The sequence below is a fragment of the Parambassis ranga genome, chromosome 21 (assembly GCF_900634625.1).
Source record: "Parambassis ranga chromosome 21, fParRan2.1, whole genome shotgun sequence".
Taxonomy (NCBI): domain Eukaryota; kingdom Metazoa; phylum Chordata; class Actinopteri; family Ambassidae; genus Parambassis; species Parambassis ranga.
In genome coordinates this window covers 1,381,854-1,453,463 of record NC_041041.1, presented here as the reverse complement: position 1 = coordinate 1,453,463, position 71,610 = coordinate 1,381,854, and the positions used below count along the sequence as shown (strand labels likewise).

The window sequence follows — 71,610 nt, the reverse complement described above, 5'->3', positions numbered from 1 at the left end:
CTGTGGGCTTTGGTGAAGAGGAGTTGACATCAGGGCTGCAGGGCTCAGCCTTCTTCTCCTCCCCCTTTTTAAAGCTTCTCTGGCCGCTCTTGAAGGGACTGTGGGCCAGTGAGAGTGGAACAAGTGTCAAGAATCTGGAAGGATCAGAAGAGTTTTCACACGATTCAGAGATCGGAGACGAACCTCAGGCTCACTGTTCCACCCGGCGCAGGCGGGAACTGGAAAACCTGCTCTGGTGCCCTCTGCTGGCTGGCTTCTGACACACAGACAGAGAGGTCAAACACATGTACACAAACAACATGTGCCCGTCAACAGCACACAGAAGTCATTAAACAAGGAGTCAGGGCAGGACTCAGGAGGACAGGAGGGCATTAGCACCAACAGACCACGTACAGGGACGCACTCATTCCTCTTCTGTTGTACTAAACAGTGTAGAAGAAGAAGAGACTCTTTCCAATAACATTAACCGAAGCAGCAGCGCAGACAGCACTTCAGTTCAGTTCAGAGTGAATTCCTGCAGCAGAGGTTAATATCTCTGTCTGATGTTACGGTACCTCTGCACGCCTCCAGCTGGGTGGTCAGAACCTTCCTGATCTGGCTTACCCAGGTGGTTTTTACTTCAGCTGTCGGCGCCTGAAATGCAACAATCAAACATTTACAAAGAGTAAAAAATGCTTCTCTCAGCTTTCTCTGTGTTCATCTACCTGAACGATGTAGACCTCCTCTCTGGAGTTGCACCAGATCTCAAACTTCTTGTTGTCTCCCTTTGCATTCTCAGTGATGCCCACAGCGCTCATCTGTTCAACACACAAAGGAAAGGAAGAAATATAAACCTCTGTGACAACAACAGGTGAAAAGGTGCTGCAGCTGGGGGGCGCTCACACTCAGGGACTGCTTGAAGCTGTATGAAGGAGCCTTCTCGTAGCCCTCGCCGTTCTCCTCCCTCCTCTTGCAGAAGAGCAGGGCCTTCTCGTGGAGGAAGAGGTGTCTCTGCATGGGCTTGAAGCGGGCCAGATCTTTGACCTTGGCGTGACCTTTCTTGTGCTCCGTCCAGACGCTGAAGGAGCCCTGCATCAGCAGCTTACCCAGCTCGCTCAGATTACCCTGTTAAAGAGAAGAGAACTCAGCCTTCTGATCCGAATCATCAGCATCATTTGTGACTGAGCATCCCGTCTCACCTCATATCCTGTGATGGCGATCAGATGCATAGAGTCATTCACAGCCTTCAGGATGCCTAAGATGGAGGACAGCGCCTCCTGCAGGTCGTCGGCACCCTCACAGCCCTTACTGTACTTCAGCATTTCCTGTGGTCACAAAAAGAAGCAGCTCAGAGACATGATGAACGGACGACTGATAAAAAGCCGATTTAACGGAGTGTCACCTTCAGCAGCAGCTGGTATTTGGTGATCCTCTGAACTGGCTTCAGGAGATAGGAGTCTAAACCCAGTTTGTGTTCCAGCTTTTTCTGACACTCCTAATGTAAGACAACAATCAGGGTCATGAGCAGGTTAACACATGCACACAGTCTTCTCTGAAGGAGGTGAGTTCACCTGGAAGAAGGCACAGTCCGAGCACTGCCTCCACAGGCTCTCAGAGCGAGGTTTGTTGTGACAGTACTTCTCATAGATCTGCAGGTCTGTCATCTAAAGAAGGGAACAACAGCACAATGTTCACTCCTCTGCACAGAGCACGACCAGTTCACAAGGTTCAGCTTCCCGCCAAAGCAGAAATTACTATTTAATCTTGGTTCACTTCATCAAAACAAATGCACGAGGCTGCGAGATCTGATCTCAGCTCCTGAACTTCCTGTTTCAGACCGTCTCATCGTCCACTCACCCGCTCCAGAAAACACCTCCCAACCAGCTCTGGACAGTCGGTGTACTGCTCCAGCTCCCTCAGAAAGGTTCTGAAATGAAACCAGATCAGGTCAGGGGTCACCGAGGATGTTGTTAGCATGAGTGGCAGCCAGGTGGTGCTCCGTCACCTTTTGTGAAAGTGGTAGATTTCTGGCATGTTGCCAAACAGGATCTCCTTTTTGTTCTGCAGCGGAGCGGGGATGAGGTGAGACATGGCTGGATTATCCATCTCAGAGGCGTAACCCTGAAAGACACCAAACCAAACATGACGAGAGACGGAAGGACGGACGCCCTCGTCTCATGTGAGGACTGAAGACACACCTGCAGCACGCAGAGCAGCTCCTCCACATAGGCCCGCTCCGTCTCCAGCAGCTCGTTCATAACGTGCCTGCAGACAGAAGGACGCAGAGATGGGATAAAGGCCTCAGTGCGGTGCGGGCCGAGCGAACACACAACGGCCCATCTGCTGCGTAATTTGATTACAGATGAAACGGCTGATCCCTCACCGCCTGAGCACGGCCAGGTTCTCCTCCTCCTCTGACAGAGATGCGTGTCTGCTGTTACTGTCGCTGTTCTGCAGTTGGACGTTTCCCTGAAAAAACAAAACAAAACAAAGAATCAGCTCACCGTGACAAAAAAACAGTCATCACAGACGTTCAGAAATCAGTCAGATTTACAGTACAGAAGGTCGGCGCTCACCTTTTCACAGCCGTTTGTCTCCGAGCTGTTCTTGTCCTGCTGCGCTCTGTGTGCTGTGACGAGGAGGGACACACATCACGTTTACACATGTCAACAAACATGGATCCTTTGTGTGTCTGTGTGAAGACTGACCGGGTGAGCTCAGAGGGGATTTGATGAAGGCTTCAGGTCTCGGGGCCACCGGCTGCACTGGTCTGGTCTGTTTGGCGGCGAGCTTTTTCAGGCTGACCCTCCTCTTGTCAAACATCTCCTGCATGGACGTCTGCTTCTGAAAGACCTTCTCCACATGATCCTGACACACAGACACACAGGAAGCAGCGTCACTGTAGCCTCTGAGTGACAGAGGGATGCTGACGTGCGCCTCTTCTCCCATGTTGGCCCTCTTACCCTGAACTGCTGGTTCAGCACTGCCTCATACTCTCCCCAGATGCTGCTGAGGTCCGTCAGCTGATTCTGACCCGCGTTGTCCAGGTACCGCTCCAGCTCCTGCAGGGCCAGCTCCGCCCCCTCGTGTGACTGACACTTGTCTACTGGCTGAGATGCCAGCAGGTATATACCATCATCCACCCATTTGGAAGCCTGAAGACGACAGCAGCAAAAGAAAAGAGGTAAAAACGATTAACACCAGGCGGCTAAGTTGGATGTGTTTTGGGGTTGTCGCCTCCTCACACTCTCCAGACGGTGGTGCAGCTCCATGGCTTTGAGGAGGTGGTCCTTCCTGGCCCTCAGGCTGCTGCTCACGTCCTCACTGACTGATCTGAGGTCACTGCATTTGGGCTGAATGGAGTCCTCAGCATAGTGGGAGTTCTGGATCAGCTCCTCGCCCTCGCGGGACAAAGCCACAGATCTGTCCAGAACGTCCTGAACAGCAGAGGATTCACCGTTTATTTTCAGCTAACGGATCCTAAATGTTTCATTAACAGTTGTGTGACTTACACAGACTCTCTCCTCGTAGGTGGTGAGTTCAGTGAAGATGTGGTCAGCATGTGCAGGGCTGATCCCCACCTCGGAGAAGGTTGCGAGTTTCTCAGACGCCTGATCCAGCAGAGCCCTCACCTGCAGCAGAAACACCACAGTCAGCAGGGTCACGTTGACTCAAGTCCAGAGGACTTAAAGGAAGTCCGGCTCACCTCTCTGTAGTTATGCTCAAAGTGGCGCAGCTGAAGACACTGCTGCAGTTTGGTCTGATGTCTGACCCAGAACTCATCAAAAGCCCTTTCTGTCTCGTCCAGCTGAGACAGCAGTCTGACAGGAGGAGGGAGACGGACTGCGTTACTGATACTGGGACCATAATTAAGGCCATTCAATTATCAGCTGAAGATAAAAACGGTGTCGCTTGTCCTGCAGAGCGCTCTGACCTCAGAATTTAAATTAAATCAAATCATCATCCATCAATGAAAACACCGTCATACTTATGTCTGATGACAAAACCAGATAAATAAATCACTTGAATTCTCTTCCACTGGTCTGATTCTTGTATATGTATTAATATAAGGGCAGATCTAATTCATCGCTCTTCCTCTGGAGTCTTCCCTCTGCCGTGTTGCAGCAGTGATCCTGGGGTTGTGTCTCTAACCTTTGCACTGTAGCCAGGTTCTCCAGTTCATCCTGGTTCATGTTGTGGTCGGGGTCACGCACTACGGGCTCATTGATGCTCTCCAGCAGCCTGCTGCCCTGACCCAGAGCCACCAATATGTCCTCCTATTGACCCACAGATGGGACAACATACATACATCATAATAAGAAGAGAACGATGGACTTGAAGGTAAAGGATGCGTGTGCTTACCTTCATCTTGTCTTTCTTAGTGGTGTGTGTGCTCAGCAGGATGGTGGTGGCCTGGACCTCATTGGGGAGCTCAGTTTCTGCCAGCTCAGTCCCAAAAGACTGCAGAGTCTGTGCCGTCTTCTTTACCATCAACGCAAAGCCTTCAATAGCCTGAATCATACAAGTAACATACACATGTGTGTGTGTGGTCATGATGGGAAACAGTAAAGTCTACACTAGAAGGATTGTGTCTCAAAATGTGATCGACAGTTCTGGATGATATAATCTACATGCACGCTGGTTTCAAACGTACTGATAAGTCTTCCTTCTTTAGCAGTGTATAAAGGTCGGTGAGCGGTGTGTACGTACGGTGCGGTGTGAGATCCACTTCTCATGGCAGTACTCCTGTGTTCCCCCGAGTTCCTGTGTCAGCTGGGAGCGGTCGATGTAGGAGTGCAGCTCAGTCACGGAGCTGAGCATGATCACCTGAGGCAGAAACACCACCCATTCCATGGATGTTATCTCACGTGTTTATTTGGTGTGTGTGTGTGTGTGTGTGTGTGTGTGGACACATTAGAGACTGGCGGCACGCACCGGCACCTTCATCTTGAACTCATCCTTGTTGAACTTGAAGAGGATGTCGGAGAGGGTGCGCTGCAGGAGGGTGGTGGGCCTCAGAACCAGAACCAGCTGGAGATTCCCGGGGAAGGAGCCCTGAAATCAGAAAGAAAACCTACGTAAGAGAGTCCATTTGTCCCTCTTTCCGTCTCCCATGTGAGGAGGGGGTGGATGGAATGATGGGGGTCATCAATCTTTATGTCTGAGATGCTTCTGTATGAACAATGAGGCGGACTGTTTATCTGCTGCTGTTTTCTTCTCCACCTTCTTTCTCTGGTTGAATTGTGGCTTCACGGTGAACCACTGATGATTTACAGGCTAATATTTTATGAATGAACACTCCTCATGAGGAAACATCCACATTCTCTTCATATTCATCATAATATCCATCTACGACATGTGCTGCTCAGCCAACAGAACCAATAAAATCTCTATTAAAATGTCAGGAGCTGACAGAGCGCTGGGCCCCGCCCTGCAGAAATACAATTGTTAATGCAGCTTTAATTAGCTAATGAACTGAATGTATGGTTCGACTTCCCTGAGTGAGTGGAGGAATGCTGGTCCAAGCAGAAGTTGACAGTGAATACACTGTTAATAACACAAACCTCTTGGGGGAAGCTCTGTTAATGGAATTAATAAATCAATTCAGTGTTCGTCCTTGTTGACCTCGTGGAGGGAGGAAGATAACTGGAAATGGTCCCAATCAGTGGAGGGCGGGTCTGAATCATGGTGGGTAGGTGTTATAACAAGAGGAGATGATTAATGTGTTTGGCAACACGTAGTGATAAATATCTGAATGCTTTTTCCTCATATAAATCTTCCTGCAACAACATACAGTTGTTCAGCAGCAGATCTGCCTTAAAATGACTAAAAAGCCAGAGAAAATGAAAAAACTAAATGGTGGTAGTATGATGGTTTTAGAGCCTGTTCTGCTGCATCTGGACCAGGACAGCTTGTCCTCATTGATGGATCAATGAATCCTGAATGACAGCAGTGAATTCTAAAGGAACATGTCAGGACATCTGTCTGTGAGCTGGATCTGAAGAGAAAGAGCAGCGAGACAACGAGCCCAAACACACAAGTGGTTCTACTAAAGAACGGTTCTGAAGTCAAAGTCCTGACCTTCATCCACCTGAGATGTTGTGGAAGGACCTGAAACAAGCAGCTGATGTGAGGAAACCCAGCAACATGTCAGAACTGAAGCTGCTCTGTACTGAGGAATGGACTCAGACTCCTCCAAGCTGCTGTGGACGACTGATCAGCAGCTACTGGAAACCTTTAGCTGCTGTTATTGCTGCACAAGGAGCTCACAGCAGACACTGAGAGCAGAGCTTCACACACTGATACCACTCACACAGATGAAGCTTTGGATCATTGTACTGAAGGAATAAAGGACAGAGGCTCATACTTCGGTCTCATCTGTTTGACCGGCTTCTCTTTGTTGAAAGCCTGCCCCTCTGTTGTCCAACAAATAAACCAATTCCAACAATGTTTGCTAAAATATCAGATTACCCAGTCAAACCACACACTTTAACATGTTTAAATGGGAAAACGTTTTTTTCTTGTGTCTTTTTGTTGACATGAATGTCTGCAGTCTCTCCCTTTAAATGTATAATGCTACTTCTAACCATCCAGCCATGCCGGTCGCTGCCAGCCGAGGTCATGGTCTACTTGTTCTTTGTTCTCTGTCAGTGTCTCACACACAAAGGCCCAAAGAAGAGCCAGATAAATGACGAGCTTCAGGGACTGAGCAGACTTAATTAGTCTCAGTCTATAAACACTTTCCTTGAAAGCACACTGACCCACATTCACACACAAATGTTCTTAGATCCACAGAAAAGACAGAGAGAACCAATCAGTGTGCACACAGACCCTCACATGTGTGCACACTGACTTAAAAAAACATCATCATGTATTTAGCAGCTCAGCTGAATCACTCCAAACAGGATGTTATTAGTGCAGGGCTGACTGACTGCCCCCTATTACCACCCCGTCAACCTGTAAAAGCCCGCCTCGTGGGATTAATAAAGCTTGATTTAATTTGAAATGACTGAGGGGGCCTCTCACGTCTCCAGAGACAGTGGGTGGTGATATTCATCTTCCTGTGAATCTGTGTCCGAGGTGATTTATTAGAAGAGCGCTGCCGTCAGCTGTCATGACAGAGTCCCACAATAATCCAAATTAATCTAACAAAAACTGTCCTGAATGAGGATTTTACTCCTGTATTCTTCTGTTTTGTATAAGAAGCAGCAACGAATATTAACGTGCTGCACAACAAAAACTCAACAAGGAACCCCCCAAAAAGCAGAGACTGAGTGACGGGATGATCCCCAAACACCCCCCAGAAAAGGTTGAATATGAGATATTTAAATGAATTTGTCCTTTTGGCCTGTGACTGTTTATTTTCCCCTGTAGCCATGGAAACACATGGCAGGCTGTAAGCAGGGTGTTGGGGGAGTATTTGAGGAGGAGGCTGGCTCCTATCGCCCCACTCAGGGTGGGACAGATATTAGTTTTGGAGCTGTGAATGAGAGAGCGAGCTGGGGAGCGAGGCCTGAAGCTTTTACTGCTTTCAAATGTTTTTTTAAATGTTCCAGAAACAAACACACAAAGAAGAACTTACTGCGATGCGAAGCAGGGTCCCCTTGACGGCCGCCCATCGGTCTTGCCGGCGATCAATCACCAGGATGAAACCCACGCCTGTCGATGACAAGCTGGAGCACAGGAGGACGACACGTTCAGCACAAACAAAAACAAAGATTCATTATAACACAGCATGCACAGGAGAAAGTATCAGGAGCCACACAGGACAGAGACAAACACCACATTCATCTCTGAGGCTGAGCAGTGCTTTCTTCTGCTGCTCTTTATCTTCCAGGACAGCTGGTGCAGTCATAAAAGGATCCAGTAAAGCACCTCCACATTTCTTGGCCCTCAGCCTCCAGTTCTCTCCCTGCACACCCCCACCTTCCTCTGCTGCTGTCCCAGGAGAGAGAAGGGCTGCAGCAGCCCTTTGCATACCTGAAAACACGATGTATCCACAGCACAGGTGTTTCTCATGCAGGAATATTCCAGTAATCCTCATTTGTTCTCATGTCCACCAGCTGAAAGGAGCAGCTCCCTGACACCAGCGCGCTCTGCTGCTTCATGTATAGAGCCAAATGCTTCCTATGGTCCCCCCCCACCCAAACTCTGCATCTGCACACCGTCCAATGAGACACTGGGAGCTGCTGGGACGAGAGCCAATGACACCGCAGCTGCCTGGTAACGGGCAGCTGCAGCGGCCAATCAGCAGGTCCTCGTAGATGTTTGAAGAGTTATAAAAACTGAACATACACTTCTCTCTGCTCATCACTTTCCCCTTCATGGCTTACTCATCCCTCTCTGCTCTTAATCATCTACACAGACTCCCAAAGCTTTTACATCTGAGCCACTGAGGAGGAGGAGGAGGAGGAGGAGAGACAAGAGCTTTTGTGAGAGGGATGCTGAACAAAGTGCTGGAGGAGGATGAAGAGTGTCGTAGTAATCTTGCACCGAATCTCTACATTTAATTAACAATATTTGGTGCGGTGATTGCAAACAGACAGCTTCACTCCTGAACTGTTTCATTTACATATTTATAAGAGCTGCTGGCTGATGCTGTGCTGCATGAGTGTCCTCATAGTAATTGGATTTATGGCACCCTGAGCTGTGAAAAAGGTGGCGATGCAGTGCTGAGGGGAACACACCGCTGCTCCGTAGAATGTATATTAAATTAAAAACAGATTAAATAACCATTAGAGCAGCATGTAGCTGAGGTGACAGCTACATCTTTTTAGCATAAAACCAATCAGCAAAACTAAACCCGTGTGTGCATCAAAGCCAACGGAGGATTAAGAGAAGGAGAATGTCCTTTTCATTAAAAAATGATTTCTGCAATTATTATTGATCCAAGCAGCCGCTGCTCAAGGCCATAACACACAGATGTAGGACGTTTGTCCCCCTGCATGTGCTCAGTGTGACCTGAAGGGGGGGGGGGTCTCTCAGGTAGCTGCAGCCATCTGTCAGGGTGGAGGCTCAACACGCTGCTTCACATTAGAGCATCCAAAAATAACATTAAGTGTGCAGCACATATGTAACAGGCCTACACACATGTCCTCATGCAGATTCACACCTGTGTGTTATCTCACACACACACACACACACAAACACACACTTTTTCTGCAGCTGCGAGCTGGACTCGGCTGTCTGTGTGCATTATTCACATTCAAGCTATTTTTGTACCATTAAAGGCAGGATGACAGAGGAGAGGTAGAGGAGGAGGAGGAGCTACATCAGGAGCAAAATATAAAAATACCAAAGATAAAAAAGGAGCTGCAACAAACAGATGGTGACGGCTGTCTGAAGGGAGGTTAGATACTAATGCTGATCCTTTCATTGATCACTTTATATTGATACAAACCCACCCTCTGAAGGACTGATGTCTCATCTGCTGAACACAGTTCAAGTGAGGCTCAGGTATGCACTGCCACCTACTGGCAGACTTCTCACACACACACACACACAGAAGCCGCCTCACCGTCCTTCATCATTCACTTCACATAAATGTGGAAGAACGGTGACGTGACACCAGACGACAGTGTGTCTGGTCTTTACCTGGGCACGCTCGTCAGGTAGGTGAGCACGTTGTGAAACTCTCTGTCCGTGATCTCCCCAAAAGCAGGGAATTCTGGGAACACGATGATGGGGCTGCCGTTATCTCCACGACCTCCTGACAGGAAGACGAGAACGAAAAGGACACAAACACACTGAGAATGTTAGATTTCATGATGCCTGAGGACTGAGTGAGGAGACGCTATGACCACAGGGGGGCGCTGATGTTAACACTGCACTGTGACGACTGAAGGCTGCACAAAGTACAGCATCCATCATAACACATGAGACAGTCTCACACTCACTGCTTTGACTTTTTCAAATTAAAAATAAAGAATGAAGATAGAAGCACCAAAAAGAGCACAAGGAAAACAGACATAATCTATATGGATTAACCATAAAAATTAGCGTTAACTCAGATTTACACGACAATCCAAGCTGCAATAATAACATGCAATGAAACCATGATGTGAGACGGAGGGATGCTGCTGTGTTTACACATAATGATTGATGCCGACACACACACACACACACACACACACACACACACACACACTTCTTTCTTGTGTAGAGCAGCTGCTCCGTCAGCACATGTGACTGGAATATCAATCTGTCTGCTTTTTTTTTTCCCTCCTCCTCTCATCGCCATGGCAACAGCAAGTGCACGGTCATGGTTTCAGATCTTTGTCTGCAAAATGGTTTCCCGACGCTGCTGCAGCCGCAAGGTCACGTACAGAGAGGACTGTTTTTATATAAAAAGAGGGGGGAGAGAGCGAACAGAGGCCACTGACAGCAGCTGAAGCAGCACCGAGGCTGCGGGTGTCTGGACAGACTGTGAACAGGAAAAGGACGGAGGCGACATTTGAATAGCAAATAAACGCCCTGACAAAACAGTTCAGCTGCGCTATGCAAACAGCAAGTGGAAACTTTAAAACAATTGCTGGCGGCACGTGATGAGAAGTAAAAAAAAAAAAAAAAACAGCAGCAGAAACATGTGAAGGTGAAATGAAAGCGTCACCTGAGAGGAAGGCAAACTGCTTTCTGAGGTCCGGGGTGATGTCCGCAGCACGGAGGGGGCTGCTGTCCAGCTGCATGATCTCATCTGGACAAAAACACAGAGAAGCAAAAATAAGTACGCTGCAGGTTGATCAGGTCTACACTGTAATGTGTTCATTTCCATAAACAGGACAGACATCTGTGGTTATACCTGCTCTGCTCAATAACACACAGTGTTGATAAATCAACGGTCCCGCGTGTTCGTGTTCACTTCATACAGATTAAAATAATCAGGTTTAAGGTTTATTCCCCAGCTGGAGACTCAGACTCTGACTATCCAGTCCTGGATCAGATTATAGATCTATAGATAGATTACATGTATGATGTCTGAGACATGAAGTGGTGCCACAAAGCACGTACAGATGACGTGAAAATAACTTCACCTCTACACTGCAGTCATGCACACTTATGTTGAAGAGACACATCAAACATCAGTGATATATATATATATATATATATATATATAAAAATAAAAGTCACTCGTCTGTTGTCACAGACACAGACAGACTGAGAGGTTCCAGGATCCAAAGTAAATTCAGCAGGAACATGTTTAACTTTCAGGTTCTCTTCCATCAGTGTAGCTGAAGGACAGAAAGATCCAAAGATCCTCACCTCAATAACACTTTTCATAATAATCATAATAGATGCATATCCCATCAAACAGGGCTCTGTAAATGCACTGTAGAGTGTGACACACAAAAATGAACTTCTGTTGGTTTAAATATTCCCACTTGTCCTATAAAGACAGGTATTTAGGTGAAACAGGCTGAAATGAAAGTGAAAACACAGATGGAGGAGAACCTGGAGACCAGGAACGACATGTGAAATCATCTGTTTCCTCTCACACAGGAGAGTCTGGAGCAATATCAAAATGACACAAGGAAGGAAAAGCCTCAAACATGTCGTACCTGTCCTGTGACTGAGAACCAGGCCAGATTCACAGTGCAGCACACACTGTTCCACCCTGCTCCCGTCTCTACTGCTGCCTTCACACTGAGCCTCTCTCAGCGAGGCTTCAACAAGTCGCTCTGCTACTTTTTGTTTGCCAACGGGACCTATCAGGTGACTCAGCCTGAAGGTATCAACACACTGACGTTCACTGCTTGTTTTTCATCTCACCACACACACAGACACACACAGACACACACACAGACACACACACAGACACACACAGACACAGACACACACAGACACACACAAAGTCAAACTGTGTGCTGACGGAGCCCTCCGTCTTTAAACACTAACACTAACACTAAGACCTGCCTGTCTGCAGACACACGAGGACAGACTGAGGACATGATGGATTCTCTATGACAAGTGGCTCTATAGGAAGAGAAACTAACAGGAGGTTCATCCCAAACACACAAACAGCTAGAAGTGTGTCAAGGAGTCTGTCTGAAGGTTTCACACCCCTCAGTGTGTGTGTGTCAGTCTGTACAGTCAGTATGACGCAGTAGTAGCAGCTCATAACACAAAAGAACAAAAACAACAGAGTGCACAGATTGTGCGCAGACGCATGCAGAGAGCACGTCACCCAGCGGCCGTCTCCATCACAGAGTAACATAAAGTGGGTGCAGAGACAGAGAACAAGATCTCCAGACATCACTGTGAGAAACACACACACACACAGCTAGGGGTGTGCGACGATAAAAGATCGTGAAGGATTTGAACGTGTCGGCGATCTGCCAGAGCAGACGGGTCGCTTTATCGTCCACGTTGTGGAGTTTCTGCCGGCAGCAGCGAAGCGTCTTCTAAGCCTGTGTGTGTGTGTGCAATCTGGCGTGTGCTGCTGTGGAAGGGCCGTGTGTATACGTATGTATTATCATGCTACGAGCACGTACGCGCCCACCTCTGAACATTACCAGCTCGTTATAATCTAAACCTGTGTGTGAAGTGGGAGGGCCGTACAAGGAGTTCTGTGCATGCATGTGTACATCAGACAGAGGCAACAATAATGACGTCCTCCATATGATACGGTGGACAGCAGCAGCTCTGTTTGTCCTTAGATATGATTCCCATTAAAGTTTGATCATTTGTTCTAAATCACATTGAACTTTAGGAGTTACTTAAGTCTCAATACTGTATTTATTGTTTAACCTTAGGAGGCACACTTCAGTCTGTTTAATGACTGTTGAATAAAACTTTACAGAACTACATTAGTCTTCTTTTTAACCTATTTGAAATAAAACGAAATTTTCATGTTTATTGAAAACTAATACTGAGTGCACGTTATCAGTTTACTTTTAGATCTACTGACAGATTTTGAGAGGTGACAGCAGGCTACCTGACGTCATTTACACAGAAACATGCAAATTAGTGTCAATGAAAAAACAAATGATAAAATCGTGATTGTGATTTTATCATTAAAGAGTCGTGATATAACATTTTTGCCACATCGCCCACCCCTACACACAGCCTGTGTTCAGGTTAACACACAGCCTCTGGAAACTGAAGCAGGTGGTTTTAAATCTAAGCATGACAGCAGGAGAAGCATAGATTACACTAATCTACAATGTCAAGAAGCGCACGCACACACACACACACACGCACACACACAAAGTACATAAAGTATGTGAACAACACGCTGGTATCTTATCATAAACAGCACTCTGTCTCAGCTTCTTCTTCAGTTTGTCATATGGGAAATCATTCATTTATTATTAATTAAAAGCCGACGTGTACCTGGACAAACATTATTGATCACACACAGTGGACGGGTTTTGTTTTCTCCTGTCCTCCATCTATTGTCAGGTATTGATGAGGAGATTCTGACTGATGTCACCTGAGCCCCGCTTTCTTTTCCTCTTTGTCTTAAATTTAACCTCCAGCATGGGCGTGTGCACCCAAACGTCTCCTCGACAGAGGCCAGACCAACAGCGTGTGTGATGTTTGTAACTCGGTAAAGCCGTGTTGGTGACGGAGGACACCGCCTGCAGGGGTGTGGACAGCGAGCGCTCCTCCTGTATGCACCGAGGCCTCCATCTGCTTCCACTTTCTGACCTGGCCTCACTTTACTCAGGCGGCCACACCTCGCCCCCAGAAACTCCCACACATATCAAATCAAAGCCCCCCCCCCCCACACCCCCACCCTCGTCCCACTCAGGCCAAGAATAACCGCTCTTTGTTTTTAGGTGGAGGCTATTCTGTTACTGAAAAACCCCCTCCTGAACATTTTGATGTGAGCTTCAGCGTCCCCTTTTAGAGCCGCTTCTTCACAACCCAAACTTCCACGCTGCGGCGCTCACACTGATTATACAACCTTAAAGCCCCTCTGGCTACATGAATGGAAGACAATGAGTCTGTATCAGATACTACTGTATTCTCACAAAGGGACAGACAGTGAAACTACTCCAGTGTCTCTTTGTCTCATCAGCAAGTATCAGTGTGTCACAGTGTGTACACAGGTTAAATATGAGCCCAAACATCAGCAGAACTAAAACCACAAGTGGTTCTACAAAAGAACGGAGTTCATGTTTGGTCAAAGTCCTGACCTTCATCCACCTGAGATGTTGTGGAAGGGCCTGAAACAAGCAGCTGATGTGAGGAAACCCAGCAACATGTCAGAACTGAAGCTGCTCTGTACTGAGGAATGGACTCAGACTCCTCCAAGCTGCTGTGGACGACTGATCAGCAGCTACTGGAAACCTTTAGCTGCTGTTATTGCTGCACAAGGAGCTCACAGCAGACACTGAGAGCAGACTCCCTGTGCTGCATGACAGGGAGGTAAAAGAATAAACATACATTATTCCAACATGCTCCTTCATCAACACAAACACACACCACCTGCTGGTTGAGGCGCTAATGTTCTTTAAAAGGCTTAACGATGAGGATTAGTGTCCACTCACGCTCACGTTTGTGGGTGACGAGTCAAACGTTAGTGGGTCACAGTCACACACCTGGACCTCCTGCCACTACTGACACAGATTACAGACAGGAACCGAGCAGCAGAAGGTTGAAGGCCTGGATCACATGGCCAGAATGCCACAAACACACAAAGACAAAGACAAAGCTACCAGCTGAGTATTATTGTGTTACAACAAACGAAAATTTAACACTTCCTCAGGCAGAGCTTCTCGTTTGTTTCCTGTCTTCTTATAAAACTGAATAATACACAGGTGCAGGAGCAGAGAGGTGGGGGAGGGCAACTACTGGCAGGGGCTTAAAAATATGGCGACAGAGGAGGAGGAGCAACAGCAGAGATAAGGCTGGGCTGACAGATAAGTCCACATAATATGAGGGGAGCCAAAGGGTGACAGGGTTCAGATGAGGGTCCAGTCTAACAAATCATCTGAGAATAAAGGTGGAGGCAGGAAGAGAGTACTGTGCAAAATACTGGAATCCCCCAAAACCACATGAAAAGGGGAAGCAGAGAAACCAGAGCACAGAAAACATGGTTCAGTGATGTCATCTGTGCTTCCACTTCCCACTTTGTGGCATGAAACAGGACACAGGTGGACATGAAGCATGTGAGCGCGCTCTGATTTACACTTCTACCGTCTCCTCGTAGGTAATGCATGAAACTGTACAAACAATCCTAAATGTAGCACCTCCCTGATCCTGAGGACCTCAAACAGAAGAAGACTTCTCATCTTGTTGGTTCTACAACAGAAGAATAAACAGCAGAGATGAAGAGAGACACGTCGTCAGAAACCTACCACGCAGCCAGCCGCAGCGGCGGGACAATCTGTAGAAACTCTCCACCTCCTCCAGAGGAATCCGTACATGACTCTCCTCTGCTGACCTCAAACACACCTCCAGCGCTCCCTCCTCAGTCTGATCCTCCATCCCTCCTCCCATCATCTCACCCTCCTCTCGACTCCCTCCGTCTCCTTCTGTGCTTCTAAGCAGAGCATCTCTGAGTCCTGTGATCAAAGACCAGTCCAGTTCACCTGAACAGACGCTTACAGAGTCTGCACGGTGCTCCATGGATGAGCCTGAGCCTGAGCCTGCCACCTCCTCTGCTCCCATCCTCCGGCCCCAGCCTTCACTCCTCTTCTCCGGCCTGCCTTCCATGTAGTATTACAGTCACGGTTTCTCTCTCATTCTGACTCCACCTCTGCCTCTCTGCCTGGCTGCAGGTGCTCCACAGCCTGCAGTAACTGAGAGGACTTCCTGCTGTAACCTCAGATTACCTTCCTTGTGTACAAAAGCTACACCCTCCCACCCCCACCCTCCCTCTTTGCCTACCTTCACCCCTCCCCTAAAAGGACAACTACCTGACTACCAGCTCAAAAAAAACCTGCTGTGATAAATGATTTAATGGCACCCTAAAAGGGAAAAAGCCGTGCAGGTGAAGTTAAAGTTTCGCCCTCTCTGTGCTCATTTACCTAGGCCAACAACACCCGGCATCCTCGCCCGCCTTATCTCAGGAGATGTGGTCCAAAAGTACAAAGCCTCCATTCTGCCCAGCCCATTCAAACAGGGCCTGTATCCCTATTTAACCATTCACTGACCGAGGCCACTGAAAGCTTCTGTTCTTGTTTATTCCGCTGAAAAGACTCCATTCTTACAAAACTTAGTGAAAGACTTAATTCTAACGAGACCTCTCAAAGACAGACACTGTCTCTAAACAGAGCGCGGTAATTTACATTCCATTTCAATGAGCTGTGTAAGAGATACGTTTCAGTCAGGACAAGCTAATAGACACCAGTCTGTGCCTCTCCCATCAACCGTTCTCTGGTAAAAAGCTGTGCAGTGCTGCTACCATGTTTGTGTGTTTGTGAGGGCACTGTTTAACATGTGTGTTTGCTCTGCATCAGAGGACAGGCCTGAGGTTATCAGTGTCATAAACCTTAAGAGATGAAAGCTAAACGTGAGCAAGAGGGTCAAACTCAGACACACACCAGTGGTTAGTGGTTACACAACAAATGCAAATACTGACGGACTCTAACTTCATCTGGAAATGAGCTCCTGAGCTGAATTAAAAATTGAACTTGCGCAAACTCCAGAGGCCTAACATGTAATGATTTCTGCTCAGTTGGGATGCTAACGAGCTAGCTTCAGCTAGTACCATTGTCTAGTTCTTCCTCAGTCCCACGTGAGGATGAGGAAGTGCTACTCACTGAGGTGTTTTTACTGAATACAGTCTTTGATTCTCACCTCTTGTCAATCATGTTGGCAGACAGGAAGTCAATGAACAGTAGACGCTGTAATGACAGCTGGACCTCTTGGTAACCAGTGGAAGCTAAGTCGACCAGTTTCCTCCCTCTCCGCTTACAGCAGCCCCTCTTCCCGCCGCCAACTTCAAGCAGCGGACAAGCTACAGCTCCCTGCAGGACGCCCATCATGCAGGTTTGATTTCCACACTGTGGTAGAGTCTGGCAACACCAGAGCTGAACATGTAAGGCCATTAGATTCCACTGAGTGCTGACTTTCAGCCACCTCAGGTCCCAGCCGCCGATGGTTAGCTGATTTCAGGTTTTTCACTGACACTTTGCAAACAGAAGCAGCGTGTCTGACAGTTCTGTGGATGAATGTGGCCGTCAGGTTGATGGAGCCGCGGCCTCTTGGATGTTTTCCTTCTCCTCCTCTTGACTGATGAGAACATGGCGGGAAACAGCTGCTATTCTTTGGCTGCCTTGTTAGCATCGTTAGCAATGCTAGCAAACAAATTTGCCTCGGAGTGTTGACAGGGAGGTTTTATATAGAATGTGAGGTTGTGATCAGAAAATCAAAATGTACGAGGAGAGCAGGCACATCATCAGCTTTGGATTTACACAGATACAGACGATTTACTCTCACAAAATCCAGCAATTACACAAAAAACTACAAATAGAATCTACACTTCTGTATCTACAAAACCAAATGACTAAAGCAGCATCACAGAGCTCTGTAAAATTCTCCTCAGGCCTAATGACTTTAACAGAACCTCCAGGAGAGTGTTGCTCTGTGGCCTCAAACCTCACAGCCTCAGATAAACACACAGGCATACAATCTGTGACCGCCTGGTACAGCAAGAACCTGAACATTCAGTGACCTTCATCCAGGAACAGACCAAATATAAATAACTGAGTGCGACCTTGAAAGATGAGACTGAAGCACAAAAACAAGGATGACATGATGAACACATGAAGAGGTGTTTGAGATGAGAAAACAGAAACCCAGCTGCACAAAAACACACAAACGGACTCACGTGGCTTCAGAGGAACCAGCGGCATCCCACTGTCCCACTGAGAAACAGTCTTCCTGCTTTTCCTCCCCATTCTGTTCTCACTCCTCTCCAAACTGAGAGGCAAAAACCAAGGGCGACACACTGAAAGCTCAGCAGCTTTAATCTGCCGTCTCCATGCCGCTGCAGCAGCTCATCTGCTGCTGAGCTGCTGCCTGCCGCAGTTCCTGCATCTGCTGTAGAAACACTACGGAAAAATGTCAGCGCAGCTGCAGAGATCTGTGAGCATCTGTTTAAGCTGCACAGTCACGCACTCACACACACAAACACACAGAAATGGCCCAATGGGGAGCAGGGGAAGCCCACAGGAAGTGTGAGGCTCTGGGCGCGATGCCCTGCAGAACCAGGGCCAGGGCTTCAATCAGGAATACACATGCACACAGACATGTCCTGTCATGAGAAACTTTCCACACACAGTCACACACAACAGTGTCCAGCTCTCAGTCTTACCGTCCCAGTCTCTCCAGGAGTTCCTGCGGCTGGCAGGGCTGAACGGGAACGGAGAGCCCAGTCCAGAGATGTCCAAGTTCTGGATCAGATGACTGAGCCGGTTCATGAGGCGGTACGACGCCTCGCCACCCTCACGCAGAAACTCATGCAGAGACATGAGAGCCGGCTGCTGGTCTCACACACTCAAAACAAACTCTGTCATCCGGAGAGACCCCTCGCTGCACTTTCAAAGCTCCGCTGCACACTCTGACAGACTCCAAGTCACAGAGGCCGGTCCAGGCACGGGAAGAACCCTTCTTTATCGTAGCGTGCCCGGCGTCACTGAGGATCACCGCGACCTGATCTCACATGCATCCTGCACTGACCGCATGCAGCGACTGTCCTCTGCAGGGCCACATCGGGGACTCAAGAAAGAAGCACAGTGCGAAGCCGGCGGGATGAGAACGAGCTGAGTCACTGTCTGCACAACTGAAACAAACACTGTTCACACTGGAGGTGAAAGCGGCCCCAGGTCTGCACACACACTCACCTCAGTGCTACTATGGACAGTTTAGGGTAGCATAGTGTTTGGGGAGAGAGAGGGGAGGAGGGCAGCAGAAGCAGAGGGCAGCCGGTGGAACACAAATCCCCTTCTGCTGCTCAGGCTAATTATATTCCTCCACTTCTTGACTAATCTGCCTTTTCTTTCCCTCTTTCTGCGTCTCGACTCCTCATCCGTCAGACTCCTCATAACAGGATGCAGAGAGCAGCTCTGGATCCAGCAGCAGAATGTTAAAACTTTATGTTATGCTTTCTTTCTGGGACAGTTTTAAGTGTATAAGTGTGTGTGTGCGTGTTCGGCTGTGTTGTGTAGTTAACTCTGGCAAGCAAAGCTCGCACTTTATTGGCTTAGAATAGAGATGAAAGAGGAGCAGCACTCTCTCACATACTGATGAGGTGAATGTAGGAGCTGACACACACACACACACACACACACACACACACACACACACACACACACACACACACACACACACACACACACACACACACACACACACACACACACACACACACACACACACACACACACACACACACACACACACACACACACCATCTATCTCTGTTTTTAACCCTGTCTCCTACTTAATCAGGTCTGATCCCTCCTTTATATTGTCCCACCTCCTGTGTGCTAGCCTACTTTGTCTATAGCCCCTCATCTGTGTATGCCCCCACACTCACGGCACACACGCACCTGCATGTGTGCAACACAAACATAAACACACAAAGGCTCAAACAGTCTGTCTTCCTTTGTTCCCACACACAATGACGAAAAATATCCACAAAGACGATTAAAACAATGCATACAGAGCTACAGGCTAATGTTAGCAGACTACAGATACTGTTTGAGCCAGGGACCCTCCCACACCCCTCAGAAGGGAGGCGAGGCTGATCCCTAGAATTTTAAAGGGGCATCAGGCCTTTGACCATTTTGCCTTTGCAGAGGAGCACAAAACGCCAGGACAGCAACACAGTGAAGACACACAAACATCCTTCTGAATACATAGGACTGACCCACTGTGTGATGTTGTTGTAAATGCAGCGTAGAAACAATCTTTTCTTGACTTTGAGAGAGAAACTATAGCTGAGGAACATTTACAGTTTAAGACAAAATGCCCTTCTTTTTAAATATTCCACATTCCGTTTAATGGAGCAAAGAATCTTTAACACAGCTGACGAGCTGGTGGCTCGCTGCATCCATCTGGCTGCACACCTGCTCTGCCTGCAGGGATGAGCTGCACAGCTCACTTGTGTTGAATGAACACCCTGACCTCCAGATTAAAACAGGAACCCGACACTGGTTCTGATTTATAAACTTCCTTGTTGAGCTTCATGTTCAAACAATACGACAGAGGACCACTTGATCAATAAGATCAAATATCAAAGATCCAATAACAGCTGTGTGTTCAAACACTTCCTGGCTCTGAAGGGACCTTCACCACTATAACAGATCATAATATGTCCCTATCACATGGTGATAAATACAAACATGCCTTTGAGGAGCAGATGAAGACATTCCTGCAGGAAACACTGAGACCTGTGAGTCACTGAGCTGGATGTGTCCCTTTAAATCAACTGGAAGTAGGTCAAACGCCCAGTCAGAGGCAGGGGAGGCTTAAGGCTACAAGCACAGTGATATCCACGGCTTCTTCATCATCTATATATATAAAAAAAACTATAAATAATAAATAAAACTATAAAATCATTCGACTGAAATATTTTAAAAAGTGTTTTAAAAATTTGCTGATGTGTTTAACAAAAAGCTGTGATGAAGCTGATCAATCAATGATGCCGGCAATCACCAGCTGCAGATCTGCAGACACAACATCTAAAAACAGACCCGCTAAAGCTGCACATTTACATTTGGTCAATTAGTGTATCACTTTTCTGTCACAACCAAGCGGCAGCCTTCAGGGCTGAGACCTGAAGCCCATGCGGAAGTATCAAAACTTGTAGTTCACACCACAACCACTGGGGTTGAGTCATTTCCCATAGACTCCCATGTTAAAATGGCCGACTTCACAGCAGAAGTGTTTACAGCCTGGTACAAAAAATGATTGAATGATTTTTTTTATAACTCACTCGTTTTAATTATATTCAAACTTAAAACTATGCATAATTATGGGTGTATTCTTTGCCTTTGCTTTGAGTGACAGGCGGTTTCTGGCAGTTTCCTGCTTCTGCGATCGCCCACTCCCCTAAACTCCGCTCGTGCTCCCCCTCTTTGTCCGTGTTTGGGGTTTTGGAGGACTGTGCCAACATGGCGGCGATCGGAGCGTCCCACTGAACCTCAAAACGGGTGACGTCACAGAAGCTCTGTCAATAGTTTTTACTGTCAATGCTCACAACCCACTCCCTCCTGACTGCACTAAGGGAGGGACCGGTTCACTGTGACGGACTACATTAACTCTAAAAGGGAAATGCAGGTTGAGGTGCAAACACACCCAGTATAACAGCACAGTAACACAACCGTGTGTTTCCAGATTAGAGCCTGAACCCTGAATCTTTCCTCACTCTCTCTTCCTCTGTGCTGTCTTCTGTCATCAGTGTCAGACTCTCCTCTCTGAGCCGATTACTGCTCTCCTCCTCCTGCCACGCCGCATTCCTGTCACACTTCCTCTCAAACCGCCACCAGTGGCTGGATTTCATGTAGTTTCCAACATATCCACAGCTCAAGGCTTCTTTTTAGACTCAGCCATGTTCTCCTCTTGCCTCCAGTCCACCCACTCACCACTGCCATGCTTTCACCTTCCCTGCTGCTGAGAAGCTTCAACACCAACTATCAATCATGCAAAAGAAAAAAATCCCTCAGCCTGCATGCTGCAGCTTTACTGAGCCCCCACAGACAGCCAACACGATACAGAACACGTCTCTGTAAACCACGGCTGAAACAGAACCGACATGAATAAAACTGTCTGTGTGCTGGCAGTGAGTGGATTAAGAGAGGCCTCTATAAATGGATCAAAACAGGAAAGAGGCAAAAATCATATTAGCGGCTTTAGTTGGACTGAAGGAGACAAATCTGTCCTTTAACCAGCAGCAATAAATCAAGAGGCTGCAGGAGCAGCATCGGACCGACACACACAGCCTGGAAAGGTTCACAAGACAGCTAAAAACGGTGCAGGATGCATGTTCACTGCAACTACAAATAAAAAAACCTGCAGCAGCTTGGAGTGCCAGGATGTGCCTGTGCAGCCCTGACAGCCGAAGCCACACAAAGGTGTAAACATCTGAGGAGATAAGTCATCGTTCCAGGATCACAGGGGTGCCTGAGTCATAGAAATCACAGTATGTGGGTCACCGTGCCAAAAACAGTGATAGATTAGGGTGGAGAACAGGAACAAACACAGGCCAACAGAGGTACTGTATCACCACACAGATCATGCTAGGTGCAGCACTTCTGCTGAAATATCACAGCGACACTTACTCAACAGATTCCAGGCTGTTTTAACAGGTAATCTGAGTTTGTGTATGTGTGTGTACCTCTTTCTGTTACCAACAGCTCCAGCTCTTGTTTCACCACAGCATCAAACCCAATTTGTCTTACAGGATCCAATAATATAGGTCAATATCATATTCTACGCTGCGAGCGCACAGATCATCTAACAGAAACAAACACAAACCTCCATCACACACACACACAATGACCATGCATTTTCTTCATAAACCTTTGTTTTTTTGTTTCTTTCACTGAGCTAAAGCAACAACATTTTGCCGTATGGTGGCTTTACACAGATCAATCAACACAATCCTTAGCAATCAATAATATAATAACACAGGGAGTGACGCTGACTGTGTTGTTGTCACCCACCTATGCTCTGGGTGACCGTCCTCAGTCTCTCCAGCAGCTCCCCAAGGGCCATCTCCTCTGTCTTCATCCACAAGATCATCCTCCAGAGGGACAGTGGAAGACCGGCTGTCCAGCCAAGAGACACTTTCACAGGAAGAAGAGACAGCTTGCCTGTTTTTCACTGGTCTAGCTTCAAATGACTGGATGATGGCGAAGAGGACTGGAGGAGAGAGGAGAGCGTGGTGGTGAAGCGGCCGGCCGAGCAGCAGGGAAGACGGGGGAAGCAGCAGGGTTAACGCGCCTGAAGGTGACGGCTGTTCAGCAAATGTGTTTAGATGCTTGTGAAAAATGATGCTGCTGCGGAGTCGGATGCTGAAGCTGAGGCAGCCCCAGCTACAGTGATGGGAAGGATGCAGAGCGGAGGAGCGCAGCAGAGGAGGAGGAAGAGGAGGAAGAGGAGGAGGCAGCCTCATTCACACACACATGATTCAGCCTCAGCACACATGATGGTGCAAACCTGGGCAGACCTGATGAGAAGAGGGGGAGGGGGAGTGAAGGTCAATGAAGCTGGGGACAGCTGATCCCACAGTGACACCCAGTGTGGAGGAAGAGCAATGACAGCTGTGTCATGAAACGTCAGGCAGCATCAATTATGCTGCACTGCCACCATGTGGTCACAACTCGTTATGACAGATGGAAAATGATTCCACTTACATACTGGGAGATGGAGGAATTGCTAACATGCTAATGCTTTTCTACATGTAAGGATGTAAGAGCTACTTCATGCCGCACGACATCTAATTACACTAAGTTCTGCACAAAGAAACAAAAACTAAATATAAAACCAATAACACATTTGTTAGCTTACCCGATTTCTGCCGCGCGTTCCACATTCTCCTAGCTAGCTAGCTAGCTATCAGCTCCAAGCTAGCTAGTAGCGAGTTGCACAGGTGCTGTCTCGACCAGGAAGAAACAATATGCAGTTAGTTAGTAAGATAACAAAGCAGATTATCTCTCAATAATAGTTATTGCCTCAGTTTTGCCTTAAACCTGCGGATATATGTACCAAAGCAGCACCAAGCAGGTGGCTGACTCACCTGGAGCATGAATATAAGCAGACAAAAAGCTTTCTCTTGTGGCTTTTCATTATTTTCCAACGTATCTGCTACAAATACTGAGTGTGTGTCTTTATTTTTATCGTAGCTTTAATCTTTCACAGTTAGCAAACCGCGCACTACGAGAGATCATAGATTTATACACCTAGAAGGGGTCGTTGGCTGCGGCCGCCATCTTGGGACGTTGGGGGGGTTAATGTGGTCAGAACAGATCCACCCCACACAGGTGAAGTCCTGGTTTTGGTTGTTCCAACAAACGCCGAGACCAAGAAGAACAGAGACAGCTAGCGATGATGGGGCAAACGAAGCGCGGCCTCGAGGCTTCAGGGGCAAAGGTGGGCGTTCCAAATGAAGCCTCGCTTCCGGAAACAAAATCACGTGACCAACGAGGCCTCTGTGCGCGCAGATTACGTCATTGGTTGCGTCTCGCTGTGAGCTGGAGTCAGTCTGTGGAGTAAAAGGTGCAGCAGGCGAACAGCTGGAGAAGTAGAGGCAGCGGTGTAGATTATTTAACCCATTGTAGGGCTTTGGTGTGAGAACATACTGTCCCACAGGGGGCGCTGTGCAGACAGTGCAGAATGAACATTGTCCAATGGATGTGAACTTATAAGGTTAAAAACTAACTGTGGTTTTCACATAAACACATAAAAATCCCCTTTAAGGTTTTTCCTCTAATCAATACTGCTGCCCAGCATCCTCCGCTCTGATTGGACGCATCAGCAGCAGCAGCAGAGCCCCTATAGACAAATATATGTGAGGATCAGCTACCATGGAGGCAGGACCTCCTGTGCCCATCAGTCCTCATCTAGCAGCATGCTAGTGTTTGATGGGCTAAATCAGCTTCATCTGTCAGAAAGACCAGAGGACATCCGTCTGTTTACATCCAGCTCTGATACATGATCATAATCAATACAAGTACGGATTACAAATAATACATTTAACTGAAATAATTACTTTAGCTCCAGAGATTGATGATCTCACAGCGCCCTCTAGCTGAACTGCAGTTCCAGCACCCTCTTAGGAACAGGAAGTGGACTCCTCTAGAACCACATGGCTCTGGCTGTGCTACCTGATTGGAGGACAGGTGTGCTACCTGGTGGATGGGTGAGTGAAGACAGAGGGCGTGCGAGGCAGCGGCCATGACACAGAGCGTGGACGTCCATCAGTGTGATAATGACGTCAACAGACTGATATATTTACTCTTTCTTTATTACAAGCAGAATGACGGTACAGTGCTTCGCCCTCATTTGCTACAGACAGGCTGGCAAAAAGTCAACAAGTGAACTTTTAAAATCTTTTATCCAAAAAAAGGAAACAAAACGGAATTTCTCAAAAACCTGTTTAGTAGTACAAACAGTGCCATACTAAAGTCATGATATGAGGCGTGCTGCTCGGAGCACAGGGGTCGACGTTCGGGCCTTTGCCAAGCTCAGGAGTGACAGGATGAGCACCTGCTGTTGTGCTGCTGGACTTTAGAAAAAGCAGTTTGACATTCTGATCAGCAGTAGAAGGCTGGTGTGATTAAACCCAGTGAGACAGACGGTTCATTCCTAGTCAAGTTATTTGGTCACTTTTTCTTTTTTTTTTAAATCTCACCATTACAATCTTCTTAGAAAAATAACTTGTGAGGAAGAGTGAAGTATAAACTCTACAGGACAGACAGTAGACCTTTGTGTAGGGTAGAACTGATCTGTAAAACAAAGTGCAGTGTGTAGAACTACTGGAACATCTCTCTAACCAACCATATAATGTATACTTTGCTCTCATTTTGGTTACAAACGCACATTCTAACAGAGTTAAAATATAATCTTCTTCTCTGAGATACAAAAAGTAGCACGATGATCAAACACAAACACAACAAGAGTGAAAAAACTGGAGCAGTGAGTGATTCTGTGATGAAATATAGAACATGTCTGAATACAATATGGCAACAGAGTTACAAGCACCGAGGTCTTTCCTTTAAAACGACTGAGGTCAGGATGTTTTGCTGTTTTGGGACCTCCCTCTGAGCCCCCCCCCGTCAGAAAAACAGTGATTAAATCTATCCGTGTTGTGGCAGATGGTGATGTGTATGAAAACAAACCGTATAAACTGTACAAAAATGCTTCAGAATCTCACATTCAAGACTTCCAGAGTCAGTGACTGGCTGAGTGACCTGACAGATATGCTTTGGAAAACAGAAAAGTTAGAAAGAGGTTCGTCCACGAGCAGCTACAATCGATCCGTTCGACATTCTCAGTGATTTGATTGTGACATCGCCGATTCAAGTCTCCCTCTGAACTGCAACCCTCTCAGTACAATTATACATCGACAGTAACTGACATCAAGAATTCTACATAAAAAGCTCGACACAGAGACAACCCCAGTCCTCACGTTAGGTTTGCATAACACAGAGCATGGCAGCAAACGCACAAGCACGATGCAACGCTGGAGTCGCTCAGGACGTCCGTGAATAAAGTCTGAGGGCCTTTAAAAAGGTCTGTCTGCATAAATATGAGCAAAGCCAGCAGCTGACCAAACACCTGAGAGAAATATTAGACTGTGTGTTTACTACCGTTAAAATGAAAAATGAACTGTTAAACCATGATACTACCACCGCCGTGCTTCAGAGACAGAGTAAGGCTCTTAGAGTGGAATGCAGAGTTTCTTTCTCTGAAGTTCACATTTAAACCAAATCATTCGACTTTGGTCTTCAGACTCTTTGGAGGTGGTTTTGGAACCTGATTTGCAACAACAACTCATTTTCTCCACAGAAATCTTCTTTTGTTTGTGCTGTTACACACACACTGACTCACAGGTCAATCTTCTGACTAGATTTATGACCAAGTCTAATATTTCTGTCTCTGCTTTCACAACTTGTTTGTTTTGGATCATATTTATGCAGAAATACAGAAAAGTGTTTTTAAACTTTGAAGCACCACTAAAAAAAATAAATAATTAGTCCCAGGTGGTGGCTGTTGTTGCCCTATGTGGCCACACAGTGGCAGCAGAGAGAGAGAACAGTGTGCTCAGGATCCGGAGAAAGAAAGAAGCAGGAAACAGTGATGTGTGTGGTGATGGATGAGGTCTGGGACGAGGAGGATAAGGAACAATAGATCAGCATGCAGAGACATGCTACACCCACAGATAAGAAGGGGAACGAAGCTTGGCACAATCATGAGGAGAGAAAGAGGAGTAACACACTCACTGTTCCAGACATTCGTGTCCTCCACACCTCCTCTCACTGACATGTTTTTAATAGACCTACAAATATAATCTGCTGAAAATCTATGAATTAAGGCAGGGCGGCGGAAAATACTGCACATCCCTCTGCGGGCTCTCCCCGTCCTGCTGCTGATGTGTGTGTGTGTGTGTGTAAGGCTTTGTAATACACCACTCCTCTTTTTTTTTTAGTGTTACACCTTCCTCCTTTGGCTCGTAGCCTGCTGCTGTGTGGTTACCTGTAAGGCAAAGGTGTGTCACATACAAACACGTACAATAACAGGCAATAAGTCATGCTCGCGCACATGCACACGCACGCACACCTAAAGGGCTGAGCTTGACGGCTTCCCCCCCCTTACTTGGCCAGACCACAGAAACTGTACAGAAATGTTTTCAACAAACATTTTCCAAGAAGCAGGAACAACAAACAAAACAAACAAGGACACGAGTGGAGGAACAGGCAAGAATGAAAATGAGAACAAACAAACAAAAAGTAAAAATCCACGGTTCCACACAGGAACACCTCCGCACATGGTTCCTCCATCGTTCTTTGAGACGAAGACAGGAAACAAACAAAAGAGAGTGAGGAGTCAGGGCGATAACATGTGAAGGGTCATCCACTCAGGTGCAGCCCAGAAAATGCACATGGTGAACTTCTGATGTGGGACTCCATGATCCTTGAGATCCTCTCGGTCACACATCTCAGGATGTGCCGAGGGCCTGAATCAGATTCACATCGTTTCAGAGTCTTCGTTCACACGGAGGTCTCCGGCCCCGGAGCGTAGCAGGCGAATCCTGCCCCAGACAGGCGGAGCATGTAGGGGCTGAGGGAGCACAAGTCTGCCCCTCCCCCTTCTGCCAAGTGGGCCAGTAGTTTCTGAGGAAGAGGATCAGACCTGCGAAGAGACAGCGTCTCCGCAAGGTGGAGGTGAGAGGAGTCCATGCTCATGCCCTTGTAGGACCGGCGAAAGGAGAGCGGAGTCACTTCGGCCACAGCAGCCGGCGGCGGCGGCTTCTCGTGATCCTGCAGAGAGACGGAGGAGGCGCCATGATGAGAAGATCCAACAGACAGAAAACACAGGGATTAGAAACATAGATGAAGGCCATGTTTCACTAAGGAATTTGTGCACACAAGATGTAAACAGAGGGGCTGTAATAGCAGAGGGCCAGCGTCCAAATCCATCACAGGAAGTGGGAAACTAATCATCTGAACTTAACACAGGAAAACATGACCTTGAGTTCTTGTGTTTTTCAAAGCCTCTGCAGGACGGACGCATGCAGCTCAAATACCAGAACAAATCGGATGTGAGTTATTTTCTGAAGGTTTGAATGTTATTTTGTAATAATAAATGTCAGCTGATCAATAAAACCCTCCGAAAACTCCCCACTATAAAGATAAAGCATGTGAGGGACACTTGCAATAGCAGCATTGACCACCAGGTGTCACCTGTGCACCTGGAACACTGCAGATGCCAAAGAGTCTGAGTAAACACTTCAGTCGGTGACATCAGAGCTGGATTAGGTGACCTTGAGTATTAAAACAGGACGCTAATTAAATACTGATCCAATCTGTCTCTTATTTAACCCCGAGCCTTCAGTTTATCTCATGTATATATCTCAACTGAGTGAGGAGCCAAGAAGTGTCACCAAAATCTACCAGGACCTGCTGGTGCCCGCATGACAAGCAGCGTTGGATTTTAAGTAGCCTGGCTCAAATAAGGAGGATGAAATTTCTCATTTGGCTGCTCCCCAGATTGTGTTAATTCCCATCCCACATGCGGTGAGAGGCACAGCACACTCCGAAACCAGCACCGCGGAGTTAATTGGGGATTGTGATTCCTGAAAGTAAGCTTGACAGACGGAAATGTTTGGTGAGACACACTCAGAGAGGCCACAGCACGGCCGCATGCCGCGAGCACGGCACGGCTGCAGGAAGCATCATCAGGAGCCCGACGCCCCGCTGACCACACCCTCTGTGTGCTGTTACCATGGTGACCCTAGCCCCCCCCCCCCCCCCCCCTCTAAAGCCGCTAGGATATGCTGAGCAGGGTGGCGTGGTAGTGTGACATCATGGAGTCATAGGTCCTAGCAGCTTTATCTCCACTGTCTCCCTCACAGGTCCTGTCAGGGTGGAGAGGGTCCCTCTCATTGCCTCCCCTCCCTCAACCAGCAGGGCCAGGAGCCACACAGACCTCCAGGGACGCTGCTGCCCTTACCCTTTGTGGATGATGATGAAGGACAGCAGAGGATCATGGAACCTGCTCAGACCATGTACTCTACACATCAGAGGAGGAGGGACGAGGCCGTTCTGGTACTTTACTCACCAAACACTGCCCTGCTTTTTTACCTAATCCAGTAAACCACAGCAAATTTTGCATTAGAGCTTTGAGTTCTCTCCACACTCGGCGGGCATTCAGCACTCTGAGGACACATTTAGTTTCAGTTCACAGTGCTACACTAAGCTGTGGGCATCTGGACCTGGTTCTGGTTCTTGATGAAGTTTCACGGTCGAGAGGCTTCCTCAACGTCCAGACACACTGAACCCACACTGAGGTGGCAGCAGTAAAGGACCAACGCCAACCAACAGCCAACGACCAGCCAGGATGTTAAGTCCGGACTCACAGGAGCAGAAGTGAACCTCTAGGTAGCAGCAGTCTGTATGTATGCAGTGTGTGGGCCCCAGCAGAGAGTCAACAAACCACAACATATTTTGTATCCATCTCACTAGTTATCAGTATTTAACTTTGCACACTGCTGCTCCAGGCTGCTGCCCTGAACACACACAGACTGTGGCTCCCCTGCTCCAGGACTGTCCACAGTCATTCTACTTCATTTTAGATCACAGTATGTCTTCAGTGACTTCTGAGCAAATCCATCCATCATCTGAACCTGCTTTGTCCTGCAGTCGGGGTCATGGCTTCAGGTGAGAGGCGGGGTACACCCTGGACAGGTCACCAGTCCATCACAGGGCAACACACAGACAAACAACCACTCACACTCACACCTACGGGCAATTTTGAGTCCCCAGTTCTAACAAGCACGTCTTTAGGAAGTGGGAGGAAGTGGGAGGAAGCCGGAGCAGGAGCCTTGTTGCCGTGAGGCGGGAGGCCCCTCTGAGCAAGTCAGATCAGTAAATATAAAATACTTGTGGTAAATAGGTCCTCATAATTCCCAGTAGGCCAGAGAGCTTTCTGTCAAACTATCATTAGAAAACCGAGCCTGAGAACGTTGTACCAAACACCACATATCCCTGTACAGACACACGTGGAAGGCATGCTGCAGGGCAACAGGACACAGACAGATGACCAACACAACAACACGGAAGGAAAAGGAAGCAACGATCACAACCTCACACACATCGTGGTGTCATCAGTGTGTGGTGGTTAGTTAAGCATTGAGTGGTTTACACTGAACATGCACACAGAGATGAGGGCTTAAAACAGACAGTCACCTCCTCTTCCTGCTCCTCTGTGGGCCAATCAGAAACTCATTCTGCTGGAGGACTGAGAAAGCATGAAGATGGTGGACGGCTCCACAGTAAGGCACGGGCGGGTGGACTGCGGTTACCACCACAGAGTGCACGAGGGGGGGGGCGGGGGGGCAGGAGAGAGGAAGACGGTGATGAAGAATGAGAGGCGAGGACAGGGAGAGGAGAAGAAGGGTGTGGGTGTGGATTACGGTGATCCATTAGGTTGCAGTGGGAAAGAAGAAAAAGAGAAGCAGAAGGAAGAAATCTGTCAGACCCTTCACTCATTTCAATTCACAGACAGGTACAGCTCAGCCAGAAGGAACAGGAAGTCACAGTAAATCCTGCTGATGCTCAAAGCTATTAGGGATCTTAATGGTCTTTCTGGGTGATTAATAGAGTGGAATAGATTTGCAGCTTACTCCCGTGGCACCAAAAAAATGGCGTGTGGGATTAGGATTTAAGAGAAGAGCTGTGTCACAGTTCAGGAGCTGCATCCTCCAAAAAGACAAATGGCGTCGCTCAGCGGCGACCTCTGAGCGTGACAAGGTCAGGGCGAATACAGTGCACATCAGCGGCTGTCTGAGTTTGATTTGCTGCCATGAGAAGTCCTCTAAATAATTAACAAACACGTGAAGCAGAATTAAATCGGCAGGCCAGATTATATATGTTTTTGTTGCATTAATTTACGTCACAGAACAGCACAGCTGATTAATGACAAGCTGCCATCACGGGCTGCTGTCTGATCAATTGGTGCTGTAAAAGTCACACTGATCCATAAATCATATTTAACAGCTACAAAAAACTGTAATTACTGAGTACAGCTCACTGAGCCGCTGTAGTCAGAGGTTTTTAAATAAAGTTGGAACACAGCTGATTGTAACATCTTTGAATTTGGCCATGAATAGAGTGTCTATTGATCTGTCACAGGTTTTTGATTAAACGAAGATGATTGGCTGGCTCTGTGTGTGCATCATTTACACACACACACACACACACACACACACACACACACACACACACACACACACACACACACACACACACACACACACACACACACACACACACACACACCTTAACGGGTGAGGCTGTTTAAATGATCCCAGACATGGAGACAGGATCAGAATGAGCTGTCAGAGTGACACTTTATAGACTGCAGTCTGATCCCTGCCCCGTGCTGCTGTCAGCCCCTCAGACCTGTTTACACAGATCATCTATGGAAGCTTGTGGGAGCCTCTTTTCCTCTGGTAAACCAGGGGTCAGTGTACATAAAAGAAAGAAAGAAAGCAGCCGCGCTTCTTTCCTTAGTATCTCCTGCAGCTCCTGTCATGGCTGCCAGTGAGCTGCTTCCAGGGCACTTCACTGTGTTAGAAGCAAACTGACTGACCTTTATGTCTACACATATCACACACAGGATGAAGTTTAGACTGAGCTTTGGTATTTTAGTTTGTGAACATGGTGATTTTCTTGACACAAACTGGGAGCATCACTTAGCAGCATCAGTAGTTATCAGAACAGACTACAAGGGGAAAATGTGCCGCCGATGCCCCGGCCCTACCTGTGCACGTTCGGTGGCTGTGGGACACATGGCCCTGCAGAGGACCTTCTTGATGACATCTGGCAGCAAGCTGACAGTGATGAGAAGGATGATGCTGAGCCAGGCCGGGCCGCTGGACAGCATCTGCATAAAGACGTAGTACATCCTCTGGTAGTTCAGGAAGGGCCTGAGGGGCAGAGGCAGAGAGGGATCAGAACTAAAAAAAAATATGTGCTCATCAACATTTAAGTGATGCTGTTCTAATCAAAGTGAGTCATACCAAATGATGCCGCCCCAGAGAAGAGAAAAAATAACATAAAACAGTAGTGACCCCCAGATGACAAAGTGATTGATCCACGTCCAGTGGTGCGTGTCCAAGGCAAGCTGAAACAAACAGCACGTATAAATAGTAAACACTACAGCAGTCAATGGAGTGAATGGCTTTGCCTTTAGGCTTCACTGTTGTGCAAACAAAGCAGCCAGTGTAATCAATCACTTGTGTAACATGTGGGCTCATGTATAAGATCAGATACATCGCGCTCACGCACCTTGAGTGTAACGGTGAACACCAGCACAGTAAAGACCAGAGTTCCAAACGTCCAGTTCCCAAACATCTGCCAGGGGAAGAGAGGAAGAGGAGGGTTAGCGCTCACATCAGTCACACACTGCACTCACTGTGCATCCAGCTATCAGTCCACATCCTACAGAGGAACAGACCCTAACACTGAGCCTGAACTGTACATAATTCCACTGTCTGTCTGCATTCAGATGTTTCTACCTGCTAAAATCCTAGAAAGGTTTCATCAGACATCAGGAGTGAACAGATGGGGATGGGAGGGGAGGGTGAGGGGAGAGGGAGATGAAGGCCAAGAAATCAGGACAACCTGCAATATGTGCGTCTGGTTGCTGGTTTCACTACGACTACAACAGTGCTTCAAAGTTTGTGAGGCGTTTGGATCATTTTCTGGAACACATTTCTGTTCGATCATGTTCTCTTTGTCTACTTTGTGGACTTGTGTGAAAATCTGCAGATGTTTTGAGTCACATTTATGCAGAAATATTATAAAATGACAAAGTCTTCACAACCTTTCAAGCACCAAAGTCTATGCTATTCTTAACTGCTTATATATACTGAATGGCAGATTGTGAATTAACCAACCCGAGGAACATCTAGTGCGAACACATGGACGCACAAATACACACACACACAGATGCACAAACACAGTAAAGACAGACAAACGAACAGATGTTGGATCTCAGTCTAATCACTAATAATTGAATCACTACCACAAGGAAACACGAGGAGGATGTGGGGAGGCATCTAAGGTTTCTACCATGTCAGTGGAGTCGTTTCACAGGGCTTTACAGAGATTAGGGGAAATAATGGAGGACTAGAGAAAACTACACATTCAAATGAAAGTGCATGGATGATGTGAGTGAGGAAGGATGAAACGGGATGAAATGGTCGAACTGAAAACTCAAACGAGACGACAGGAACTAAAAGAGCGTGAAAGACAGAGAGAGAGCTGACAGGGAGGGAGACAGGCTTACCATCTGTGTGTTGGTGGTCATAAGCTGAAGAGAAGGAAGAAAGAGGAAGAGGAGCAAATAAAGAGAGAGGAAGCAGAGAGAAGGAAGGGGGAGAGAAAAGAGAAAAGGGTAAAATGAATTTCAGGATGTTTCAACTTAAAAAAACAGGACCAAAGGCAATAAAACAGTAGACATGATACAAATTAACAATACAGAGAAAGATGCTCTTGCGTTGTCGATATGAATGGAGATCCAATGTTGCTGACCTACGGGTGGGGGAAGCTTTACTGTTACAGATCCATCATAACACAAACATGACCACAGAGTCAACCCACTCCTCTTTATAATGAGAATCCAATGGAGATGATTGAGCGTGCGTAGAAACAGCACTTACTTTACATCCATTATCCTCTCTGTAATTCCCTACAGGACACCTCAAGCACCACACAGCTGCCTGCTCTCACTGCCTCAACAGTAAGCACGCAGAGGCGGGGGAAGCTCACCTGGCCGTTGCTGGTGAAGGTGGTGTTGTCAAACAGGAAGTAGGCACCAAAAAAGAAGATAACAGCGTCGAACACACCCAGGCACGTCCAGTACAGGAAGACGGGCCAGCGCAGGAGGGAGTTCTTAGCGATGTCCCTGTAAGAGAGAGACAGGGAGGACAGCTGAGTGAACAGTGGAACACAGCATCCGGGGATCACAGGCGGATCGACTGAACGCACCTGTACAAGGAGGGGTCCCTCTTCAGCGTCTCCATGGTGACGTGCTGCTCCACCAGGCTGTACAGGAGGATGGGGAGTGAGGTGAAGCTGATGTTGTACAGCGTCAGATACGCAGTGTCGTACAGAGGCTGCAGAGCACAAACAGAGACGGTGTGAGACGCCTGGGACTGAGAGTCTGACACTTTGAGGCATCACAAACTGATCCGCCACAACACACAACCCTCTGACTGACGGCGTGAAGGTATGTGTAGGTCTCACTCGAAACAGGACTCATCGGACCTGGACATCCTGGCTGCTCTCTGTGTGTTCTGACACCTTTTTTTTTTAGAACCAGGAGCTCTTTCAGCAGTTTGAGCTGCAGCGGCTCATCTGTTGGATCAGACCACCGGATCAGGCCTGCCTACACTCCGGACCTGTATGAGCCGTGGCTCACTTCTTCACCTCTTTTCCTTCTTCAGATCACTTTTGATGGCAGTGGCCACTGCAGACTGGGAGCACCCCCCACAGCGCTGCATGTGTGGGGACGCTCTGACCCAGCTGTCTACACATCACGCTGTGGTCCTCGTCACAGTCACTGACATCCTTCTGCTGCACGTTGTTCTTGCTTCTAAGATCCACTTCAACAGAACAAAGTGTTCAGAATCCTCCTGTGCTGCAAGGCGATCTCCTCGTCACAGCATTGTTAGTTGACTTTGCCCTTTTGGGTTGGTACTATGCACAGGTGCATATGAACGAGAGCTGCTGTTTTGGAGACGCTCTGACTCGGCCAACAACTCCTCAGAATTTGGCTCTTGCTCCTCAGACACTTAAGACTTTCCTGATTAAAATGCAGGAGCTAAAAGAACAGACTGTTCACTTGCTGTCAAGTGCATCACACCTCTTCACAGGTAACAGGATCAGTCATTATTATTCACTTCATCTGTCAGTGGCTTTAATGTTGTGGCAGCTGTAGCAAGCTGCTAGATGCTCTTATACACAACACTGATGACTGTTTATCAGACACCACACCAACACAGAGAATCACTTGATCAGCCTGTGTGGTGCTGATTACACATGATTAACATTCATTAGTACATAGTACATACACATTCAAGTTTTTACCTGCTGGGAGAACCCACAGAAGAACTGATACAGGAACTGAGGAAAGATGAAGCATACATTCTGCAAAGAGGAGAGAGAAAAAACACAAGTGGAGAAAGTGATAAGCTTGTGACAAGTGCAAGTGAACAGATTAGAAAAATCTAAAAATGCTACTACTATCTACACATTTCTGTCTGTGCAGCTATAAGCTCACTGAGTGGGCTGCAAAGAAAGAGCTGGCCTGCCAAAAAGGAGAGAGAGAAAAATGAATCAGTTGGCAGGGCACTGCCTGCTGTGGAAGCCGCCCACACCGATCATCACGGCCATGAATCCGGGAGAATGTTGCAGCAGGGATTCATGAATCCAGTAATCTGTCAGAGGAGCAGCGAAATCTGCTTCTTTGTAACTCAAAGGTTTCACTGGGAATTACGATAAAGTGATTAAAATGTGTGAGAACACAAAGCGTTCATTTCGTACCTTGTAAAAGAAATACTGAACAAGCTCAGCAATTCGGATGTAGTAGTAATGGCCGTGAACGAGCAGCATCTTCTTCAGGTGTTTAAACTTCGGGATGGCATAGTCACTGTTTCTTGCTGCCTGCCGGCCTTCTTTACCCATGATGCCTGGGGGGACGAGAACAGGAGAACATACAGTCTGAACTGAAATGCTTTTGAAAATATTGAACACTGATGATTCTTCCTGTTTTACTGATAAATATCCTGTAAACTCTCTTTTGTCCCACTGATTATGGAGATAAAATTAACTCACCAATGCCCACGTGTGCCTCTAAGATCATGCTGACATCGTTGGCCCCATCGCCAATGGCGAGCGTTATAGGATGCTCCTTTGATGCTTTAATTAGCTTCACAATCTGCAGAAACAGAAATTCAAATCAGACCCACAGAGTCTCCAGAGTGAGGATCGTTTCAAAATACGGAGCATCTCTGTCACCTGTGCCTTCTGCAGCGGAGCCATGCGACAGCAGAGCACGGCACTACAATTGCGGCAGATCTCTAGAAAGATCTCTCTATAGTTGCCGTGGCCAACGCCCTCCTGGTTGGGTTTCAGTACTGCAGAAAGAGTGGCCCCGTCGATGATCAGCCCGAAGTCCAGGCAGTCTACCGACAGGCTGGAAGACAAATCACAGATGGATCAGGAAAATGTATCTACACAACCGGACAGACACAAGCATGCATGTGTGTCTCCTCCTACCCAGAAATGGAGCGCTGTCTGAGGACGGTCCTGTTCAATTCAAACAGAACATCATGCAGGCTCTGCTCTTCTGTGCGCTTCTTGGTCAGCTCCAGGATCTGGGTGCTGCGACGGAACAGCTTGCTGGCGTAGCAGGTAGCCGCCGCCGTCTCCATCTTATCCCCCGTTAGAACCCAAACTTTCATCCCGGCCTTGTGCAGTGACTCAATGGTGTCTGCAGCTTTCTCCTGGAGCCTGCGCATCAATAAGTCAATAAGCCTCCACAGGGGAAGGTTGAAGCATCCATCAAAGCTTCAATCAATCCTTTAGCAACTGGTGATAACTTATCAATGCACGACCACCCCTGTCCCTGCCGCTTATCTATCAGCAAATGAAACTGTCACTCAGTTGATCAGTCAGGGCCGATGCTGAACTGTAGCGCCAGGGCGCAGAAACATTTCATTATCACACAGTGGAGAAGAAGAAACAAAAGGTGCAGCAGAATTATTAGTAAGTCAGAGCTGGAACAGAATATTTTCTGCCCTCATGAGTCATGACAATACTTTGGAGACAGCTTAATGACTCATTAATCTTCCCTTTATGTTCCCCTGCTGCTGCTGCACCATCTCTAAATCTCCCTCCCTCCTCCTCTCTCCCTCCATTGACCAACCTGTCCTCCACTGCTGTGGCGCCCAAAAGGACAAAATCCCTCTCGATGATGTCATAGGCCTGCGCCAGCCTCTGTTCCCTGTCCTGCAGGGCCAGCTTGGCTTCCATCAGGTGATGACACGCCTCCTCGTAGTCGGACTGTGTTAACCTTCGATAGGCGACACACAGAGTCCGCAGCCCCTCCTGGTTTTACAGTGAGACACAGATATGTATATATCATCTGCTATAAGAACGTGAGATCAATACAGTCACCATACTGACACATTACCACACCATGAAGTCTTTAAATGCAGACCAGTGGAGGCAGAAGTACATTAGCACTCATTTGTGCTGTGTTTGTGTTCACTGGATCAATATAAGTCCAATATCCCCTGTTTGGTCTGGAAACCTCCTGAGGCACATATCTTTAACAGCTACATGCTCCACTGTCTTCAGCACCTCTGGCTGCTGGTACCTGTGGTGCTGCTTGGTGTCAGGTTAGGTTGATGAGGTCTGTGCTACGTAGGTTCGTCCGTCATGTTAAAGGTTAAATTGGACGGTCTTTGCCTGACTTCCTGTTTGTCACAATGGGTTGCTCCTGTTGCCTAGCAACCTGCACTTGATATTAATTAGTTAATGTACTCTTTAGCCATAAAGTGTTGGTTTGTGAAGTGTGCTGTATTCCATTGTAAATCTGTCACCAGCGTGCAATCAATCCTGGGATATGTTGGGCCGCAAAGGATCCCTCCTTAAAAGGTGACTTGAGACAGTGTCCCCCCTGAACTGGGACACAGCTCAGGACTCAGGACTTTCTCTGCAAAAAGCCAATGAATATGACTTTCATGGATGTTCCGGTTCTAGCTAAAGTTAGCTTTCCAGCTGAAGTTAAACTCAATCTTAATCCTAATTAATGCAGCAAAAAGTGGTCCGATGTGCCCGAGTCAGATGTGGTTGCAAGCTTAGTTTAATGAGCATTTCTTCATCAGATAAAGCTACTATGTCTTGTGTGTAAAATGTGTTATAAGTTATGGATTTATGGCGTTATGGGCAAACTGTGCACTTACCACAGCATTCTGTTCCACCCTCGCTTTTACTTGCTCCACCTTTCCGGACACCACCCGTGGAAAAATGGACGAGTCTGCGCCCTTACAGAACAGCAGGTACTCTCCTGAGAGCAGGCAGACGATGACATGACAGCGCCCGGTCAGAGATTTATTACATGAATTCATCACTGTTAGTGTGTGAGGACATCCTTCGGTACCTGAGCTGGACTTGACGATGACGCTCATCCTCCTCCTGATGGAGTCAAAGTTCAGCACGTGGAGCAGCTCAAACCTGAAGAAAAGCTGGTGTTAGTATTTCTCCCAACATTGTGATAATAAATAATATAAAATAAAGACAGCTCAGTGTTAGAGGCCAGACAGACGGTGTCAAAGTATGTGCACCATGTTTTAATGAGGCTTTTAAAGCGTTTATATTCAGCAAATAATGACTCATTACTCATCGTCAGTGTCCATCTAAGACCAGTTTTTAGGAGAGCTACAGCTCAACTATCTTTATTTAAATCTGTTTGTGTAACAGCTCTGAGTGCTTCATGACTAAAACAATAAAAAACAGAAGTGTAAGAATAGTCTAGAACATGTTCTGAAGTCTCTACGAGTGCTGGATGCGCCCTCTCCTTCCTCTCTCCAGCTCCCCTGCTTCCTTAAAATAGCTTACTATCGACAGGCCACTGCAGATGGAGAGAGAGAGAGAGAGAGAGAGCGGCCGGTTGCATGGAGACATCCTATGGATCAAAACACTCGACTCCTTCCACAAACCCACGCTCTAATGGAATCTTGCTGCTTTCCCTTTTCACTGAGCGGTCGGAGCATTGTGATCCCACTGAGCCACGTCCAAAAACAACTTTTGTGGTTGTAGGTTTTTTGCTGAACATGAAAGCTGAGAGCTGTTTCCTTCAGTCAGCTGATGTACAGCCACACCTCCGTCAGCTGAATTACTCCTGTGGTTTACACTAACCTTTCGATCTCGTCGTCTTTGTTAAGGATCTCCATGTAGTTGTCTTTCAGCCTCAGGTAGGTGTAGCCCAGCCTGACAAAAAAAGAGAGGGGGGGAACAGATTTAGCAGGTGTCCATACGAACACTGTTCTGACGTACTTAATGTAACCTGAGCTCACATGTACACAGAGGTAGAACATCTGTGAAGGCTGGAAAATAGCAATAAAAAGGCTCTGTGGGCTGTAAATAAGGTACATTTCAATCCAGAAAACTAACACAGCCATGGACATCCTAATTCTTTTTCTGTTCTAGACAAAGAGTAAGTCTGGTCTCTGTGGGTTTAAGGTGGATTTCCACCATTTACCTTTTCATCCCCTCCACCAAAGCCACCTCATCCGGTGAGGAGGAGATGTAGAAGGAGGTGGGCCTGCCCTGGTGGATGCCCCTTTTGATGCCATCCACCGTCTCCTCCTCCTTCACCTGCACCGTGTGGCACAGACACAGCGCCCGGAAAAACAGATCCTCATGTTCCTGCAGACACAGAGACCTCTTCATTTCACACAGGCGACAGTTCAGTTCCTTTAATAATAGTCATTTCCTCAGAAAACATATTCTCTGTGAATTTAAATTGTGGCACTGAGAACTCCTCTCTCTCTCTCTCTCTTTACTCCTCTGCTGCTCATGCTGACTACACAATTTTCCTTTTATTAAATCTGAACTAATCTTTGCTGCCATTGCCATAAGTGCAGAGCTCATCACTTCTCTGTGTACCAGAGGACCTTCTGAGTTTTTAGTTCTTAGGACTACCTCTATAGCAGCAATTTAAATGAGAAAAACATTCATTCATATCCAAATGACAGGTGATCTCTCCACTGGATATGGAAGCCTGTTTACTGTGTAAACACACACTTACTCTCCTGTATCCTCCTGGTGAGGAATCAATCATGTCTATGCTGGAGGCAGCGCTGAGGATTTGGCCATTGCAGATTGCATGCGGGATGTAGACGTTCCCATCGACGCAGCATTCGATGAACTCCATGTTGTTCTCGGTCAGAGTGCCCGTCTTATCAGTGAACACGTACTCCACCTGGGAGGGAGGAAGAGGAGCAGCACTGTAAGAAGGAAACATCCAGCAGCAGCATCAGTGTGTGCACTGTGTGTTGACAGACCTGTCCCAGCTCTTCATTCAGATCAGAGGTGTTCACTTGAGCACCCTCTCCCAGCTCTTCATCAAACATCTCCTCGTCCCAGGTGATGAAATAGGAGCCAAGAAATTTCTGCATCTCCACCGTCACATACATCGACACTGGGATGATGTAATTAAACAAGACCATGAAGGCCAGGAAGTCTGTGAAGGCTCGGATCACCTGAAACAGCAGCAAGATGCATTCAGTGCAAACACGTCAGGGAGTGGGTGTGAAACTGTAGCTTTAAGGATGGAGGCGTATGAACGGACCACGTGGCGCTGGCGCTCGTTCTCAGTCCGGTGGTTGTACCAGGGTTCATCTCGGTCAGGCGACCACTGCCAAGCATATTTCAGAACTGTGTTGATCACTGCTTTACTGATCAGGATGCACAGATACACGATCAGAAAGGCATTCATCGACCTGCAGGGACAGAGGTCAGAGGTCAGAGTCATGGGTTAGAACAGCTCATGCCGTGAGAGCAACAGAAACATTCGTCGTACTTTTCGACAGCAGAGCGCTTCTGAGATTTGGACTGGTAGTTCAGCGCCATCTTGGTCTCCATGCCCGTGTAGACTGCCACAGCTGGAGGGAGAGACGACAGAGAGTTACACCGACAGAACCACATCCCAGAAGGCAGACTGAATCCACATGGTACTACCATAAATGTGTTGTGTGTTCTTCAGAGTGGCTCCTCTAAGGAGCAGGTTCTCCGCCCCCAGTGGTCTGCAAAAGTAAAACAGATCACAGGGTCAGTCAGAGGTGGCCCATGTGTGCCAGCACAATGAAAGGGTTCACTGCTCACTATGCTGAAGGCCTTCGTCAAGATCCCAAGATATTTAAAATATTAGATATTTTACAACACGAGTTAATGAGGTCACAGACACATCAGCTGCACATTTCTCAACACCAGCACACAAGTGATTCTTCCTCCGTATTTTATATGCAGAGCTACATGAACTCCAGGACTGAGCCACAGAGTTTTAATGAAGCCACATCGCCGTGCATGTGCTCGTCTACTCCTTGCTCCCACTCTCGCTGAGAGCAGTGAGGATTAAGCAGAGATACACAAATAAAAAACGTTACTGACAGCATGCTGTTTATCTTTGGTCTGGAAACAAGAGGAGGGAGCGAGCGGTGAGGGAGCAGATCAGACGGGACACAGTCAGTCTGGAGCACATTAAAGCAGATTCACTGTTCACATTTTACCATCACTTCCCCTCAACTCAGACATGAGCAATGTATCCTGCTCCATGTAATCACTGCAGAAATGTCTATGCGAACAGTGAGAGTGGAAGCTAACATGCACCTACCTTGCCACAGGCTCTTCTTTGTCTTTGTAAATATTGATACGTCCAACAAATCTGGAAAATAGACACAGAAATATTGTAAATGTATCCACATAAGGTTACATCAGATGTATGAGGCTACATCTAAATATAAAGATGCATCAATGAGCACGTGTCACACTCACTTGTAGAGGTCAGGCTGTGGTTGTTCACATTCAATAGTGGCATGTAGCGAATCCACCTCCTGCTCCGTTCTAAAGGCCATGGTATCTGGTACAGCATAATAGGTCTGAGACAGGAAGGGGGGACGGACACGAAGAAGAAGACAACAGAGGAAAATGTCAGCCACTAATGAGAACAGGGTTCATTTGACACCTTAGCCTCAGCAGGTCCTCTCTCAGTGACCGGGAGACATCAGGAGGAGGGAGGTGAGCTGTTACACAGAGCGCTCCCTGGGTCAGCAGGGGACACATGCTGGGATGGTGAGCACACCGGGGGGTCGTCCAGAGGGCACGTACGAGCAGAGTGGATTGAGTAATCTACATGATAATGTATATGTGAGTGTGTGAGCGTGCATATATATGCTCAGCCAAGCGTATGGTCATGTGACTGACATCAAAGAACATCAGAGGAAACATTAAAATGTAAAAAGCAGGCGTGAAGCATCCTAAATCCTGCTTTTCAATGTATCTGTAATGCACAGATACTAAATGTATTGGGTTATTATAATACTTTACTACTATTAATATGATATATATGAAGAGTGTTTCTGTAAAGCTGTGATCTGTCCATAGCCATCAGATTTTCTAATTATGTGTAATCTAATGAATGAGACAGACGACCGTCACTGCAAATGACAGCTGTGTTTGTATTTACGGTCATTATGCTATATGAGTTGAGTGAAGGATGAATGTGTCTGCCCTTTCACCTCATATCCCTGACTACAGATATGTGAACAGATTGATGCTGTGACAGCATGACTGTATGAGGTTTATATTTGTACTTCTAGCAGCCTTCAGTCTAGCTGGTCACACTCTCAGACCAGATTAAAATTCAGAATCCTCTGCTGGTCCTGGTACCTTGTGACTGGACTCCCCGTCCAGGCTGGCGGTGGTGACGTAGCAGGTCCCATCATGGCGGCTGGAGGAGAGAAGGATGAGGTCACAGGGGAAAGTCTCGTCCTCCCTCACCATGACGACGTCCCCCACCTGACAAAAGCGGACAGACGCGCCCCGTAGTGGCTGTCAGTATCAATAATGCATGAGTGTTTCCATGTGTGTCAGACAGACAGACAGACCTGCGGGTAATCGCCTGCTCATCCTTTACCATTCCTTCTTTTTTTTTTCCAAAGGATTGAGAAGTTGCATAACGGATTATGCGAGCAGAGCAGCTTAAGCTCTGATAAATCCCATCTCCACGGTGACCATACACATGACACACGCTCTCTGATTTTGCATGATTAATGTATTCATCATTATTCCTGCTCCCAATTCACACTCTAATCCTCTCTGTTTGATCTATGGTAGTGAGAAACCTTGGTACATAAAACACTGGGAGACAGTGAGAGAGGCAGAAGAAAGAGACGAAGACAGAGGACGGGAAAGATGAGAGGTGCTCTGCAGAGAGGGCTTGGCAGCAGCACTGAGGATATAATCTGAACAGCAGAAATGAGACTTTATACACCTATAGGTCTATAAACAGCACACTGCATGTATAGATGTGCACAGGAGGTGCTCAGCAGCTGCAGGCTGACACCGTTTTCTATTCACGCCTGGATAATAGGAGATTTCAGCAGAGCAGCATGTCACTGAGTCCAAGAATACTGTAAATTAAACCAAATGATTGAACACATACAGCGTGTCATGGAGTATTTATGGTCACTATGTGTTACCTTTTATTGAACTGATGACATGATTTATTCATGTTTGTTAATTGTATATAATTACAATAAATGTAGTTTCTCTTGAGATACTGGCCTCCACACTCTCTTTAGCTTTGTCCCAGTTGAAGGGTTTCATCCTTTGAAGGACCCGGTCTACAGAGGACTCAGGAGAGTCCTTCAGGGCCTGCCAGCGGTTATTAAATGAGTGTGTATTGTGATGTGCTGCTCCTGTAGTTTAGCAACCTGCAGCTGATGTTTACATTCAGAAGTTTCATCTTTAATCTTTAGGCTTCAGTTTGTGGAGTACACTGTTGAAAGAATCCAAACGGCCCTGTTACAGCGCAGTGGCACATGTGTCCTTTAAAGGATGCAGCTTCTGAAGTGGGACAGCTGTAGTGCAGACTGCTACAGGAAGCATGGCGCAGCGCACAGTGTACACAGTGTGTGATGATGTAGGTGCTGTCCCACAGGTCACTGGATGAACTAAGACGTTCTGAACCATGAATTATGCAAAAGAAAGGAGAGCCGACGTGGTGCCGCACTACCAAACTCTCATCTGCTGTTGCATCAGAGTGACATAAGAGGATGATGACAGCAATATCCGAACTTCTGAAATACATCAATCCTGCTCATCCTATGAGGGACTCTTGTTCAGCGCGCCAGGGGACGCGCCTACTGGAGATCCAGGACAATTAATTGGTGGGAACGACGAGAGAGAGAGAGAGAGAGAGAGAGAGAGCACTGCAGAGAAGAAGTGAGCTCTGCAGCAGTACAGCAGTGTTGCTTTGTGGCCTCAGGTGCTTTACTGCTCTAATGAGGCCACCCTTACCCGTAGCTTGTGACTCTGCGTCCTCACCACCTTCCCCTGCTGCACCACATCCACCGGACACTCGTTTATAGAGCAGTCAGCTTTGTGTCTGAGCCAGTCCTCATAGCCCTGAGAGAGAGAGAAGCAGGAACAGAGAAACAAGACTGTGAGAGCGGGGAAGGAAGAGAAGGAAAGTGTGTGTGCTGGCACAGTGTATGGATTATTGTGCAGAGACAATTGGGGCCGGAGTGTAGCATAAGATCAAGACAGAGAGCTAGAGAGAGGGGGGGTGAAAGTCATACGCTGTAATTAATTAGCATTGTGCTCCCTGAGCTTAGTGACCCGTTTCCTGGATTTCTAGCCAACACGTCATGTTTTAGATTTATGTCCCAGTAAAACACAGGCTTCCTTAGCCAGAACAGCTCCATCTATCAATGATAGGACCCCATCCTTCAGTACCAGGAGAGCATGCATCTCCCAGGGGCACGGCATCCTCAGCTCCAGTGATTAACAGAGGAGACCATTCATTATCATATTTCTCACATCACCAGACATATTCAATGGCACGTCCCTTTGCTGGGAGAGGAATGTGTATATACAGATAATAGAGCATCCAGCTGGTGAGTGTGGTGAGTGTGTGTTGGAGGCGGAGAGTCGGCGTGTGAGGAGGATCATTGTGGATAATATTTCTGGGAAATGTGAGCATGTTGGTGTGAGTCCTACCTGTTTTATGGCGGTGACAGTGATAACAAAGAAGAGGGGCAGGCCGCTGGTGACTGGGCTGGTGGGGGTGTCGATGATGAGCTGCAAAAACAGGACAGAGAGATGAAGAGTGAAGGAGGGAGGGAGGGGGTGAAGAGCACGTCAAACCATCGACTCACAGGTTGTAAGAGCAGCAGGGGAGAAAAGCTTCTACAGTGAGCAGGAGTTTAGCAAAGTTAGAGCCATCCAACCTTTTCCTGCTGTTAGAAACAAGCATTGTGGGATAGCATGAACACTGGTGGTGTGTGCCAAACCCAGTCTGTCCCATTAGGAGGGTGCAGTATTTCACATGCGACTCATAAAACAAACAGCACACAAAGCTGTGCGGCTACACTCCATCTAACAAACCACAGAGGAACTCTTCTGTGAGGCGTAAGCTGCTCTTATTCTGAAATTCGGTTTGAACTCATTTAGAATTTTCTGTATTTCTACATAATTATGACCAAAAACATCAACAGAATTTAACACAAGTCCTGAAAGTAGACAAAGAACCCAATTAAACTCAAAGGACGGTTTAACTGAGCTGCATTATGTTTGGAGAAAGGCGTTCCACCATTAGAGCCTTATCCTATCTGTGCAGCACGGCGGTGGAGGTATCATGGTTTGGCCTGTTTGTGGGACAGCTTGAATCATTCCTTTTCTACTTTCTGTCCAGTGTTGATTAAACAAGACTCACCTGAACCAGAAATATGACCAGGAAGTAGAAGTTAGCGATTCTTCTGAACTGCTCAAACAGGTTCTTGGGAATGAAGTTCCAGAAGGTGTACTGTGGGACAGAGTGACAGCACCAGTGATCCATCAAGACACAGAACAACAGAGGAAACAACAGCACAGCTTCACATGAGGAGTGAAGTCTGTCCTCCTTAAAACATGGCGACAGCAGTGATTACATCTGAATGTGAAACAAAAAGCACGATGACACACAGAGTGGTGGCTGCAGCTCGCTCACCTTGGAGGAGACGATGCGGTTGTCGGGATAACGCTGAGGGATGTAGGCTTCAGCTCCCGGAGGGGGCTCTTTATGGCCGATATACACCGTCCGACTGTCCACCCAGTTCTCCTCCCCCACACACTGACAGACAAACAGATAATACACACATATAAATAGCACATAGGTAGAGAGAGAAGTGGGTTATGGCACACTGTGTTCACTCATAATTCATGACCTACTTAGAGTTCTTCAAGCCACATTGATTCAGTTGAATATTAACGACCAGCGTTCTCTGACATGGAGATAAAAAATGTTTTCAAACATATGACAATTAGGTTTTGTCAGGACTGTTCATACATCTAGACTTTAGATACGTTTGAATTAAGTTGCCGTGTTGTGGTGGAGATTTGAAGGGAGTTAAAAAAGCGCTGAGTGTTTCAAAGACGTCAGTGACTCCTCCTAACAAACAGCTTTGAAGACGAGACAGGCCGACTGACAGAGCAGTGCATGTCTGCTGATGTGTCGGTGGGATCAGCTCTGAGTCACAGCAGCGTGGAGTCGTCATCCATCTTCCTGCCGTCAGCTCCATCCAAGAAAAATAAATAAACACACGTCGGCTCCTGCACATGCATTAGTTCACTTCTCGTCTATATTATATCTTATTAGTAGCTCCCCAGGGACTAACAGAGTGCATTCTGGGAGTTGAGCACAGCACACATATTTCCAAGGTGTCCTTCATTAAACGCTATGTTGGGGTGAGAGCTCTCCTGGTTCGGCTGCTTGTTTCCACCTGGCTTCCTAATGCTCCGGCCTCAGCGGGCAGGCACACTGTGCAGCATTTGGCAAAGCAGACCGCCTGACACAGCTCAAAGCAGAACTGTTGACCATTAGCAGAAAAGTTCTGGAACAATCGCTTCAGTGGAAAACGTCCTTAACCCTTTGGCAGACGTGTAGCTCACTGTTGACCAAAACTTTGATTCAAAGTGACGTCAATTCTTCATTTTAATCCTCTTAAATGTTCTTATGATAAACTTGATCCACACGCTGTGGAGTGTGCGATCAGATCAACCTGAAACATCCACATCAAACCAGCGGATCCTCATCAGAACCAGCCCACGGATCTAAACTTATCCACGGTGATCAACAGGCGCTCAGCTGTGAGATAAAAATAGACACAGAGCCAAGAGTGTCAGCTGACTGGAGACCCCTCCAAAACATGAAGGGGGCAACATGACCCAGAGAAGTACTGTGACATGGAAAGAGACGGAGACAGAGGCAGGAAGCAACGGCAGGGACGGGACGAAGGCCGACTGAAGGCTGAGAGGAACACACGACGACAGAACAACACAGAGAGCACAGAGACAGAAGCTGATGCTGCTGACACCATGACACACAGAGAAGATGTAACTACAACAAAGAGTTAACACACACTGTCACAGGAATATCAACCCTGCAAAATAACATTATAGACCACTGTGTTATTTCTAGAGATGGTATTAAAGCAGCGGTTGGTAGCATTTTATTTTCCTGTGATGTCATGAGCCAGCTCCACATCGGCTCTGTTTACTCTTTCAAATTAAATGAACTGCTCGGTTCACATTTCACCAGCTGTGGGTGGGTCAGGGTTAGTTCTGTTTACAGAGAGGAAAACAAACTGCACGTAAACAATCTGTGAAGCACGGTGGTGGAAGCATCATGGTTCAGCCATCCGGTTAGTGTGCAGATGTCCACAGATAAAGTGAATAAACTGGTCAAACTGATAATAATCAGTTGATAAAAGTGCAGCCTGCAGGTTTAAATCCAAAAACATCTGAGGAAATGTTGAATAAACATCACTTCATTCATTTGGAGAGGCCAGAAAAATATAGAAATATATTTTGGTGATCATGTTTCTGATTAAAGTTCCCAGCATAGCTCTCCTCCTAAACAGGAAGTTGTGCGACTCCATCATTCATCCCCAGTGTTTGTGTGCATTGTTCTGCCTCTTTGTTCCTCCGTCTCCTGTCAGTGGGTGTCACAGTATGACAGTGGGACTGTGGGAGAGCGATGGACAAAGACTCAGAGAGATTGCATTGTGGTTTGTCGTTATCTGATCATTAATCCTCGCTGATCCGTATCAACCCGAGGCCCACAGCTCCCGCTCCACACTGCTGCTCCATCAGGCAGAGTGGCTGGCTGGTTTGTTGCAGGACACGGAGGCTTTGTCTTTATTAACGACGCTGAAACAGCCCACTCTTACATCACCATCAATCATCAACAATGACAGGATGGGTTTGATAACAGCACCACTGCAACTCCTCTGTTTATGTTTCTGTGTGTGATCATGTTCAGAGGACTCTGCCATCGACAGTAGTTCTAGTTCTGGCATCATCTATTAACCATGAATCCAGATATTTCACTGTGGATGAGGGAGCCTTCGACCACAGCAGCATCATGGTCTATCTGTAGCTCCTTTCAACCGCAGAGCCGTAATAACAGACATACACCATTAACGGCCCTGATTGACCCGTCGTGTCCTTTACTTCCTTCACTGTCCTGCCATGCTGGGCCTGGTGAGCAGGGATCCCTCATTAACCCACAGATCAAATTCCTCTGACTGAGCTCTGCCTTAATGAACTCCTCATGTTAACACAGTACGCACAAACATGAGGACACAACACTTATTTACAGGCTGTGAGTTCAGCTCGTGGATGTTGCTGATAAAACCTGTTACAAGAAGCTTACCTAAAGGTGATTATTATTTACCCACGCTGTAACTAATTGTCGTATTATCCTTATTCTTAAAAGTTAGCTTCACTGATTACGTTGGCATAACCAGGGATTACAGATTATTTTACAATGCATTATACTACCAGCAGCAGTTATACATATTAACATGCAGAGACTGCCAGGTGTTAGCTTACCTAACAAACAAAGCTAATGTTAGCTTGCTAACACTGCTGATTTATTTTACTGTGCTTTTCAGGCCAAGAGCCACCATAAAGAATCGCTGTGCTATGCATCATGACAATAAAGATTATTGATCATGGTTTAAAGGAGGAACTGGAACACTGTCACCCACACGCTACAGTCAACCTTTTAACATGCACTGATCTGAATGTGCTGATACACACCAGCTCAGTGAAGCTGCCGAGCTTAGCTTAATGACAATGCTAACATTAGCTTGCAAAACGACCCGTCCACGCTTCACAGAGCAGGGGGCTACAATAACAGCTGGCATATCTGCCCTGATCAAATGTTTCATGATGAAGAAAGGTGAAATATTTTAAAATATATATTATCTAACAAACTTAAAATCACAAAAACATCATGCTAATCACATCAAATCAAGTCGATAGTCAAAGGTTCCTCCTTCCATTGTAAACAGCATAACGCTGCCAACTCTAACAGACATATATCTTAACATGCAGATATAAAATATTTACACCCTGGTGTAACTGTAGCTTTGCTAACTGGGCAAGCTATAATTAGCTTACTAACGTATGACAGGTAGTGAAATACAGCCGACATATCTGACCTACTATTAACCACATCAAAAACAAACCCCAAGCTACTGAGACGTGATGCTAACAAGAACACTTATCAGATTAATGTTACATGGCTAAAGTAGGTTAGCATCATCAGATATCTCATGTTTTACTGCGCCATGACGCTAAGTACATCTTAGTGTTCAATACATCTGCGCTTATAATGCATTCCTATTGGTTCTATTCCTTTTTTTAAAAATGTGTTCTGCTGTTGAAACTTAAACATTATAAGCTGAAGTGGACAAGGTGTCTGCACATCCAGATGAGAGCAAGTAACAGCGATGCTAACATCTTAAAATCTGTCTGTGGGGAGAATATTAGGCTAAAATGCAAAGACCTGTGAAGTTAGTGCTGAACACAGATAAAAGGAGCCTTTAGACCTTGATCTGATGAAAAGGAAGCAGGCTTGTTCAAGATGCACCCTCCTCATTAGCCATTAATCACCATGGCAACAATGAACGCAGCCAGCAACAGACTGCTGCTCTGTGTCTGAGTTCATAATGCAAAAAACAGGAGCACATGGAGACCTAATATACATAAACATAAATGAAAAGTTAGGACATCAACAGCAGAATTCCAGAAAATGTCCTACAGATCCTCATGGTGCTTTTATTTGGTTCTAATAAAATGCAAAAGCCGCTGTGAGGAAGGAGCGGATGGAGAGAGGGGGAACTAGCTTAGTTACAAACATTTGGTGGAAAGTGCTGGCTGCACAGGTGCAGAGTGTCAACAGAGCGTCACCTCCAGCCTCCACATGCCGCCTCTAACACACGGACAGAAGCCGGCAGGCGCTCGGTGACGTAAACAACACGACTGCAACAAAATCAAAGGATGAACATGAGAAGATTACTTTACATTTGGTATTCCACTGTTGTCCCGGCCTCCTCTCCCACTTGACTTGCTGTGATCCAGCAGTTACATAAGTCTTTAATCCAGCTGTGCTACTTCTCATCTCCTCTGCCTCTTCTCTCTGCTGCCATTCTAATCTGCAGCCTGCATTTAACGTCAACATGCCTGAAACTGGGTCTCATCAGGAAAACTTTGTCTGGAGAATCGAAAAACTCATTCTGCCAGATGCTGTTTCCTCTGAATCAGCACACACACACACACGGGCCGGTTCCCGGTGAGGCTCAGGACACACATCCTGTGTGTTTTTGTCACCTACAGCCGCTGTCTGTCTGCCAGGGCCCGCTCCAAGGGGGGCAGCAGCCAGGAATAGACTGCCCTTAACCGTTTGTAGCAGTAACAACTCATGTGGCCGTGGAGCCGGCTGTGTCCGGCCTTTAGACCCCAGCCTGAGACTCTGAGAGCCGTGAAGTAGCAGGAAGCCTTTATTAAGCCCTTCAAGCAAACTGGGACTCGCTGACAGCTTTGTGATCAAAGGGAGACGGCGCTCGAGTTTCTCTTTTTATGTCTGCAGAGCAACACTTATACACCCAGAGATAAGGTGTGAAAGAGGGTCAGGGTGGAGAGGGCCGGGGTAAATAAAGCTATCACCACAGCGGACAACACTGACCGGCACCCACACCCACCACCAGCATCCACCCACACCCAGACCTCACAGCCTGACGCATCACAGCCTCACGCCATCGCTATTATTACCAGACGAGAAAAGGCCACACAGATATAACTGACCCAACGACACACACGCTGTCTTAAAGGACAGACCTGTGTGTTCACAGTCTGATAACCCCCTCAGAGACTCTAACACCACTCGCTCAGCACCTGACAGTTAAACATATTTACTCTCAAGCTTTTTCTTCTGACTTTGCACCAGGCCGCTGTTCAAATGTTTTTAAATGTAAGAACGTCCTGGTTCCTGTATCAGTTTGAACTGGTTGTATTGGTCTCTTTTCTGTGCTGACCAGTGCAGCAGCAGGACGTCTGTGTCAGCTGATCCTCTGATGTCTGCGTCTTACCGCCTGATAAACAACATTTTAAAGCCGCCCTCTGCTGACTCCATAAGGTGTTTTTAAGTGTGATTTTTATCTAACCCTTCACATCCTGAACAACCCAACAAGCAAAAACCAACACGACTGTGATAACTGTAAGACTCTAACTTCCTGCAGCCAGACGTGCATCAAAGACGGGAGATAAAGTCGAACTTTCCACCATCAGTGGAGTTATTTATGAAATCTGCTTCTTACGTTTGGGTCGTGGCCTTCAGGAGCTTCGTACCTGTCCTCGGGTCAGGACCAGGCTGCTGATGACGTGGAGTCACTGAGCACACTGTGTGTGGGTTAACATAAATACACTATCCCAACACTAAATCAATATATATGGATAACTGAATTATTGATTAACTCCTTGTCTGATTCACAGTGTTGAACAGAATGACAGAGATGAAGGTCCTGTCCTCCTCCTCCTCCTCCTCCTGTCCACCTCGGGCTGATTTCCCCTGACATTAGCCCTACTGGAGCATCCGTCACTCCACTGTCACTCGCCTGCTGCACACACACAGACTCATTTGTACTAAACAAGCTGGAAACAAACAAAACCAATGGTCTTAGCAGCACCTGAGCCAGGTTTCAGGTCAGAGGGTCACCGAGGTGCTCGGCCTGTCAGGCCCGTCAGAATATGAGCAGCTGCTTCCTGTCCTGCTGACGGCACCGGAAACCGTCCTCTGATCACTGACTGAGGATTCATCATATAGAAATAATAAGGTCTGAGCAGTGCTGCTGCTGCAGACTGTACCAGGACTGATCCCCTCTGCAGGGGGACCAGGGGGGGCATGCATGTTGTTGTGCCTCACTTTAAATAGGCCAGCCAAGTTCATTCCCATTCTACACATTCACCAGCCATCCCTGCATCTGCTGCTGGACACTGGCACATTCTCCATTCAGCTCCACACACACAGAGCACAGCCCACAGTGGACAGCCCACAGCCCACAGTGAACAGTGGACAGAGCACAGCCCACAGTGGACAGCCCACAGCCCACAGTGAACCGCCCACAGTGGACAGCCTGCCCGGGCTGATCCACAGTGGACAGCCTGCCCGGGCTGATCCACAGTGGACAGCCCACAGAGCACAGCCCACAGTGGACAGCCTGCCCGGGCTGACCCACAGTGAACCGCCCACAGTGGACAGCCTGCCCGGGCTGATCCACAGTGGACAGCCTGCCCGGGTGGACAGCCTGCCCGGGCTGACCCACTCACTCAGTGTTCTTCCTGAGCAGGTTAGCTGCACACACACACACACACAGATCAGGCAGGAACCGCGTCCTGTGCCTGTGTTCCAGGAGTGTTCCTCCAGTGTTGACAGACAGGGGGCCCTTACGTATCTGCTGATGATATTCCGGAGCCGGGTGAGATCCATCCTTTCGAAGACAGCTCCGGCTGCGCGGTGGAGACGTTCAGCTCGCCCTGGATGTCCGTAAACGCTACCTAATGTGGATCTTTCCAGCAGTATCCATCGCTCACCGCCGCCGCCGCCGCCGTGTCTGTGATAGCAGCGGTCTGTCTCAGTCACTCGGCTGCTCTGATTTTCATGGCATCCCTGAGAAGAGCCATGCAGCCGCGGAGCGATCACAACGACCCGCAGACCTCTCACGCCGCTGCCGCCGGCTTCATGTCAGAGGAGGGGAGCGGTCGGAGCTCCGGCCGGTGTTGCTGCTTCCTCTCCGCCTGATGGAGCCTGTTTTTAGTCCTGCAGTTGGTCCCTCATGGAGGCTGCCTGTGTCCCGCTCTGTGGTGGCCTCTGTGGCGGAGCCGTCAGATGACTACGCTGCTGCACATGCGCACTGGCGTTCCTCGCATCCCCCCTGGATTATGTGCACTAAAGGCAGCATGTACACATCTACACACCCCGGACAGCTGAGAGGAGTGCACACAGATCACAGACCACCACACAGACCACCACACAGACCACAGACCACCACACAGACCACCACACAGACCACAGACCACCACACAGACCACCACACAGACCACAGACCACCACACAGACCACAGACCACCACACAGACCACAGACCACCCCACAGACCACCACACAGACCACAGACCACCACACAGACCACAGACCACCACACAGATCACCCACAGACCACCACACAGATCACCCACAGACCACCACACAGACCACCCCACAGACCACCACACAGACCACCCCACAGACCACCACACAGACCACAGACCACCCCACAGACCACCACACAGACCACAGACCACCACACAGACCACAGACCACCACAGATCACCCACAGACCACCACACAGACCACAGACCACCACACAGATCACCCACAGACCACCACACAGATCACAGACCACCACACAGACCACCACACAGCCCCGATAACACGATAACACAGTGTGTGAAACTACTCTGAATAAATAAAGTACACACAGTGCAGACTTTAACTGTTTCCCAGCTGAAAAACATCAATAACATGCACCATGTATGACGCTAGCTCACACACTAAAACTTTGTCTAATGTGTTTAAAGGTAGATAGAGTATAAAATACTAAATGTAAAGTGGTTTACTAATGTTAGTGGTGAGTTAGCGGGCTAATGCTAGCCGACCGCGTCTCCCGCCAATAGCTAGTAGCTAAGCTAGTAGCTCGCTAGCTAGTTTGACAGCATTTGCTCAATTAAACTACAGTTACATTTCAGTCATTTTTGTAATGTTTGTTTTCTGTAACTAACAATACCCATTTTAAAATGTGTATAAGTTAAAGTGCAGATCTTACCTCCTATTTCATTTCTAACTTGACCTGCTTAGAAAGCTACCTACCTGGCTAATGCTAACACGCTAATACCTCACTAGCTAACAGTTTGAGCAGCAGGTGTTTAATTCTGCTGCTTTCACAGCTGAGACTGGATCCTGCTTCACATGTGTAACACCAAGCTTTTTAATCAAATAGTGCCTAAAAAAATGAAATGCAACATTATACTGTACATATATATGATTTATTTTGAATCTACAGTTGGTCAACATGACTAGCTGGTGAGGAAAATATCTAAATATCTAAATCACTGATGTAATAAGTGTGTTTACATATATTGAATAGTTTCCAGCAGCTCCTCCACTGACTCATTATTTTGCCAACAGTACAGTATATTTAACCTCAGAGTGTATTTCAGGGAGACGGTTCACATGCTCCAAATAGACAGGCCAGCTGTTTCCACAACATGGCCTCACTGAACACACACACACACACACACATGTAAAAAACAATCACTGTATCCTCACTGTAATGACTCTTTTTATTTATCATGGCTTCATTGATCTGTCTTATGTATGAGCTAATACAAACTATCAATAAATATGTTCTTGCATACAGTCATCACAAAAAGCTTTGAAGCTTCACTGCGACCATGTTCATGAGAATAATAATGTTAAAACAAGAGCTCAAACATTCAAGCGATTAAAATCAGTCTATAAATTAATTATTTGATACATTTATTATTAATTGAGAATAGCTATTAGTCAGGATTTTAGGAAAATGTTGAGTTTATGTTGTTTTATTGATGAGAAGACGCTCATCACGTCACAGACAAATATACTGGAGTCAGGACATTATCATTGGTTTCATTGAATCAGTGAAGCCACACGGTCCTCCTGTTGTGGACCTGCATTTACACAACGCACACTAACTTCACAAAGTCCAGCCGCGCAGGGAGGAAGTCTAAAATTAGCTGCAGGCTCCATCCACAGGGATCCACTGCTGTCAGCGGCGGGCGGAGGAGGCGTGATGTCTGCCCCAGACGTTTGATTTGCAGACTTTCAATTAGCACTGACACCATTAATAATGCATCAGGATCCAGCGCTCCAGCTCTGACCTGCTAATGCCTGATGCGGGCTGTTTACCTCCCTGAAGACTCTGCAGCACTCAGTGTGTGATGATGAGCGTGAGCCTCAGTGGGCGGAGGTCTGTGTTTACAGCAGGGACAGTAAATACAGAGGATGTTGTTACTGTCATGTTGTGGAGGCGCCGCTCCTTGAACCTGGAACACTGTGGTAAAGGTTCTCTGCATGTTCTTATCATTCAGTACACATCATCACAGAGCGCTGGACCAACAACAGCCAGAAGCTGAGAGGAGGAAGGAGAGATAACACAGATAATGTAACCTCTTGTGTACGCTGGTGTTTTGTTGTCCTGATGACCCAAAACATCGAGAAAGGTCCGAACAGCATCCCGGTCCAGCTCCTGGTCCCTTTTCAGCAGGAGGGGGGCCCCCCAGCCTTCTCCAGAAGAGAACCACAGCCTCAGACTGGGACCTTCTGATCTTCAATCCAGCCACAACCCGCCCATGATGGTGCCACAACGACATCATCCACAAAAAGCTGAGCGGGTCACCATGATGACAAAGTGAGGTCCGTCACCCACCTCAGACTCCATGTCCAGCTTGTGGTTGTAGCACAGGGCTAACCCAGGACCTGCTGGATGGAGAACGCCGATGCTCTCCTGACCCAGAAAGGATGGATGGATGGGACTGCTGGTTAATTTAATGGCACAATAGCTAACAGCTACGGCCCTGCTAGCTAAACACACTGAGGCCATCTGAAGGGATCCTTCAGCCTGTTCAACGGTCTGACTCTGTCTGATGTTTTCCCTCCTTCAGCAGCTGGATCGGTGTGAACTGGGCCCCTGCTGCTCACTGCAGACACACACAGTGCTGATGATCACACAGCTGACTGACCAGCACTGCTCCATCTGAGCACAGGAAGTGGGTCAGGGCTCGCTCCTTCCTCTGTCTTGGGTGAGAGAGAGAGAGAGACTCCTCATGTTCACCATCAGGTGGGGGTGAGTCTAAATGTAACACATCAAGAGGGTCAAAACAACACAAACCAGCCTCCATCGGGTCTGATCCTGAAGTAAACACATCAGCAGAGTGCAGCTCCACACTAAGACCCGGTTATGTCCCATCGTCCAGGCTGCAGGGACAAGGAGACCATTACCTTTGTACCATTTGGCACATGTACAGTACAGGGAGCACCAAGCGTCCAGATAGTAAGAGACAAACCTGAAACACAGAATAGAAACACATAGAAAGGATCGACAGACACAGACATCCTGCTAGCTGAGGGGTGAAAGGTCACCTCATCCAAAACATGAAGGACACATAATATGTAACAACACAAATAAACACAAATGTAAATTAATAAGAACATCTAAAGACAAGACATATGTAACCAGGCTAATAAAGAATAACCGATCAATAAAGGATGAGCTGAAGCTCCATGAACAGGTCTGTTAAAGTTGAAGGACAGTAAAGGGTTAACCAGCTCCGAGCTGCATGCTGACATGTTGTATATGAGCTGTTAAAATATTCATGTGGAGGTTTTAGTATCTTTTTTCTTGTACAGTTTGATGGTTGCAGCTCTTGTTGCAGCGCGAGCAGCTGACTCTGGAGATCCCGCTGTGCTGATCCTGGACAGACTCACCGAGGAGGACGGGCCCACATGTGACAGCCGCTCATCACTGAAGCACAGACTGGACACGGATCAATATATGAAATGACTGGATTTATGTCTGAACACATTTTAGTGTCATTATTTTATAAATCTGATCGTTTCTGTCCTCGCTGTCCTCACTCGCCTGCACGGACAGTGTCAACAAAGCTTCTGTTTGACCTTTAACCCCAGCGGCTGCTCTGTGAGCTCTGTGCACTGATCAGCTGACCTGCTCTGTGTGTTGTTGTGTGTCTCTGGGTTGTTTGTGTGTCAGTGTGTTGTGTGTCTCTGTGTTGTTTGTGTGTTGTTTGTGTGTCAGTGTGTTGTTGTGTTTGTGTCTCTGTGTGTTGTTTATGTGTCTCTGTGTTGTCAGTGTGTTGTTTGTGTGTCAGTGTGTTGTTGTGTGTCTCTGTGTTGTCAGTGTGTTGTTTGTGTGTCAGTGTGTTGTTTGTTTGTCAGTGTGTTGTTGTGTGTCTCTGTGTTGCCCGTGTGTTGTTTGTGTCAGTGTGTTGTTGTGTGTCTCTGTGTTGTCAGTGTGTTGTTTGTGTGTTGTTTGTGTGTCTGTGTGTTTGTGTCTCTGTGTGTTGTTTGTGTGTTGTCTCTGTGTTGTTTGTGTGTTGTTGTGTGTCTCTGTGTTGTCAGTGTGTTGTTTGTTTGTCAGTGTGTTGTTGTGTGTCTCTGTGTTGTCAGTGTGTTGTTTGTTTGTCAGTGTGTTGTTGTGTGTCTCTGTGTTGTCAGTGTGTTGTTGTGTGTTTGTGTCTCTGTGTGTTGTTTATGTGTCTCTGTGTTGTCAGTGTGTTGTTTGTGTGTCAGTGTGTTGTTGTGTGTCTCTGTGTTGTCAGTGTGTTGTTTGTGTGTCAGTGTGTTGTTGTGTGTCTCTGTGTTGTCTGTGTGTTGTTTGTGTGTCAGTGTGTTGTTTGTTTGTCAGTGTGTTGTTGTGTGTCTCTGTGTTGCCCGTGTGTTGTTTGTGTCAGTGTGTTGTTGTGTGTCTCTGTGTTGTCTGTGTGTCAGTGTGTTGTTTGTGTGTCTGTGTGTTTGTGTCTCTGTGTGTTGTTTGTGTGTTGTCTCTGTGTTGTTTGTGTGTCAGTGTGTTGTTTGTGTGTTGTTGTGTGTCTCTGTGTTGTCAGTGTGTTGTTTGTTTGTCAGTGTGTTGTTGTGTGTCTCTGTGTTGTCAGTGTGTTGTTTGTTTGTCAGTGTGTTGTTGTGTGTCTCTGTGTTGTCAGTGTGTTGTTTGTTTGTCAGTGTGTTGTTGTGTGTCTCTGTGTTGTTTGTGTGTCAGTGTGTTGTTGTGTGTCTCTGTGTTGTCTGTGTGTTGTTTGTGTGTCAGTGTGTTGTTTGTTTGTCAGTGTGTTGTTGTGTGTCTCTGTGTTGCCTGTGTGTCGTTTGTGTCAGTGTGTTGTTGTGTGTCTCTGTGTTGTCTGTGTGTCAGTGTGTTGTTTGTGTGTCTGTGTGTTTGTGTCTCTGTGTGTTGTTTGTGTGTTGTCTCTGTGTTGTTTGTGTGTCAGTGTGTTGTTTGTGTGTTGTTGTGTGTCTCTGTGTTGTCAGTGTGTTGTTGTGTGTCTCTGTGTTGTCAGTGTGTTGTTTGTTTGTCAGTGTGTTGTTGTGTGTCTCTGTGTTGTCAGTGTGTTGTTGGTGTGTTGTTGTGTGTTTGTGTCTCTGTGTGTTGTTGTGTGTCAGTGTGTTGTCAGTGTGTTGTTTGTGTGTCAGTGTGTTGTTGTGTGGCTCTGTGTTGTCAGTGTGTTGTTTGAGTGTCAGTGTGTTGTTGTGTGTCTCTGTGTTGTCTGTGTGTTGTTTGTGTGTCAGTGTGTTGTTTGTTTGTCAGTGTGTTGTTGTGTGTCTCTGTGTTGCCTGTGTGTCGTTTGTGTCACTGTGTTGTTGTGTGTCTCTGTGTTGTCGGTGTGTTGTTGTGTGTTTGTGTCTCTGTGTGTTGTTGTGTGTCAGTGTGTTGTCAGTGTGTGGTTGTGTGTTTGTGTCTCAGTGTGTTGTTGTGTGTCTCTGTGTTGTCAGTGTGTTGTTTGTGTGTCAGTGTGTTCTCATGCTGCAGTAATCTCAGGCCTGTGCTGCCATCTAGTGGCGGCCGTGCAGAAACACAGCGCCGCCTGGTGCAGGGCTTCCTGCTCTGAGCGTCCTCCCCGCGGCTCTGCTGGTGCACGCTCGGGTCATTTGGTGGCTAATTAATTGCTTTGATTAGCAGTAATTGGAGGGCCGTTAAAGTGAGAGTTTCCGCTGTATCACAGAGCACAAATTAACACAAGGTGACAATTAGGTCCGAGCTCCTTTGTGTGTCCGCTGTTTATTAATTCATGAAGCTTCAACAGTGTCCGCTGCGTCAGGCTGATTTGTTGTTACTGGACCGGGTGAGTGTGGCCGTGTGTGAGTCAGCTGACGGCCCAGCTGACCCCTGACCCAGGGCACAGGTGACTGTGTGTGTGTGTGTGTGCGCGCGCTGCGGGTCGCCCGCAGTCCCCCCTCTCCTCCCCCCTCCGAGCACAGATGATAGGTGTGTGTTTGTGTCTCTGGCGGTGCGTCACAGGCCTTCTCTCCGTGCCCAGCCCGGGTGCCAGGAGAGGGGCTTAAACCTGCGTCTGGAGATGGGAGCTGTGAGATCCCGGGGAGCGGATGCTTGGCACCGTGAAATAGGATTTGGGAAGGACCGAAGCAACGAAGCGAGAGGGGGAGAAGCCACTGCCAAGTCCTCTCCACGGATTTGGTGCCCCCCTCCTCACCCTTTAAACATATTCAGCTACAGCGCGCGCGCGCGCGCACACGCACGCGGAGATGTGAGGGGGTTGAGAATGGAAACGCAGAGAAAAGAGGGAGGATGATTAGAGCAGCGTGTTTGGAGCAATAACACGGCGCAGTCAGAGCGACGCTGACCTGAACATGTGTTCTCACCAACTCACACTCACACAGCGCATCCTGCCAGGTGCCTCCTGCCTGCGCATGCGCGCCTGGTCCCCGAGACAGGAACAGGAAGGAGGGGGGCAAGGGGCGGGGCTTCACATGGCTGTCAGAAAAGGAGATTGATTTTCCGGCCTGTGTTATCAAGGCCAGCAGCCACACACACACACCGAGACACACACAGAGACACACACACAGACACACTGAGACACAGACATACACACAAACACACACACACAGACACACAAACACATACACACACACACACAGACATACAAACACATACACAGAGACACACACACAGACACACACACAGACACACTGAGACACACACATACACACTGAGACACACACACACACACACAGAGACACACACAGAGACACACACACAGACACACTGAGACACACACACACAGAGACACACGCAGGGACACACACACACAGACACACTGAGACACACACACACACACAGAGACACACGCAGGGACACACACACAGACACACTGAGACACACACACACACACAGAGACACACACAGAGACACACACACAGACACACTGAGACACACACACACACACACAGAGACACACACCGACACACACAGACACAGACATACACACAAACACACACACACAGACACACAAACACATACACACACACACACACACACAGACACACACACACACACAGACACACACACACACACAGAGACACACACACAGACACACACACAGACACACTGAGACACACACATACACACAGAGACACACACACACAGACACACACACACACTGAGACACACACACCGACACACACAAACACATACACAGACACACAGACACACACACACCGACACACACACACAGACACACACACGCACACTGACACACACACACACAGACAGACACACACACACAGAGACACACACCGACACACACACACACACAGACATACACAGACACACACAGACACAGACACACACAGACATACACACACACACACTGAGACACACTGACACACACAGCCACACACACACACAGACAGACACACACAGAGACACACACACACACAGACACAGATACACACACACACACAGACACACAGACACACACAGAGACACACACAGAGACACACAGACACAGAGACACACACAGAGACACACAGACAGACACACAAACATACAGACACACAGACACACAAACACATACACAGACACACACACACACAGACACATAAACACACACAGACACAAACACATACACAGACACACACACACAGACACACACACAGACACACACACACAGACACACACAGAGACACAAACACAGACACACACACACACAGACAGACACACACAGACACCCTCACACACAGACACACACAGACAGACACACACACAGACACCCTCACACACAGACACACACAGACAGACACACACAGACACCCTCACTCTATCAGCAGCTCAATTCATTGAAAAAAGGCCGAGTATCGAGTATCATCTCTCTCATGTGGTCATAACAAATATCTAATCAGCATAATTGGCTGAGTGTGTGTGTCTGTGAGTGTGTGTGTGTCTGTGAGTGTGTAAGGAGGAGAAGGACAACATGTCTGTCTCCCTTTTATCACAGATCTGAAGATGGCCCCGAACTTCCCCCGCCGTCCTCAGACTTCCTCTTCCCCGGCCTTCACCTGCCTTTCCTTTTCTCCTCCTCTTCCTCCCTGCTCTCTCTTCCTCCTCCTCCTCCTCCTCCACCTCCTCCAGCCTCCTTCCTCCTTGAATGATTTCTCTCGTTTTATTTTTTTTTCACCCCCCAATTTTCTACAAAAGGACTTGTGCAATTTTGCCATTACTCATATTATTGCTGGTGGCTGCAAACGGAGTCTTGGCTCCATTCCTCAGGGGTAATTGGAAACTGCAGGTGTGAGAGGGCACATTAGCATACACAAGCCTCGCACAGCGTACAGCTTCAGCCCTAATGGCAGCATGAAAAATACATCTATCACACTAATGCTGAGGAGATGGATGTGTGCTGTGGTTACACCACTGAGGCCAGTCATGGAAATGTGATGCCCTGTGGTGTTAGTGAGTCTCTGCACACTTTTACTCCAGAAATATGTATGTTTGTGAGTCTGCCTGAGATGCAGGCAGGCGGAGCGGAGCGGGCGGGGAACGCCGTCCATTAACCTGCGGAACATCCAGCACCAGGACGGCTGGACAACACGTTTAAAGCGGCTCCTTTGTGTCAGATTAGAGAGGCAGCAGACTCTGAACAAAGCCTCTCCTTCATCCGCCACATACAACATGTTGTGACTGAACACCAGCAGCTACAGGCTGCAAGTGAAGAAGAAGAACACCAGCAGCTACAGGCTGCAGGTGAAGAAGAAGAACACCAGCAGCTACAGGCTGCAGGTGAAGAAGAAGAACACCAGCAGCTACAGGCTGCAGGTGAAGAAGAAGAACACCAGCAGCTACAGGCTGCAGGTGAAGAAGAAGAACACCAGCAGCTACAGGCTGCAGGTGAAGAAGAAGAACACCAGCAGCTACAGGCTGCAGGTGAAGAAGAACACCTGTGATCAGACACTGAGCGTCAGGAGTCAGAGCGGCCGCATTTCTGCAGACATGTAAAGAGTTCAGCTGTTATCATCGCACATAAGCTGACAGCTCTTCCTCTCTGGACGTCTTCTTCACCTAGCAGACACCTGCCTGTCTGCAGCACATCACACACAGTGTGTCCATCTCCTCACACACGCTGTCCAAACAAAGACACATCATCAGACTTCAGTCCTAGAATCTCCGTCCATCGTCCTCTATTCCACCTCATATAACCCATGTGCCTGTGGGATCAGATGAAATGATGGTAACGTGTGGATTATTGGATTAGAAATGACAAAATATTCATACACATCCACCTGTAGCTGAACTCCTCTGACCACGACCTTTGAATGATCAGTGAGAATTGACCCTTCGTCACTAGCAGGTGGTTTATCTGCCTGATGACGACTTACGTTCAGCGGAGGAGACGGCTGTCAGGGTTCTGAGGGTGAAATGAGACTTATGTGAAAATATTATAAATTAGGATCTGATAGATTTTTTGAAGATCAGCGCTGGAGTCACTGAAGCCAGATGAGAAAGCCTGGAACAGAAAGAGGAGAGCTGTGTGAGGACAGAGACAAGCGGCTGACTGATCTGAGTCCTGTCCTCCTGACGACTCGTCCTCCATCACTGTCAGAATAAAAGAACATCAGATCTGGCGTATTGTACAGAAATCCTAATCGTCACGTGTAATTACAGGATGTTTTGTATATCAGGAAGTGAAATGAGTCACTGCAGCACACGAAAAAGGAAAATTTAAAGCAGAGCAGCCCATTTCTGCTGAAGAGGTGAAATAATGACCCATTTGGACCCCCCGCTGTGTCTGCATAGGGTGTGCACCCCATTCACTGTGCTAACTGTGTTAGCAGATTGAAGGGGCACATGTGTTATTACCATACACACACACACACAGTCTTTGTCCTGTCTGCAGTCGTCTTCAGGACGGTGCTGCAGCAGCTTGTTAAACAGTGACATCCATTGACTCCCAGACTCCCTGCTGAGCACATCTCAGCGCCGTCACGACGCACACATCACCGCACTCCCACCCGCCGGATGCAGCTCCAGAGGCTGAAGCACACCGAGGCGGTGAGGCTGCAGAGGGGTGAACACACACAGAGGCCGAGGAAGTCACAGATCTGACCTCAAACCACCGACCTGTTCCCCCAAACACTCACTCCATCCATCCGTCTGTACATCCGTCCATGCCTCCGTCCTGCTTTGTCCTGTACAGGGTCACAGGTCAAAAACATGCAGCGTCTCCCACAGTTCATATACATGTGCTGTACTTGAGCACAGAGTGTGTTAAAGACATAGTAAAGTGGAAGTGGCTCTGCTGAGTGTAATTACATATAATGTGGACTGCTAGGAACCACGCTGCTCTTTATTCTGCAGGTTCAGTGGAGCCGCTGGAGGCCCGGCGTGGACGGACTGACGTCTGACGCTGAGCCGACCGTCCAGCCTGGTTTACTCACTCAGACTCAGGCCTGACCAGCAGCTAGCATCTGCTAACACACAGGTCGCTCCGCTCCCCATCACCACACAGAAACAGTTCATGATTGACAGACCAGTCAACAAATCAGAAACGCCTCCTGACTGCATCTGATTGGACGGCTGCAACATGACCGGCCTGGTGTAGAAACATGTTTATTTTCTGTCGTCATTCAGTGTGAGAGGACATATCAGTGAAGTCTTCATCAGTGGGCTGACATGTTGCTGCTCTTCCTCATGTCGGGGCCACCGGTGTGCTGACAGTGAGCGGCCTGCAGGGCGGCGCTCCTCAGGCTCTCTCAGCCACATGTGGTTCTGGACCTGCCTGCACGAAGGCAGCAGCAGCAGGACGGTCCAGGGCTGACTTTGATCACCTGAAACAGGAAGGTAGCAGAACAGTTCTGTCCTCCTGTGCACGGCGTCTGCGAGCTGAACCGCACGTGTTTGTAATGAGAGCTGTTTAACTGGTGTCCCTCTGCCTCCTCGGGCCGGCCGGGCGCTGCAACAGTATCTCTGACATGTTTTCAAACCTTACAGCTTGAACACCAGATGCTGCTCTGGAAATGAGAGGCAGCAGGCGAGTGTCTGTTTCAGAGGTGGGCTGGAGCTCAGCGGAGGTGTCACTCACAGATTTGTTATCACACATGGAGGCACAGGCAGGACGGGCTTGGTGTATTTATTCTTGAAGAACACAAACTGTTGCTCAGGCCGTCCGGCGGCCTTCTGGGAGCCCACACATCCACGCTGAGGTGGATCCGTCCTCCTCCTCCTACACTATATGTCCAGAAGTATGTGGACAGCCCAGCCTCCATGTTAAAATGTTATAAAGTCTGATGAAGGGTGATGAGGTCAGAGGTCAGGTGACCCTGAGGTCAGGACGGACAAACAGTGATCAATGGACGGAGGTTTGAACTGTCCATCTAATGTCAGAACACACTGATCGATTAATCATGGACAATCAATCAATGACGTAAACAATCAGCAGCTGCAGCATCAAGGTTTACAGCTTCACAAACAGGAGCGGCTGAAGGCTTCGGTGACGCGGCTCATCCGAACACTGGAAACATGAAGCTTTGCTGCTTCATTAGTCACACCGAGACATGACTGCACACACGGCAGCAGACGTTCAGTCACTGCGGGCTGCCGTCATGGCGCTCTCAGCTCCGGGCTGCCGTCATGGCGCTCTCAGCCCCGGGCTGCCGTCATGGCGCTCTCAGCCCCGGGCTGCCGTCATGGCGCTCTCAGCTCCGGGCTGCCGTCACGGCGCTCTCAGGGCCTCGTTCAGCTGCAGTCTGCTCGCTGTGAGTTTCTGTGCTGCGGCTCAGGCTGCTGTCTGGTCCGTGGTGTGACCCCCGCAGGCTGACAGGCGGCTCTGATAAACTCATATCACACATGGCAGGGAAACCCAAGCCCTGGCCTAATTAGCAGGCAGGACAAGAATGATGGCGGCGAGGGGGGAGGGAGGGGAGGGGGGGAGGGAGGGAGAAGATTGAAAATCAAAACGAGGAAGACTTTATTAACAGAGCTGCTGACCTCTGCTTATTTATTCATGGGATGACTAAAGAGGACTTTGGAGCAGAGAGCACTGCCAAGTTCCAACCACCACCTCCTCCACCACCTCCTCCACCTCTTCCTCCACCACCTCCTCCACCTCTTCCTCCACCACCTCCTCCACCATGCGCCTGTTTATGGTTTTACTCCTAAGCTTTACAAACACATACATGCACCTGACACCTTCCTCAGCAGACCTACCTGTCCAGGTATTCCAGTAATCCAGGCCAAGCCTTGTCAGGTGGAGGAAAGTCTATCCCAGGGCGGAGGAGGAGGTGGTGGAGGTGGAGGGGGGAGCTGCAGTAAGTCTAGCCGGTGATGGGGTGGAGGAGGGAGGGAGGACCAGAGACAGGGGGCAGGTAAAGGGGATCGTATTCAGGCTCCTGGGGACAGGAGGCTTGGCGTGGCACCGCACTGCCCACCCAACATCAACACTCTCAGGTTCCCTGGCTCAGATGGGCCAGATAATCACCCTCCCTCCACAGGGACCATCTGGAGGCAGGGAGGGAGGGAGGGAGGGAGGTGAGGGAGGCGAGGGCCATATTTTATTTCCATAAAACATAAATTCACTCATCTGCAGGCGAAGCAGAGACACACCGACTCCTCTTTGTCCCTCCTCCCGCCTCTGCCTGCCAGCTGATCCACAGAGCGTGGAACACCTGGCCAGAGGAAGACGTCCACACGTGTCCACGCTGACAGCAGCGTCCCTCTCATCTCTGAGTGTCTCCGGTTTGATTGACGCTGCTATCCCTGTGGAGATCAGAGGACGGCCACTGTGATTATCATCTCACTGTGGTAACTGAGACAGCCCTAATCCCATAATAATCCCTCACAGCCAGTCAGCACAGGAGTACCCTGACCTCCTGCAAGGAAAGCACATGCACACAAACACACGTGCACACACAGACACACAACAACACAAGCAGCAGGCCGCTGCGGCTAATCAACGTTAGCAACGTCGTGCACCGAGGTCACGGCAGCTAATTTAAGCTGATTAAACTATAAAAGCAGCAGAAGAGTAAGAGTTAATCCACAGGTGAGCTGCAGAATAAACCTGCCTACACCTGAAACATGTCAGGACTGCAGCTGGATCGGGGTTCAGCGGGGTTTCGCTTTTACCTCAGGCCTCCATCTTTCTTGTGGTTTTAGCAGCACTGCAGGAGCTTCAGAGCCATTTTACATTAAATCAGCAGAACTTCACACAGAAGACTGAAGTAAAACGACAGAACCTACAGCACAGATGAATTAAAATTAAATTGAATAAACACTAAAATAAATAAAAATGCCGTTTTGATTATTTGTATTTAGTTCGACTATCTGCCACAATATGAGCTGCGTGTTTCAGGCTGATTACACTGACTCTGATCCATGATGTTAGTGACATGAACGTTTTGTTGAACAGTGTGTGACTCCGGCTGCTTTCAGCTGAGCTGGATGTTTTCATTTGTGCTGTGAGATTTGAAATATTCAAACGTTCTCCTCCTGTTTGTGGCCCTGCTGCAGATTCCTGGTGAGCCCTGCTGTGCATTCAAGAGAGGGCAGTGTAGGCACACATGCAGCGTGTGGAGCTCCTTATTATTTCTGTATCTCTCCGACGACGGTGCTTCCAAAACCACGGACCAACATTTGGCTTCACATCTCTGCGAATCAAAGCTTTCCAGCAGCAACTTGTTTTTTTTTTTGTTTCAAATTAATAATCCATTTGTCAAAGTGCCAGAGAAATAGGAGGAAAAAAAGAAAAGAAGTATGACTAACATAATTTGAACAGACATTTCAACAGTCAGTGGTCAAGCTGTGAGGAAAGAGCTGCAGCGAGTAATTGCTGCAACACCCACTGACCCCTGTGCAACGTGCATCAGCGTGCCTCTTCACTGGCTCCATAGTTAGTGCATTATTGTTTCAGTGATGGCAGAGAGGTGGCTTAGCCGGGCCCTGGGTGGCATCATTAACACAGGCTGGAGTAACACGTTTAAATCAGATGGCATTGTCACAGGTGTAACTACTGCTGTTCATGCATGTGATTAATGTCCCCGCTTTGATTAATTTCCCACGTCGGCTGAGAAGCCCTCGCATTTGTGATTAATGAACCTGCAGCCTAATATAATGGTGGATTATTATTTTTCATGTGTATGTGTTAGTGTGTGTGTGTGTGTGTGTGTGTGTGTGTGTGTGTGTGTGTGTGTGCAGCATCCTTCAGATCCCAGTGCAGTGGTCACACAGGCTGTGGACAGCAGAGAAAACCCTGGAAACGTGAAGTTAGTGTGAGGCTGACACACACACACACACACAGACACACACAGACACACACACAGAGTGACGGCGCGCCGCTCTCATGGGTCTAAGCTTCTGTCGGCCCGAGGGCTGGGAGGGGAGTGACCGGGACGCTCCACAGTCTCACTCTCTTTCACAGCAGCTGAGTTATGCTCTGTGACCTTCTGATGTCTGTTTAATATTTTCTCCTCCCCCCTCTCTCTCTCTCTCTCCCTGTACGGCCCACCTTCCCCATCTTCCCCCGGTGGTGACAGCGACGGAGGACACACAGGGGTCTGTAATTAGCTGGTTGACCCCGGGGGTCGGGTTGTGTGACCCCGGCAGCCGTGAAGCGCAGATCCAGTCTGATCAGATGAGTGGTTCTGAGGGGATCGGTGGTTGAAAGACAGCCGCCTCTGCACCTCGGAGAGGCGCCAACGGCGGCCTGAGACGGGCACGGTTACAGGAGGCCCAGCTGCCTCGTCACAGCCACATACACGCTTTTCAACGTCCACAGACACCGGCGCGGCGGCAAGAACACACTACCTGCCACCACTCAAGGAGGAGGAGGAGGAGGAGGAGGAGGAAGAGGAGGGGGGCTGAGAGGAAACCTGAACCAGGTAGGGGAAGGAGGGGAAGGGAGGCGAGGGAGGAGCAGTGCTGGCCCTTGGTCAAGTGCCTTGTATTCCACAAACAGGCCGCATCCAGTTACACTCTACCTGAGAAGCTGAGCCTGAGGAGAGGATTCAAAGAAAGGCATGAGGAGCGCCCTCCCTGCTCAGTGCTGCTCTGGCTGAAAGCAAACATTCTGATTTCTCCTCCGAGCCTTCTCTGCTCCATAACCTGTAAAACATGGCTCTGCTGCTAATTCAAAGCAGTGAGAGGGGAGGAAAGGGGGAGAAAAGGGGGAGAGTGTCATCAAGGACACGCTGGGAGACGTTCACCTGAGACGGCACACAGTCAGTGACGCTCCGGGCACATCGGGCTGACCTCAGCGCCGCAACGTTTGAAGTTGTTTGAAGACAAAAAGCGACAAAAAGCGTCCCCCTCTGAGGAGGGGGAGAGGAGGAGGGAGGCAGGGGTGAGGAGCCAGGAAGAAATGGAGAGTGAGGGAAAGAAGGAGAGGCAGAGAGAGAGAGAGAGAATGAAAGTTGAGGCCTGGTCTTTGGTTTCCCCCTCTTTACCTCCTCGTGTTTACACGAGCTGCTCCTGCCTCCTCCCTGTCGTCTAACCCTCCGCTGTCTTTCCTCCTTCTTTCCCCTCGTTCTTTGTCTTTTTTTCCTTGCCGGTTGGAAATCTGCGAGGCTTGCTCATCGGCGCCAGCCTCTGTTAATCCCCTCCCAAAGCACCTTAGCAACGCTAGGAATTTAGAGATGCTAAAAAAAAACACCACGACGACAACAACTGTTCTTAACACTGGGCTCGTATTGGCAAGAGTGGCCACATCTTGAGATGTGTGTGTGTTTTCCATAAGTAGTTCAGAACAATCTGGAAGGGTGTGATAACCAAGGATCTCTCAGGAGTGTGTGTGTGTGTGTGTGTGTGTGCAGAGTGGGAGTGTATGTTTATGTGATATAGCTCCTATATAACAACCTGGTAATCACTGCTTGTAGTCACCTGAGATGTTCATTATCTAGTCTCTGTACATGTTGTGTCTTTGTCACAGAGTCTCAGCACACACTGCAGAGTACACACACACAGACACACACACACACACACCTGAAACGACAGAGAAGCTGCAGTCAGTGAAAGAAAAAGTATAAATTAATACAGACAGCAGTGAAACAATTTATGTTATTATGGGCTCAACTTTAATGTTAGCTAAAAAAATCAATAAAGCAAGGTTACAACACTCACAGCGATTACAACGTGTGTTATTTTTCATTTATTGGCTTTGTGCCGTTCGCACACGGAACACGGATCACCCCTCCACCTCGCGCTTTCTCTGCCCAAAATCAATTACTTAGGGGCAACGGTAAAATAATTGAGGGCGCATTCAGGCCTTGAAATTAATACATAGTTTAAATGTTAAAACTTTTCTGCAACTTCTCCCTTTGAGGTGTTAATTTACCTCTCAAATTGGAAATAAAAGCCCAGCAGCGGCTCCTCCAACACTCAATATTACAAACCTGCTTTTTTCTGATTTCATCATCAGGACGGCGTTTAAACACATGATGGAGCCACAGAAGATTATTTACCATCAAATAACAAGAACACAGAGCCTGGCTGGATAAAGCGGAGCGATGTCTGCTCAACAAAACAGAAGGACTGAAACAAACGTGTTCAATTAAAGGAGTTTTCTTTGAATACAAATGAAACCCCCCTCAGTGGTGATGCTAGCTAACCAGCTAACACTGAAAAACTGCTAGCGTGCTAATATAAAATAAACAGCATTAACTTGATCAAACTCTGATTTTGTATCCAGATTGCCTGTTAATAAATTTAACGGCTTCCATCAGGATGTATAGAATGCTAATAATTAGCGCTAGCTGCTAACGTTATCTCAAATACAGAGTTTACAGAGTATTTTTCCTTCAAAACTAAAAAGAAAATAAAAAAATCAATCAAAACACTGACAGTGGGTTTCTACCTGGAGGACATGTGTCCTCTCTGACGTCAGCCCTCTGACTGTGAGATCTGAGCGGACTCTCCGGACCTGCAGGCCGGTCAAACAGCACATTAAACACACGCACAGCTGTAGAAATATTCATTACAGGCATTCTGGAGGATTTTACAAATCTGAGAACGCGGCAGCTCCGTGGAAAACATGCCAACAGAGGGACTAAGAGTATTAAGACAGTGAAGCTGGCTCCGCTGAGCGCCGAGCTGATGCAGCCACTGCAGAGCTTCTTTTTTATTATTTGCTATGATGGGGAAATTTGGGGCATTTCTTTTTTTACAGGCGTCAGGTAAACACACAAAAACATTAGGAGGGTGGAGAGAGAAGAAGCTTCACAGAGCAAAGAGAGTTAATGGAGGAAATGTGGGGTTCTGACTGTGGCTGACATTTTCCAAAGGTCTTTCCTCCCACATCTCCCCGGTGATCTCTGTAATGACGGCCGGCCGGCAGAGGAGGAGCTGCTATCTGTGAGGATCATCCCTGTGAAGAGACAGAGAGAGACGGACAGAGGATCACTGACCGGTCTGAGGAGATGACAACACACAAAGGCTCAAACACTCATTATTTACAGCGCCGCCTGAACCTTTAAGAGTCTGAGTCCATTCCTCAGTACAGAGCAGCTTCAGTTCTGACATGTTGCTGGGTTTCCTCACATCAACTGCTTGTTTCAGGTCCTTCCACAACATCTCAGGTGGATGAAGGTCAGGACTTTGACTTCAGAACATGAACTCTGTTCTTCTGGAACCGTTCTTTTGTAGAACCACTTGTGTGTTTGGGCTCGTTGTCTTGCTGCTCTTTCTCTTCAGATCCAGCTCACAGACAGATGTCCTGACATGTTCCTTTAGAATTCACTGCTGTCATTCAGAACTCATTGATCCATCAATGAGGACAAGCTGTCCTGGTCCAGATGCAGCAGAACAGGCCCAGACCATCATACTACCACCACCATGCTGCAGGGATCCTGACGCTGTGTCACACTGTGTGGACTGATATTTGTTGGTCGATCATTCCTGAGCAGTTTCAGTCTGTGGATTTAACTCTGTAGAGCTGTTTTTTTAACCCTTAATGAGCTGATTTGGGTTAATGTGAGTCTATATTATATGAGTTCATGAATAAGCTTCAGCCTTTACATGAATATTTTATTATGAAAGCTCCATTTGATCAGAATCATTAACATGGGAGCGCCTGTAAATCAAACACACACTGATGCCGTGGGCGGCTCTAATGGGCGCCGTGTCACAGTGCAGCACACACTGGGTTAATCTATAAACCTCACTGATACAGTGGGCTCGTCAGCCTGCTGATGTTAGCATTTTGCTAACTCCACAGCACACCTGCTGTATCACAGACCTGCACAC

The 71,610-nt window shown here is 47.7% G+C and overlaps 2 protein-coding genes across 7 annotated transcripts in view; both read right to left on the bottom strand.

Annotated features, from left to right (window-relative positions):
- mcf2lb (mcf.2 cell line derived transforming sequence-like b) overlaps positions 1–15,716 on the bottom strand; it is a 19,488-nt gene extending 3,772 nt beyond the window's left edge. For 3 of the 5 annotated variants that reach the window (XM_028393559.1, XM_028393560.1, XM_028393556.1), the window contains exons 1-26: positions 15,282–15,716; positions 10,589–10,672; positions 9,574–9,688; positions 7,562–7,652; positions 4,915–5,034; positions 4,690–4,806; positions 4,342–4,491; positions 4,132–4,256; positions 3,686–3,800; positions 3,492–3,611; positions 3,225–3,416; positions 2,943–3,134; positions 2,688–2,847; positions 2,556–2,608; positions 2,363–2,448; positions 2,178–2,244; positions 1,985–2,100; positions 1,837–1,906; positions 1,551–1,643; positions 1,382–1,474; positions 1,179–1,304; positions 883–1,104; positions 705–797; positions 555–633; positions 184–256; positions 1–98 (exon numbers count right to left, since the gene is read on the bottom strand). The exon at positions 1–98 is cut by the window's left edge and continues 6 nt beyond it. In XM_028393559.1, coding sequence (XP_028249360.1) covers positions 1–98; positions 184–256; positions 555–633; positions 705–797; positions 883–1,104; positions 1,179–1,304; positions 1,382–1,474; positions 1,551–1,643; positions 1,837–1,906; positions 1,985–2,100; positions 2,178–2,244; positions 2,363–2,448; positions 2,556–2,608; positions 2,688–2,847; positions 2,943–3,134; positions 3,225–3,416; positions 3,492–3,611; positions 3,686–3,800; positions 4,132–4,256; positions 4,342–4,491; positions 4,690–4,806; positions 4,915–5,034; positions 7,562–7,652; positions 9,574–9,688; positions 10,589–10,672; positions 15,282–15,639 — 3,208 coding nt within the window. In that variant the 5' untranslated portion in view covers positions 15,640–15,716. Of the gene's footprint in view, positions 99–183; positions 257–554; positions 634–704; positions 798–882; positions 1,105–1,178; positions 1,305–1,381; positions 1,475–1,550; positions 1,644–1,836; positions 1,907–1,984; positions 2,101–2,177; positions 2,245–2,362; positions 2,449–2,555; positions 2,609–2,687; positions 2,848–2,942; positions 3,135–3,224; positions 3,417–3,491; positions 3,612–3,685; positions 3,801–4,131; positions 4,257–4,341; positions 4,492–4,689; positions 4,807–4,914; positions 5,035–7,561; positions 7,653–9,573; positions 9,689–10,588; positions 10,673–11,534; positions 11,649–15,281 lie in introns of those variants that run through there. The other 2 variants (XM_028393557.1, XM_028393558.1) reach the window with 2 other exon arrangements.
- Positions 15,717–25,269: 9,553 nt separating this feature from the next.
- LOC114426172 (probable phospholipid-transporting ATPase IH) lies at positions 25,270–53,172 on the bottom strand. 2 transcript variants are annotated; one of them, XM_028393385.1, is made up of 31 exons: positions 52,729–53,172; positions 45,943–46,065; positions 45,670–45,759; positions 44,955–45,035; positions 44,253–44,360; positions 42,621–42,749; positions 41,727–41,830; positions 41,566–41,616; positions 40,914–40,978; positions 40,756–40,837; positions 40,525–40,675; positions 40,238–40,435; positions 39,982–40,155; positions 39,433–39,599; positions 39,090–39,161; positions 38,332–38,405; positions 38,135–38,238; positions 37,093–37,274; positions 36,444–36,677; positions 36,183–36,360; positions 36,000–36,102; positions 35,709–35,854; positions 35,253–35,312; positions 34,152–34,279; positions 33,933–34,068; positions 33,451–33,474; positions 32,448–32,513; positions 32,180–32,283; positions 31,921–32,086; positions 30,345–30,450; positions 25,270–27,917 (listed from the first exon to the last, which is right to left on the bottom strand). In XM_028393385.1, the coding sequence occupies exons 1-30, from the start codon at positions 52,765–52,767 to the stop codon at positions 30,373–30,375; spliced, it is 3,417 nt and encodes a 1,138-aa protein (XP_028249186.1). In that variant the 5' UTR covers positions 52,768–53,172; the 3' UTR covers positions 25,270–27,917; positions 30,345–30,372. The 2 variants fall into 2 exon arrangements, with proteins under 2 accessions (XP_028249186.1, XP_028249187.1); XM_028393386.1 differs by lacking the exon at positions 30,345–30,450.
- Between the last annotated feature and the right edge of the window lie 18,438 nt (positions 53,173–71,610).

Coding starts and splice junctions, on each gene's coding strand:
- LOC114426172 (XM_028393386.1), bottom strand. CDS start 52,767: ATGGATCTCACCCGGCTCCGGAATATCATCAGCAGATAC. Junction 46,066..52,728: donor GGAATATCATCAGCAGATAC/GTAAGGGCCCCC, acceptor TTTGTCTGTCAG/TGTGTGGGGGAGGAGAACTG. Junction 38,239..38,331: donor CATCGTCAAGTCCAGCTCAG/GTACCGAAGGAT, acceptor GCCTGCTCTCAG/GAGAGTACCTGCTGTTCTGT.